This window comes from Lytechinus variegatus, chromosome 17, assembly GCF_018143015.1.
Source record: "Lytechinus variegatus isolate NC3 chromosome 17, Lvar_3.0, whole genome shotgun sequence".
Taxonomy (NCBI): Eukaryota; Metazoa; Echinodermata; class Echinoidea; order Temnopleuroida; family Toxopneustidae; genus Lytechinus; species Lytechinus variegatus.
This window is the reverse complement of record NC_054756.1, coordinates 30,632,640-30,704,728: the sequence shown is the minus strand read 5'-3', so window position 1 is coordinate 30,704,728 and position 72,089 is coordinate 30,632,640. Positions and strand designations below refer to the sequence as shown.

The 72,089-nt window shown below is 36.7% G+C and overlaps 1 protein-coding gene and 1 long non-coding RNA gene across 2 annotated transcripts; both read left to right on the top strand.

Annotated features, from left to right (window-relative positions):
- The first annotated feature begins 11,532 nt into the window (after nucleotides 1–11,532).
- LOC121430971 (non-structural maintenance of chromosomes element 1 homolog) lies at nucleotides 11,533–42,027 on the top strand. The gene is made up of 7 exons (XM_041628411.1): nucleotides 11,533–11,637; nucleotides 22,509–22,632; nucleotides 24,105–24,223; nucleotides 27,355–27,432; nucleotides 29,096–29,230; nucleotides 29,975–30,085; nucleotides 41,920–42,027. Exons 2-7 carry the CDS (start codon nucleotides 22,527–22,529, stop codon nucleotides 42,025–42,027), a joined length of 657 nt encoding a protein of 218 aa, XP_041484345.1. The 5' UTR covers nucleotides 11,533–11,637; nucleotides 22,509–22,526.
- Nucleotides 42,028–52,105: 10,078 nt separating this feature from the next.
- On the top strand, nucleotides 52,106–54,729 carry LOC121430916. The gene is made up of 4 exons (XR_005972079.1): nucleotides 52,106–52,184; nucleotides 53,375–53,454; nucleotides 53,887–54,070; nucleotides 54,605–54,729. It is a non-coding gene; the product is annotated as an uncharacterized LOC121430916 (long non-coding RNA).
- The last annotated feature ends 17,360 nt before the right edge of the window (nucleotides 54,730–72,089 follow it).

Genomic DNA, 72,089 nt, shown 5'->3' with positions numbered 1-72,089 from the left:
ATACTATACTGCCAACGAATTTAATTCAGTTTTTAATACTACCCAAATTAACAAACCAATTCACCTTAGCTTTATGCATATAAACATTAGAAGCTTGCAAAAGAACTTTGATACCTTCAGTGAGTTTTTTTCTATATTGAATACTTTTCCCTTTTCTGTAATCGCAATGTCAGAAACTTGGTTACATTCAACCACCCCATCCATTTTCAACATTGACAATTATACATTTAAACATAGTGATCGTAATCGTGGAACTGGAGGAGGTGTCGCTTTTTATATTCACAATGATCTAAATTTTGAAATAAGACATGATATTCAACTCCAAGGTATAGAATCATTATTCATAGAAATTATTGATGAAAAAAATAAAAACAAGATAGTCGGCGTAATCTACAGACCACCAAATAATATCGCCAACATATTTATGGATGAATTGGAATCTTGTCTCGATTGTATATCACACGAAAACAAGGAAACTTATCTCATGGGCGATTTCAATATAGATATATCTATGCCTCATACCCCACAGGGCCAACAGTTTATTAACTTGTTTTCATCATTTTCATTTAAATCTCTCATTAACAGACCAACACGGATAACAAGTACAACACACACAATCATTGATAATATATTTTCCAATGTAGGTCTATTAAATAATGATAATAACAATGGAATAATTTACTACGACATTTCAGACCATTTACCCATATTCACAATTTGTAAAGATAATAGACATTTACAAAAACAACAAAATATAGAAAATATTACCCGACGAAAAGAGACTAAACGTAACATAGAAACTTTAAAAACTGATTTGAGCGCAGAGAGTTGGGAAGATGTCTATAGAGAAGACAATGTTAATAAATCATATGATATATTTTTAAATAAACTTATTCATTACTATGAAAAAAATATACCTCTGATAAAAATTAAACTAAGTAAAAAGAAGAATAAAAAACCATGGATCACTCAAGGCATAGTTAAATCAATACTGACTCGTAATAGATTATATAAAATATCACTAAAATCACCTACTCAAGAACATAAAAACAAATACAAAAAATATCGTAATAAATTAACGTCAATAATTCGTTTAGCACGCAAATCGTACTTTTCGAACAAAATAGAAAACAATAAAGATAATAATCAAACATTATGGCACACAGTAAACGAAATGTTAGGTAAGAAAACGCATGATCTTAATGTTGATTTCCTTCTAAACGGACACACAACGAAAAACCCTTCCGAAATTGCTGAAGCATTTAATTCTTTTTTCGCCAGTGTTGGTCCTAACCTTGCATCTAGCATTGTGACTAATACCAACAACTTTTCTACATATTTAAATAACAATGCCGAACATTCTTTATTTTTTAATCCTACTAATCTTCATGAAATTTTAGAAATCGTCCGATCCTTGAAATCTACTAAATCGTGTGGCCATGATGGTATCAGTGTATATTTACTAAAACAAATAATTCATTTTGTGGCTTCTCCCCTTGTACACATTTTCAATTTATCTCTCTTAAAGGGAATTTTCCCGGATCAACTTAAACTTGCAAAAATAATCCCCATATACAAAAAAGAAGACCCTTGCCAAATTGCTAACTACCGCCCTATTTCATTACTACCAAGCATATCCAAAATACTTCAAAAAATTGTTTATAAACGACTATATTCTTTTCTGGACACAAATCATTTATTAATTCCCAACCAATACGGCTTTAGGAAAAATCACTCAACTGACTATGCAATCTTACAATTATATGATAAAATAACAGATTCACTTTCCAAAAAAGAGCACACCATTGGGGTTTTCATGGATCTATCGAAAGCATTCGATACCATGAATCATCATATTTTGTTGTGTAAATTAAAGAAATATGGAATTAGAGGTAGTGTACATTCTTGGTTTAAAGATTATTTAAATAATAGACGTCAATTTGTTAATTTTAAATTCAAATCATCCCATACATGCCCCGTTAAATGTGGAGTACCTCAGGGTTCAATTCTAGGCCCCCTATTATTTTTAATCTATATGAATGATATTGTTAATGCATCACCTTTACTTACATACGTTTTATTTGCAGACGACACTAACATATTTTATTCTCATCAGAACTTAAACATTCTAGTCGCAACTCTAAATCAAGAATTAAAAAAATTATCATTATGGTTTAAATCAAATAGACTCTCCCTTAACATAAATAAAACAAACTACATGTACTTTAAACATATTAATTCGAAACAAGTATTTCGCGATATCATTTATATCAATGATATGCCCATTAACGAAAAACAGGAAACAAAATTTTTAGGTGTATTGATCGATTCTAACGTAACATGGAGTAGTCATATTCGTAATATAAGCATGATGATTGCAAGGGCCATAGGCATCTTGTACAAATTGAAATATTATATATCTCAAAGATCATTACTAATGCTTTACAACTCCTTTATTTTGTCACACATTTCTTACTGTAACATAGCATGGGGAAATAGCAACAAAATAAAAATAGACTCAATATTACGTCTTCAAAAGAAAGCTCTTCGTATTTGTTATCACTCTCATTATCTCGCCCATACTGATCCAATATTTCATTATTTTAAGACATTGAAAATTTACGATATTCACACTTTTCAAACTGCCATTTTTATGTATAAATTTTCCAACAACACTATTCCAGCATCCTTCCGTAATATTTTTGTTTACAACAGAGACATACATTCATACCCTACACGACATTCATCTGACTTCCACCTAACAAATCCAAAAATAATAATTGCTCACAAAACAATACGTCATCACGGTCCTGAAGTTTGGAACACTTTGCCGAATAACATTAAACAAGCTACCTCTCTTTTTTCCTTTAAAGCTTTATTAAAGAAGTTTCTTGTATCAAAGTACGTGTAAAAATCTCACCTGCACGTGCACCCACATCTGCACCACCTCACATGACCCCTTTACCCTCTCCCCCCTTTTTTTTCTTAACATTTCAAATAATTATGTGACATCATTATAATTATAGACCCGTGATTTTTTTTCTACAATGGTTTTCATGTAGCTGCCTTCCTTCGGCTGCTATTCTCTCAAGCATTTTGCTTATGATAGCTGGCCACTGCATTTTATTTTATATAATTATTATTACTTACATGTACATGTATATCTATGTAAATTATTCTATTATGTAATCGTCACAATTTGTAATTATTTCATTTATTTTTGTATTTCTTTATATTCATTATGATTACTGTCTTTGATATATTGAATTTTCAATAAATGCAGAAACACCTGCAAAAAAAAAAAAAAAAGCTGACTCAGTATGTTTCAACAGCGCATCGACCCCTTCCCTCTTCAGGGGCTCTAAATTGACAGATTTTCTCATAAATTGGCAAAATACGGAAAAAGTGTGACTTCAGTATATAGTTTAATAGTAGGATGTGGCGGGTCTAATAGCTACATCTCTTTTTCTCTTGAACTCTGAGATCGAGCAAGCAAAAAATGTCATTCTTTTGGTGTACAACGTCACGTGACTAGCATTTGATAGTTTCCGTGCCTAGACCCTTTCATGTTAAACAATTAATACAATCCAAACAGAATCAAATTGGTGAATTTAATGTTAATGGTAACAATGTTCTTGTAGTATAAATATTTGCTTACTGATATTTATGATATAGCTATAGTTTGAGGAGGCCAATGTTTATAGTATATCGAGGCCGGAATTGATATGATATGTAAAAGGATCTAAGTACGTATATATACACCAACGTCGTCTGCTACTTAAACTCAATGAGCGAATATGACCAAAACTAACCATTATATTTATGCAAATTAGAACACTTTCCCATATTCGGATTTTCTGGGACTTTTAGTATGGTCTTCTATGGAATTCAAATAAATGTTCTGCATTGGAATAAATTTTGTTGCAATTTGTTCCAAGTGAAAAGTGAAGACTTGGTATTGATTTGATTTGACTTTATTTTACATATTTCACAAGTACAAACAAAAATATGAAAACAATATCAGAAAACTCATGAGAATACAAATCAGACAAGGTATAACAATTAATTCAAATTAAAGAAAATAGCGGTTTGGAATTAAAGACAATTTAAAAGAGTGAAATATGAGGGAACCTGCATGTAAAAAAAGGAAACCAAAACCAAAGAAGAGAAGTAATCTTATTGGAAAGAGTAAAATGAGAGACACAATTAAAAAAAGTTTTATCAAAATCGGTTATGAAATAAGCAAGTTATGAGAGTTTGAAAACTCTTTTTGTACTGTCTATGGGCATCCTCAAATTGGCAAACGTGCTTCAAAATGGCTGATTTTGTGGACAACTCTCCATTTGTTTTGTACACAAATTTTCAGATTTTCCTCATTATCTTTCAAATTGCATCTTGCCTCCTTCTGAGCTCAACATTATGTCATGGGAAAAATAATCCACACCATATATGTCAAGGTCAGGAGGAGATAATATGAATTATGTAAAATAAAGGGGAAAATCTGAAATGTGTACAAAACAAATGGAGAGTTGTCCACAAAATCAGCCATTTTGAAGCACGTTTGCCAATTTGAGGATCCGCATAGTAAGTACAACAAGACTTTTTAATCGTCCATAACTTGCTTATTTCAAAACCGATTTTAATGAAACTTTTTTTTCAAATTGTTCCTCTCAATTAACTCTTTCCAATAAGATTATTTCTCTTCTTGGGTTTTGGCTTCCTTTAAGTCTGCAGGATCGAGAACAAATATCAGTCTTAACTGTGTCTGCGTGCTGCGATGGTAGTCATAACTTGCTTATTTCAAAACCGATTTTGATAAAACTTTTTTTTTTCAAATTGTTCCTCTCAATTAACTCTTTCCAATAAGATTACTTCTCTTCTTGGGTTTTGGCTTCCTTTAAGTCTGCAGGATCGAGAACAAATATCAGTCTTAACTGTGTCTGCGTGCTGCGATGGTAGTCCGCTGGGCAAACCCTTCACTCGAAATAAGGGTCTGAATGTGCAGCCTACTTTTTACACAGGATTTTCTTAACCCCGGACTATCGCTAACCCCGTACTATCCTTAACCCCGTACTATTTTTTTTCCTTTTCACACATGCCAAATTGTTATTGCTAACCCCGGATAAGGAATGCTTGCTTTTTACACACGAAACTCGCTAACCCCGGACTAGTGGTTTTTGTCGATCATTCGTAGTACAAGTGCTTCACTCGTACACTTTTTACACACGCTACAATTTCCTTAACCCCGTACTATAGGTGGGGCCAAATTGCCATTTAGCCCCACCTATAGTACGGGGTTAAGCTTAGCCCACTTTCGTTTTACACATGCGATCTTAACCCCGTACTATTGCTCTTAGCACCGCAATTGGTGGGATAACCCTGCTTTTTTGCAGGGCCAAATAATCCCGTACTATAGGTGGGGTTAGCCCACTTTGCAAAAACGCTGTGTAAAACGAAAGTGGGCTAAGCTTAACCCCGTACTATAGGTGGGGCTAAATTGCCATTTAGCCCCACCAATAGTACGGGGTTAAGGAAATTTTAGCCTGTCTAAAAAGGGTATTTGTGTACTGAGGGCTCTCTCTCGCTCAAGTTTTGTATGTGCTGGCGTGGAGGCACACTTGTTGCCGACTTGTTGATCAAAATTCCAATGAGGGTCTGTGCCTGCAGACTATACTGTGATGGGTCGTCACACCTGATTGGTCTTGGCCGGTGTCTGTGGCGGCACTTTGATACTATTTCTGATCTTTGCTGATGTGGTTTACGGTACACCATGTGGAGTGTTATAGAAACAGAGGATAGAAGATGAGAAGAGATGAATAGGCGAGAAAGTGGAGATTTGAGAGTAGAGTATTCTTTCTTGAAAATAGTCCTGAAAAGGACTGTAACATTCCTTCTGGTTTACAGTCCTTTTCAGGACTATTTTCAAGAAAAAATACTTTACTCTCAAATCTCCACTTTCTCGCCTATCTACTTCTTCTCTTCTTCTATCCTCTGTTTCTATAACACTCCACATGGTGTACCGTAAACCACATCAGCAATTGTACATGTCACCATACAAACCTTCAAACAACATCTATTTCTGATCTTTTGTTGAGTCACTTATTGCAATTGGTGATAGAAGTACATCATTATCACCATATCAAAAAGTGCCTCAATAACGGGGAAAATAGGAATCTTTGTAAGTTGTGGTGTTGCTCTAGAACGGGAATTTAGGCTGAAAATGGGGGTCTTAACCGCGGCACATACGTATCTAAGCCCCCCCCCCCCCCGGGCAAGAGATACAAGCACGTACTCATAATTTACATTTTGATCAATAACAGGTCTAAATTAAAGACTAGACGCCAAATCTGTTTTGTAGTGTACGTAGAGCCGGCCACAGTAATGAACTTTAATTATCTTACTATTTCAGACTCTGCATTGTGCACTATATAAGAATTGCTTTGATCGAGCTTTGACCGCCTTTTGGCCCCGTGGAGACAAAAATAAAGACTTAAACATATTACATGCACATGTATAAAGGTTTAACAAAAACCTATTTACCCATATTTACAATTATACAGGATGTACAATGGTGCTCGTGGGCAGTGATTTACAAATGTATTAGCTGCTACTGGCTGCTAACAAGAGGAAGTTTGGAGAAATTCCATTACTGACTTTGAAAGCGTTTTTCCTAAACGGGTATACAGAATAATTGATACAAAAATAGAAAAGAATGTTCGTGTTTGAAATGCTTGAAAGAAGCTGTTTAATGCAATTATATGTTAATCGTGTTCTTAAAAGACATACCCTTAAGGAGCGGGGCGGGGGGGGGGGGGGGGGTTATACTGGTGGCTTAATTCCACCATACTAGCGAGCCTGATTAAGAATGAGTTTACGGTAAACAGCTTTTCTACACCTTCTATTTTCTGGGGGGGGGGCACTTACATTGACGAGTGGATACCATGCGCGACAAAAAAAAACGCGTAAAAAGAATAGGGCACGTTACGTATGTAACGTAACAAGGGTGTCAAAACACTAAAGTAATGAAAAAGGGTATCTATTTCGCTAGGAGAGCTACGTGTTTATGGTCAAATGTGCGCGGTTATAGTAAAGCAGGGCGTCAAATTATTTTTTCTTCCTCAGGAGCAAGTTTTGAAGCTCAAAGTTTCCTCAATCAGCTGGTAAAAAACAACCACTTGTGGTTGATTTTTCATAATCAACATTATTCTGAAATGTCTACATTTTTGCGCATTGTGAAGAAAGATACAACATGAGTTACATATTCACATGGTTGTACTGTTACAAAGTCACCCCAATAATACTTGATAACTTATGTATAGACTTTCAGTACTCACTTTGGCTTTGTACTGTTACAGGTAGTGCATATAATTGAGCATCTAAATGGATGAAAGATCCATTCCCAATCAGAAACTATTAGTTTAATGATGGAGTTGGGTCGTTTAGACCTAGAGGTAGGCAATACACCTTTCCAGCCTGGACGTTAGGACTTCTTACTGATACAAACTTACAGTATTTATTCTGTACTGCTTTATGCTTAAATAGACCTTGCAATTTTGTACAGTTGTAATCGTATATATTGTGTACTGCTTGCTAATGCTTATCTCTAACATCATACAACTTCTGTGTTGTTACAACTTACAGACTAAGAATACTTATTTTGCACTGGTAGAGTTTACATGGTCCTTAGGAACTTACAGTGCGTGTTATATCATGTAGGCGGTAACTAGCACATCAAAATGAACTATATCACGACAAACGTTTATCGTAGTAAAACTATTCTTATTCTCCTTGTGTACACTCTCAATACAACAATCTTAAGTAAGGGATATAATATCGGATATATATATCAGAATCTCAAGTATCAATTAATAACATTTTTTTGCGCCTATACTCAATTTCCTCACTCAGACCTGTCCTCACCTCACTGGCACTGTGCAAGGTAAAATATGTATAAAAAATCCAGAATAAGTGTGCTCAGTATTACTGAATTACTCTGCTACGTTTTGCAAGCTAGTCTAGACGTAACTAAATGAATGAAAATATGGCACTTTTTTCTTAGTCTCACTGGCACAGTGCAAGGTAAAATATGTATAAAAAATCCAGATTAAATGTGCTCAGTATTACTGAATTACTCTGCTACGTTTTGAAAGCTAGTCTAGATGTAACTAAATTAATGAAAATATGGCACTTTTTTCTAAGTTTTCTCTTTTCTTCTTTTTTCCTCCTCCTCCTCTTCCCCTTTCTTGCCTTCCTCTTTTCTTTCTTTTCCTCTTCCTCTCCTTTTTCCTCTTCTTTTTTTCTTCTCCTTTTTCCCATTTTTTATTTTTTCTCATGAATGCACAATTTCCTCAATTTCTTCTGTTGCTTCCTGGGAGCGGTGCTCCCCGCTCCCGCACAATTTGACATCCTGATATTAGTAAAGTAAGACTAAATGTCCTTAAAGGTTTTATAAAGGATGTAATTTTTCCCCAAATGTCAACACTATACGTGCAAGAGTACGATTTGCGCGAGATGTGGGAGATGGGACCGTTCTAATCCCCAATGATGTTGTATATAGGTAGAGGTAAAACCGACGACCGTGACGTAACAATGAAAATATCGCTATACTAAATGTTTAGGGGTTCAATTCAGGGAATACTTGCCAAGTACCTGTATCGTGTTGTTCACTCACACACCAATACTTGTAAAGTGGTGCATTTTCAGATTATGGAAAATACGTGTTTATGGTGTTTTCCGATATCCTTTGGTCGGGCATAGTATCTTCGTCAATGGAAGCCCCCCCCCGCCCCGGGTTCCATTTTAAAAGTATTTGTTGGTTTGTTATATACCCATCAGTTGTTGTGTGTCCGGGCTATCAATTTTAGAAAGTCATTTGGAAAAATTTACAAGCGAATTTTCATAAATTTTTAATCCAAAATGTTAGGAAATATTATAAAGAATAAAATAGAAGATGATTACAAGTATTAAATTCATATTTTTTAGTGTAATCCAAAGACAAAAAAAACCGAAGGCTTCAAAAAGATAGTGTCCGGACACCCGACCCCCCATCCTACAATAATATCTTGACCCCGGGGGGGGGGGGGCACTTACATTGACGAGTGGATACCATGCGCGACCCAAACACACGTAAAAATGATGTCTTTTACGATAGGGCACGTTACGTACGTAACGTGATAAGGGTGTCAAAAACACAAAAATGATGAAAAAAGGGTATCTATTTCGTTAGGAAAATTATGTGGTTAGGGTCGAATTTGCGGGGATGATAAAACAAAATTAAAATGTCTTATAACGGATGTCCTTTTTGCCCCAACACTTCGTGTTTAGAGTCCGATTTGCGCGAGGTGTACTAGAAGGTGGGGTGGGGTCGTACTAAACCAAATAAAGTAAAGCCGACGACCGAAGGACCCGTAACAATAAAAAATTCCTGTATTGTTTAGGGGTTCATTTCAGGGAATATTTGCCAAGAGCATCGTTTTGTTTCCAATACTTGTTAAGGGGTGCATTTTCAGAATATGGAAATTACGTGTTTAGGGTGCTTTTCGAGACCCCATGGTCGCGCATATTATGGTATCAACTCGTGAATGGAAGTGGTCCCCAGGCGCGCCGGAACACTTTCAGTTGGGGGGGGGGGCAAAATCCCGAAGGGGGCACAATATTTTTGACAGAGTGAGATACCGAAGCGATCGAGCGGGAGCGGGTGTGGGACCCCCACGGTAAGAACTGTGTGTAAAAATTGAGTATAAAAGTTCCGTTCCTAAGAGCATTCAAAAAGAAATTTGAGAATTAAACAGTCTTGGAGTTCTTTTTGCTCCTTCTGTTTCCTCCCTTCTGACCCAGACTGGTGTTTCTTCATGATCAGGGTCGCACTTCCAGAAAATTACGAGCCTTATTGCAAACGAAATTGTTTCAAACCAATGTAATATAGGCCTTTTAAAGACTTTAAGATGACAAACATGACCGTACGCAACCGGGGGCCGCCGATCGAGAGGGCAAAATTCACCAAAAATGTGCACGAAATCCTTCAATTTTATTCTAGAAAATGCAAAAGCTCCCCCATCACCACGGGCGGAAATCCCAGGGGGGACGCGTCCCCCTACCACTTTGGAAGGGGGGGGGGGCATAATATCAAATGTCCCCCTACTATTTGTGATCTTTTATTATGGAAAAAATACATAATTCAAAATCGAAATTATACACATGTATCCTCGAATTTCGAAATATATCAAACAGATAGTTTTGTTAAGAACTTGGTTAGGAAAAGAAAAGGCATACCGGCCCAACTATTCTCGAACTCGCATCTAGCCCTATATGCCAGCCAAGGAGTGATGACATTGATGACATCGATGGCCATTGTCAATTTCATCACTAATAAAAACAACGAAAAAAGAAAATCGCCTCTGGATACTTTTAATTTTTAGTGCATAGACGGTTATACGAGAATGTTCCATACCCAGTAAAATCATACCTTTGTTAAGCCAATTCACTTTCCCTTTATTCCAAATTTACTTGGAATATAATAATATTTTCATTGTTTGCGTACTCAGAATAGTTTTCATGAGTTGTGATTAATCCTTCACAGTGAACTTTAACTATGTCTAATCCCCCCCCCCAATTTTTTTAAACACTCTATTAACGAGACTTTCATATTCCATTGTAAACAAAATTCCTGCCGTGGGAGGGGTCATCATAGGTAGATCAAGGGGGCGAAGCGGCGGAAGGTGATGAGGAGAAAAATAAGAAGAAAGATAGGACCGGGAAGAAAGTTGAATGATGGAAGGGAGGGGAATAATTGGACAAAAGAAAAGGTCATAGTATAAAAATAAAAAAATCACTCGCGCTTTGCATAAATACACAGCCATCTCTTTATTTAAAAATGTGCTTGATTTTTTTTTCACTTTTTTTAGATCGAAATATATAAAATCAAATCATTTATCTAAGAAGATATCCATCCTTTTCATAATTTGTTGGTTTAGATATTTAAGAAAAATTAGCTTGCCATTCGGTTTTAGTCTGAAATGTATTCGTTAAAAGGTTAAGCGTTATCACACTGTAATAAGATAGGAAAGGGGGTTATCAAAGGTATGTTTCACAGAGGAGCTGTTCGTCAAAAGACGCGAGGCTTACTATGATCCAGGACTATGATAATGTAATGGCGATTTTTTTTTTTTGACAATGGAAATGACAATTTTTAGGCAGAAAAGTCCCTTCATCATTTACTTTTGTCCTTAAATAATTTATCATTTTTCTACTTTCAGGGGGGCACATGGGGGGGGCAAAATCTCGTTTTGCCCCCCCCCCCTGCCCCCCGCTTCCGGCGCCCTTGGTGGCCCCCCCCCCCGGGATCTTGACAAAAGGTTGGACCTAGTGATGGTCTTTAAGAAGCTGCATATTCAAAGACAGCATGAAGTTCATCACCAATACTGTCACTTTTACACAGAGTGCAATATTTTACATCATACATGTGTCGTTTAAAAAAAACAAGGGTCGGCGCTGATGGATGCGTTATACATTTGGGGGAAATCCCCTTTTCAGATGACGACGGAGATGGCAGCATAAATGTTGTAGGCGAGGTTGAGTGGGAATTCTAAACCTTCATTTCAAGTCAACTTATTATTCAGAGATTTTGAAGATCGATAAGTAAGTAAACAAACTTCGCTGGACTGTAATGTAGAGTTTTATTGTAGAGTTTATTTTAGGTAAGCGATTTATTGTATAGAGTTATTTGGATTTACTATCCTAGTTTATTCAACTTAACTTAAGTCACGTTAACCATGGCGTGCCTCGGTAACTCACTCACTGACCATGAAATAATGATGACAGTCTAGTCTTGAACAGGCCCCCGAAGCTACCGCCATTACACTACAGCCACACGCGTGTGTCTTTACCATCCAGCCACACGCGTGTGGTTATATCCAGAACACCTATCTGTGGATACTGCCACACGCCGCCAGTAATAACAGTAAAACGCGTATGTAGCCTGTAGGTCTGACCGTCTATATCACGATCAAAATAACCTCATTTCTTCATTAAATTCTTACATTCTAAACCACTCTGATTTCTTTAAATCGTTTCAATTTCATTCTCACCGTCTTCTTTCCTTGCTTTTCTTGTCTTGTTACAAAAGGCCGCCTAGCGCGCCTGTTAAATAGCAAATTTCCACACTTTTTCTACTTGTGTCGATTCTCTACTGACTCTAGGCTATGTGTGCGTACGTACGAAACACAAACTGTGTATGTCTACTACTGCGCTGCGCTAACGCTGTATGGGTCTGCCACCGCGAAGGAAGCCAGAATCGACACAAGTAGAAAAAGAGAATTTGCTGTTAAACAGACGACCGTTTGTAACAAGACAAGAAAAGCAAGGAGAGAAGACGGTGAGAATGAAATTGAAACGATCTAAGGATATCAAAGGGGTTTAGAATGTAAGAATTTAATGAAGAAATGAGGTTATTTTGATCGTGATATAGACGGTCAGACCTACATACGTGTTTTACTGTTATTACTGGCGGCGTGTGGCGGTATCCACAGATAGGTGTTCTGGATATAACCACACGCGTGTGGCTGGATGGTAAAGACACACGCGTGTGGCTGTATACACTGCCTTTGTTTAATCCATTAGAAGCTAAAATAAGCCCCCATTAATATTAATTTCGTACGATGCTCCCTCGTCAACTGTGGTTTTGTACGTGTATTAGACAATACGCACATCAGCGCAATGACAAAGGTCAACTTGGAAAATTCATTAATGTATTCATTTTGTTACGCGCTCGTGACGCGAAGGATTCAGCGAATCAAGCAAGCGCAAATCTGAGACGATACGTTGCGCTTTATAAAGTATCGATATCACAAGCGATATCACTTAAAAACAAAACAATGTTTGTATTGTATTGCGTCTTAAAGGCCTATGCCAATTCTAAAAGGGAAGATGAAAAGAGTAGATCAAGTCGCGATTAGGTAAAAAGGTGGGATTGGGGGTGGGGGCAAATCATGGTTATTACAATGATGGTATTCATTTTCACTGGTTGAGTATGAATACTGATAAAATAACTTTCACCACTAAAAGAGTAATTTCTTGTTAAAAATATTGGAGAAGTAAAAAAAATAAAAATCTTCATGGATCCCCGTGCCTGCTTTCTTCTGGCGTCCGTTTCATAATGAATTACACTGAGCTATTTAAACATCGCTATTATTGTGATAACCGTGGGAACCTTGATTATGATTGGTATTCGTAGTTACCATACTAGTACTTGTAACTCATGATGAAACGGGCCCCAGTTTATCATGCTCAATATGTTTCCTGTCCCCTTTATTCTCCAGCATTTCTTACTCTGTTTTTTTTTCCATTTAATCATTTTCCCACTCATGTTCTTTTGTGCCACCTTTCTCCTACATATGAAGAGCTCACTTTTAAAAGGGGTTTGGTCCATTTTTAATCAAATTTGATTTTTATGTCTTAATTGATTTTTAGTAGCTCTATAAGATGATACCATAAAAAAGTTGAAATTCCCATAAAAAAAGTGAACTAAAAAAAGAAAATTCACTTTTTTCAAAAGGGGTTAGGTCCATACATAATTTTTCTAGAAAATAATATTTTAAAAAAATATGAATATAAGTAGATTTCTTTTATACCCAATTTTTGAATTTCTAATGGTAGGGTATCATGAAAATCCATTTTCGCATAAGAATATTGCAATATGGGAGAATTAAAAAAAAATGATTTTCTTGGAGTGGCCCTAGCCCCTTTTGCTACTTAACTTTTCATATATTTCCTTCTAATTTTCCCACTTGTTATCTGTCTCCTGGTTTCCAAAAATCTCGTCTTATTTCTCTTCCACCCCTTTTGTTCCTACTTCCAACATCAGCTCTCTCACCACCCCCCCCCCCCACCCCCTCTAAATTATCTCTTCATAATTATGTGCCCCTCCATTTCTTTCTCATCTCTTTTCAACCCACTTCTCATCACTCTTTCCCTCTCTCGATCTCCGTCTCATTTTGAATTTTGCCAATTCCAAATCCCTTTCATTCAGTTAGCTCTGTACAAATACTATATGAACACAAATGAAAGACATGAAGGAATTCTCTGGTTAGTGGTGAATTTTATTATCCAGAAATTATCAGAGGATTAAGCTTTACCTTTTTCTTAAGCGTATGTTAATAGTTTGAACCAAAAGAAATTTGTGTTTGTATGCTGGGGGGGCACAATTCCCCCTAATTTTTGAAGCACTGAAAAGTGCCTTTTTATGCAAGAAAATGCCCCATCACGAACATGTACTGTGTCCCTTTCACCTGATGAGAACCTGTTTTAGGTAATACCAATTAGTGCTCTTCCTTATATGCATTTTTTTACCCAAAAATGCCCCCCCCCCACGTGTTCTGTGCCCTTCCATCTGAGAGCCAAAAGTGTGACCTCGCCTTCTTGAAAGTGCCCTTACTTGAATAACTGCCCCCTTTTACCCAAGAAAAGTGCTCCTAAAGAATTTATTCTGTGCCCCTTTCACTTGAGAAGGATCTGTTTTATGGTCACCATGACGAGTGCCCTTTGAAACAAGAAAACAATATTTTCATTTCTATGATATACTTCTGAAGGAAATACTGTGTGCATTAAGTTTAATAATTCATGTGAGTGGGGTATATAAGCAGTTTCGTACAGATGGAGGGGGGGGGGGGGGCTTGAAGGACTCTTGCCCATAGGCGGTGGAAGCGGTGGGATAGGGGGACCTGTCCCCCCTAAATTTGAGGTGGGGGACAGTCCCCCCTAAATTTTTTGTTGAGAATCTTTTTTTTTTTGCTCGTCAATTTTTTTTCCTGCGTCCCCCCTAAATTCAGGTAGACCCCCCTTAAAATTGTTGTGGCCCCCCTAAAATTGTGGTTGACAACCTTTTTTTGCTGGAAATTGTTGTGGTCCCTTCTAAGATTTAGGTGGATAAATTCAGGTGGACCCCCTAAATTTTTTGCCTTCCGCCGCCAATGCTCTTGCCCCCCCCCAAAAAAAAAAAATCACGACCAAGAAAAAAAGAAAAAGGAAAGCAAAGGGTGAAATATATCATTTTGAATATTTTGTCGAAATCTATCACAAAATTGGATATTTGTTTTTAAAATGTCAAAATTTTGCTCGCTCGCAACTTTTTAAAAATTTCACATAAAACAGCATTTTCCCTGTGCCCCCCAACTTTCAAGCAACTTCAATCCGCTGCTCCTATTTGTATGTTTATAGCTTCTCTCTTTGCAACCAATTTTAATGAAAATCAATAAGAAATTTCATACGTCATGAATTTGGGTTGTGATAATAATTTTTTTTTTAAATTGGACTTGGAAAAAAAACCTTTTCCATCTTCATCACGTGGTTCCTAAGTCTTCAATGTTGAATAGTTGGATTACTTGAATGAAAACATCTGTTACACCAGTCCTGCAGATTGAAAAAAAATAGAGAAAGAAAATCAATTAAATTGTCATGATTTATAAAACAAATGTTTTAAGAAAAGTGAGACTACTCATATATATGTTTCTTCAACACATATCATAGGAAATCTTCTACTAATTATAAACTTGTACTTCCATAAAGCATATATATCACTTAAACATGTTCTCTGCAGTTTACATACCACTCTCCATTCTAACTACATGTACTCTTTGAAAAAATAACAGAGATTTCTTGTAAATATGAATATATAAATTAACATATGTAAATTATATGAATAGACAGAATTAAAGTTGATATGTTTTGTTGCACAGAATATTTTGATCCTGTAATTAAAAACGACAATAACTATAATCTAAAAACAAAATTGAAATGGCTTTTTCAAAGGCAGGTCTATTTGTTGCCAAAAAATGTGAACAACCTCCATTATCAAAAATAATCACTAACTAGCTCACTCACTCATATAACCACTGTAGTTTGTGTTTCTCTTTGTGGTCCAGGCACTGTTCTATTAGGCCTACTTCACCAATCATTTATCATCATCAATCACCTCCATGGAAATTGTCAAACTGCATGCATCATCCTATTAGACAAAATGTAAAACCAAAAAAAATCGTAAATCTACAAATATGAAATATGAATATCACACTAAAGAATGAATAAAATGAATTTTATAAAATATAACTCATGAAAAATAAATATTGCTTTGTTTATAAACAAATAAAAAGGCAATTTAATTACTAGTAGATCAAGGACATGACCTAATTTTATAAATTTGCCCAAAGTACATATCTTTTGACATTGGTTCTACTTTAGACTCGAGAGCCTATATATTTAAGAAGTGTATGTTCAGTACAGATCCTACCTCTTTGTGGCTCAGGTTATTTTTATTTAATGTAAACATAATTAACATTCAATGCATGTTATGTATCTGTAATTTTGAATGGGTTAGTTTAACTTTAATACCTGGATGAGAATCTGCAAAATGATGCATGCACTTATGATCATCATCTTGAACCACATAGGTAGACCTCTATACTGTTTTTCTTGTCCTTCAAACTCAACCTGTTTTTCTTGTTCTTCAAACTCAACCTGTTTGTGAAAGAAAATAGTACAATAATAAGAAGTGATATTTTTCATGGCCGTTTGTATAGGGGAGGGATTTGGGTAAGAGCTGAAATGTGAAAACCTTCATAAAAAAAAGAATTGCATGACATCCTTTAATTTTATTTTAGAAAATGCACAAAACGGCCATAGGAAATATTGGTAACTTCTGGCCCTCGCTTTCTGAATTTTAGGTTTCTCTAAATTTTTTTCAAATGTCTGCGCCCCCCCCAAAAAAAAAATCTGCATCTTTTTATTTCAGTTGACTTTATGACTTTAACATAATTTCATCTCATGCACTGGGTCTAGATCTATTTGTAAGAAAGTATAGATCTAGTCCAAGACTCAGAGCTGTGCAACAGCATTCGCGTATCTAAATTACTCGTAGGTCTAGATCTAGATAGTAACGATGGACTCTCGATCTATCTAGACCTAGAAAGTAAAGCTTTGGTTCTAAACTGAGATCTAGGCCTATATGGATTTGATGTCTGACTTTTATTCCTGGCTAAAAGTTTAAACTTCATTGCCATTATTGACCAAGATTAGATCTAGGGCCTAGTCCTTGGTCCACTGACACTGACAGACATACTCGTACATGTAAATGGAGTCGTTTAGGCCCAGACCTAGATCTAGGCCTAAATTACAGACCTAGATCATAAGCCCTGGGCCTGGGGTAAGTGTCGCGGGTTGGGAAAGTATAATTTAGATGACTAGATTTGAATTAGGTTGGCCTAGAATTAGAAAGCATCGATGAATAAAAGTAAAGTACCGTAGATCTAAGTCTAAAATAATAAGAAGCAACACTAGTTGCTGGTTTCTAACCAAGTTAGAAATTAGATCTAACGTTAGGCCTATCTAGATCTAGGTCCTAGATCTAGATCTAGCCTATTGATAATAAGACAAACGTGCAGAGCAGCATATTATTTCTTATAGACCTCTACAGGAATAACCGTCGTTTCTGGGGATTTATTCAACAATTTCTGACATTAACTATTCGTGAGTGAGCCAACACAGTTCAGCGGAACAACCAAAATAGAGAGACTGAAGCTTTTGGTCTAGTTATTTCTAAGACAGAGTCTAACTATAGACCCTGTTTTTAAATAAGAATAAGTTAACATGGGTGGGGGCTAACATTGGCGGTGGAAGGAAAAAAATTTTTGGGGTGTCTACCTGAAATTTTGGGATGGACACATGTAAAGAATTGGACAAGTGCTCCAAAAAATTTTGACAAGCAAAAAAAAAAAAAAAAAAAAGGGTAATCAACCTAAATTTTAGGGGGGGACAACACACGTTTCAATGGGGGTCCACGTGAATTTAGGGGGGACGCAGGGAAAAAAATTGACAAGCAAAAAAAAAAAAAAGGTAGCAAAAAAATTTAGGGGGGACCGTCCCCCCCACCTAAAATTTAGGGGGGGGGACACGCCCCCCCCCCGCCGCCTATGGGGGCTAAATGCAGAAGCCTGAAGTTATGCAAAATAAATTTGATATCTGAAACTGAAACTTGAAAGTGAGGATTGACACAATGACAGGCAATATATCTTCATCCACACTCCACTTCACAGTTTATTCCTGACTGGGTTTCGATCTAGGCCTACTGAAGATAGATGCAGATCTCCCTCCATCTCCCTCTAGATCTAACGTTACAGTGTACAAAAAGAAGCTTCATTCTTCTTGATTTAATCAATCATGGGTTGGTCCTTGTTAATTGGAAATGAACCAAACCGGCCCGAAATTCTCTCGATGACCAATCGGCTAGGAGCCCATACAAAATACATGTGGTTAACACAGCGGCATAACCGCAACACTGCAAGCAACATACAGGCTGCACTGGGCGACGATGACAATCTAACTTCAATTTCAAAGACCAAATTCTGCTTTCCTTTAACAGAAGAATGATAGCAAACTCTCTAATTTGGTAGAGAAATAACCTGAGATCACAAAATACTGTGTGAAATTTGTAAATAGTCCACTGAATTCATGTGGTTATATCAATTTATACGTACTCACCGGAGTGTTCGTAGGTCCATTTTTGTGTGGAAAGAAAAGTTTCAGATTCGGGTTCAGAATGAATAAATTAGATGACGTAATGAGGTCAAATGAATAATTACTTCTGTAACACGATACCACTAGTATCGATGACAAAGAATCGGGGAAATCGCGTATTAATGACGCTCTTAGCCAATGAAAAGGGCGGAATATGAATATATTTACGCTCATGAATGTCAATGGGGGCTTATTTTTGTCTTCAAATGATCGCGGTAGGCGGAGCCTAATCTCATTTGTTTTGTGCTGAACGCGCGCGCAGCTTTCGGTCTAGTAATATATTATAAGGTCTTTGGTCTTGACACTGCACTGCAGCATGCACCCGCTTCGCGGGCTGGAGCTCTCTGGGTTAGTGTAGCTGTTACCCCGGGGAGTAAGTGTAGCTGTGTCAGTAGCTAGTAGGCCTCTACTGCTACGTAGCTTGTCGCGGCACATCCGGTGCCTGGCCTGGCAGGGCAGATTAAGTCTTGTTCATTGAATGAGTGAGTAGTCTGAGATAATCCCTGTAGATCTAAGGGTGCGTTTATTCGACACTTTTTTACCCTAGAATCATGATTAGAATCATGATTCAAATCACGATTCTGCAGAATCACGATTGCGTTTATTTTAGTCGAAAGTGGAAATAAACGTCTTTCAAATCACAAACATGAAACACAGAAAAAGGGGCGTTTGGAAAGACGTTTCTGTAGAATCACGAACGAAAAAGGTCGTATAAACGATATCGTGATTTGAATCATGATTCTATGACGTCATTGTGTCGTGCTTCTTCCGGGTTCGACTCAAAGGCGCGCGCTGTGTTTCGTGCAGGTTAATTTTCGTGTAGTATTGCCAGTGTACTAGTACCGGTATATGCCAATTGTCACGTGCATTTAGGAATTATCATTCTGTGTATTGTACCCCCGGGGTTGTACTGTAGCGTCATTTGTATATTTCATTGTTTTCATCAATCATATCTTCAAGTTCCAAAGGCACAAATTGGACTGACGACGAACTCAGGGCTCTGCTTGTGCTTTGGCCTGAAGCAAAAGCATCCCTTACCGGGATTCACAGAAATAAGACGATATGAATCCCTTTCAGCGGCGCTTGCGAGGGAGGGATTTCTAGATGATGTGGCACCGCCTGTCGAGACAAAATTAACAGAATTCGTGCCCAGTACTACGGCTACCGAACACCATTTTCGATGAACCGACAAGATTTAATACAAGTAAACAAAAACAATACGAGGTACAATACACAGAATTCTGGAAGTAAAAGATTTATTTTTCGGAAGCCGAGTAAACGTTGCACAAACGATCGCGCGTTAGCTCGGGCGGCAGCAAAAATCTAGCAGCCGACTTGAAGTTAGAAACACGCGCGAAAATGTTGACCTATACTTCCTGGGTCAAACTGCGCACTGTGATGCGCACTGGATCGGCCCGAATTCAGGGAGAAACAGCGTTAGAAAGATGGTCGTATAAACGCTGATTCTGTCGGATCGTGATTCATGTTGCTGTTTTGAATCATGATTCAAATCGTTATTCAAATCATGATTCTGGGTTGAGGTCGCATAAACGCAGCCTAAGTTTAATAATCTGTATTCTGAGGCCTGAGCTGAGGGGTCTAAGTCTAACCTTGTTCTCATTTAAAGGACAAGTAGGCCTACTTTAATCTTTATCTTTTTATATTATAATTTAATAATATAAATTAGCCTATATTATTATTATTTATTTGACTAATATAAAAAGTACATAAAGTACTTGTCCTTTAATGGAGAACAAGGTTAGACCCCTCAAGCCTCAGAATATTTTAAATGTTTTACTTTTGCTTTTGGCCATAAGGCATAAAGGTTTAAACAAACTTTGAAAGTTTAGTGTCTATGTATTGGCTTTTATTGCCATTCGTGCGCAATCATCAAACATCACCTGACAGCACTCACACAACATGCGAGGTTAGTAATACTAACCTCGCACAACGCATGTGATTTCATAGTGGACTTTGACGTTTTCATTCATCACACGAATGTGAGGGAATGAAACCTTATTACCTTATTACCGGATCTACTGGAAAAATGCATGTAATTATGCAGTCGTGTTTCCAGGTCTGTCACTGTTGCTATCTCCATCTAACTATTAAAATAATGTGTGCCTGTGTGCTGTGCCAGAGTTACTATTCCCAAGGGTGAGTATATTGCACTGCAGACCAAAACTTGTCTAACTGTGACTTTAATCTGTTCAACGTTGATGCAGTAACTATCTCTGCCGGCAAGGAGTTCCAGTCATTTACAACTCTGGCACTGAAAGTATTTTTTCTAACATCCAGTCTGCTTCTCTTCATATACAATTTGCATAGATGTCCACGTGTCGTCTGAGTTGATGCAGATGTAAAGAACATGTCCTTGTTCAAATCATCAATGCCATTGATGATCTTGTACGTCTGTATCATATCCCCTCTTCGCATTCTGTACTGAATGGAAGGTAACTTCAAGGAACGAAGCCTTCTACTGTATTCTTGATCTTTCAATGATGGCACCAACTTGGTCGCACGTCGCTGAACCTTTTCAATAGCTTTAACGCCAAACCTTTCAGTATTTCTCCACTATGGTATTTTTTTTTGAATGATTTAAGTTTGTTTTAAAAAGGAATTGGAAATTATTTATAAAAGTGTTTTTATCGCTTACCTCCAAGTCTCAACCGTTCGATCCGTCCTTAGTTATCCTTGATACTGCGGTGGAAAGTACGCAAACAACAATCGAAAAGCAATTTTTCCTATCGAACATTCTCTATTCAAGTCGTCAGCGCATAATTGGAAATTGTACCAAAAATCAACAGGTTGCATCTCAGGTATATACTTATTGGTAAAGTACGCCATCTTTTGACAAGATGATGATGAAAGTGGATTGAACGAGCGAGAAAATAATGCCGATCGCCTAGATAGAATGCAGCTAGCAGTACAAGTTGCAAAACCGTAAACAAACGGTAGGCACTTAAGAACCAAGTTTGAAAGGACACTCGTAAAATTACGTCACTCTCGCCGATGAATATTCATTAGATCGTGGTCGTGCGTGTACAATACAAACTCTCTGCATGCATGCACTCAGTGTGTATTGAACACGCACGACCACGATCTAATGAATATTCATCGGCGAGAGTGACGTAAGTTTACGAGTATCCTTTCAAACTTGGTTCTTAAGTGCCTACCAGCTTGTGTGAATAATATCGCACGCCCTCTTTAGGCAAAAATTGATATCCACACTGAGCAGAAGGTATCTATGTGAAGACCACGAAAAATGCTCTTATTTTATTAAAAAAAACAGCAAACGATCCATATGGTTCGGTTAGTGTCATAGCACAATTAGAATTCTTAGCTATGATGTAAAGTCATAGTTATTTTAGTAAAAAGGTGTGAAAGATTCGCGTGTACCAGGTGCATATGAATCCTTCACACACGAGATGATTTGAAACCATTGGTGACCTGACAGTGACAGGCACAGCACACATGAGCCTAATTTGTAAAAACATCATTGTCATTTTAGCCAACAACTAAGAAAACATGCAAAACTGGGAATGGGTTTAAATAATTATCAAGAGATTTTTAAACTGCATCAGGGAAAATTCAAGGAATTTTTTTTTCTTGAAAAGCTGGGAACCCTGGCAGATTAAAGTGCCAAAATATCGGAGGCTTAAGAATAATTGGACCAAAACAAAAAAATACAATCATTGAATCAAACAGAAATCATGTATTTCCGTATCGGTAGGAAATAATTTTCCTTGTGTCGCAATTTGCACCACATTTAATTTTTTTTTTCAATTTTTCTTGGTAGTAACTTGCGGTAGGATGTGAAGCGAGATGTTCTCCATCAGAAAGTAATTCTCTCCATCCTAGTGCAAGGATAGCCGGGTAGAGCACTCATCAGTAGGGAGCGGATCATAATTATTGTTTTTTTTTGTTTCTTAACACAATTGTAGGTTTAACAAGGAAGCAAGATGAAGGACGAACATAAACTGATGATACAAATATTGATGTCAAGAGGACTGGTAGGAGAGAGAGAGCTCAAAGATATCTATAAAACTATTCAACAAAGATGTGAGGGTAAGAATTCACTCTAAACCTGAAACTCAGTTGTCACCTCACCACCCAGCTCAAAACACAGGATAGGTCAGCACGACTTGAAAATTTTTTGTAAAGTTTCAAAAAGAAATCTTTTTAAAATTCTCAAAATTCTTCAACTGTAACCTACATATCACCACAGTGTACATGTAGGCCTACTTGCTTTTAAGAGATTGTAGCTTATTTTGAGTTCAAGTTTAATCCTTCAGAGTTTGTTGGCAGAGATGTGCAGATCCTTGGAAAAAAAACCCATCTTTCAGGGATCCATGCAGAAAGAGGATTAATCTAAATCCAGAAAATCGATTGAAGCTTGATTTTCAACAAATAAATATGAGTATATAAAGGGACTTGTGCTTGATATCTTGAGTTTAGTTTTAAAACAACTCTTTCTGTAATTGGCCCCTGTTAATGTTATTGAATTTGGATTCCAGAGTGATTGTAAATTATTGGATTGAAGCTAATAATGATACAAGTAGATAAAGTGAGCTGAAAAATACCTTCCAGCAATTTGAATTCTGATCCTCTGGATGGGTTTCAACGTTATCTATGAATTTATGTCACAAATATTTCAAATTAGTTGCAACATTCAAACAATGATTTGCATGTGACAATGGTCTTGATTAGTCATTCTGAATGATCGCAAATGTTTATGTTAAGTTGATTTTTGTGCAAATATTTCCAATTTATTTAAATATACTGGTAATAATAATAATGATAATAAAACTACTACCAATAATGATATTAATGATAATAATGATAATGATATTAATAATTATACAACAAAAAGGTTCATGCTTTCATTTCTTGCATCATCTAAATCCACCAGATGCACTCACATTGCTCCTATCAATACAATGCTAGCTCCCTGTAAATAAACATCCTACAGTACATGTACATGTATATTAATAAAGAATGTGTTGTTAACTTTCGACTATACATGGCTCTTATCTGCAGTATCTCATTTCATTACAAAGCTACACCCTAAGATCCTTCTGTTCCTCTAATTCCAGTTCTCTCCTTATTCTCAAGGTTTCCAAAACTTAGGGGAAGATCATTAGTCAACTCATCATCTGAGTATATATGAAACAGCCTTCCTGAAGATATGAAAAACACTGTTCATCTTCTGAAACTTTAAAAAACACCTTTAAACATTTTTTAAAATACACGCATGTAATTTCCTTCAAAATTTCTTGAAAAGCGCCTTGGGCACTACAGAGTGGAATTGGTGTGGTATAAGTTCAGTTCATTTTTAATATTATGATCTATCGATATTTTTGTTATTATTATTAGTAGTAGTGGTATTGATATTATTATTACTAGTATTATTATATATTTCATACATTGTCATCAAAAGGCTTTACATTTTTTTAAACGTGCCAGTAGTAAAGAATGAGAAAAGCAATGACAATAATCTCAATTTCTTGATTGTCTGATTTCATTTTCCATGCTATTAGTGAGAGACAGTCCTACTTTGAATGAGTTCAAGAATCTCATTAACAAGAAACTCAGGGAGGTTTCTATGGAGATACGACAAAAACCTGATGAAGACACCGGAGAACAGAAGTATGCTTTGGTATGTCTTGAATTGAATTAACTTTGTTTTTAATATGAGAATAGTGGAAATTATTAACTTTAGTAGATACACTCAATATCACATCAAATACATAATTTTGTATATTTCCAAAAAAAAAACATTGCAATTAATGAACCTTAATGATGGCATTTTATGGAATTTGTTTTATGCAATAGACAGGGAGCTGTTGCATGTGAGATCCCAAAATTGGAATATAATATGTAACATGTATATAACTTCCCGTTATACTTTCAGTCATTCACCTTCACTTGTTTACAAACTCCCCTAATGTTAACTCCCAAGACCCGCATTACCATTAAACTCCTAAACACTAACCATAAAAGACCAACTCTCAGTAGGAGTGGGCTATAAATGGGTGATTTTTGGTTTTACTATGGGAACAGTTTTTTGTGTTCCTTTTACCTTATCTCAACATGAAATGACAATATTTTTTGTCTCGGGTTCTGAAAAAAAAGTGTGCCGGGCCAAAATCCAAAATGGCCGCCAAAACCCCCCAAAATCACAGTTTTGGCCACAACTTCTTTATTTGGTGGTCTTTTTCTCCGGTTTTGGTGTCTATTCATATGTTTTGGAGAGCAGGCAATTTGTTTTTCCTATAATTAACACTTTTGAACCATTATTTGTAGAGTTAAAAGGTAATAAATAAATTTTCAAATTTTTACAGCCTTTTTTCAGCCAAATGTAGGTTTTATCGTCCTGGAGTACTTGGATATTAGATAGTACGAGGTCAACAGTAGCAAGCAGCTTCATAGAGCTATATTGCTTTTATTCCCCTCCTATGGGTTTTACAGATATTTGTGAAATATATCTTATTAAATAACAAAATGTTAATTGTCGATAGGGCTATACAGTATACAATGTACTGTTACTGTACATACTACACTGGATATATCCATGCATTGACCACCATGGCATATGATAAGGCCTGTATACATGTATAATCTACAGTGTCATAATAATAATAATAATGATAATGGTGGCTACTTATATAGCGCACAGGCCCACCTTTCGGTGCTCATGGCGCTTTAAAAAGGCACTGATATTATTATTACCCCGGCTAAGCTAGGCAACCGATTAAGGCGCACACAGCTTTTAGAGGAATTACTTCCTGCCGGTACCCATTTACATCACCTGGGTCGAGTGCAGCACACAGTGGATGAATTTCTTGCTGAAGGAAATTACGCCATGGCTGGGATTTGAACCCACGACCCTCTGTTTCAAAGTCCGGAGACTAATCCACTGGACCACAATGCTCCACGTCATAGGAATAAGCTCCTAAAACTAAACACATATGAATTGACACCAAACACATATGAATTGACACATTCATATGAATTGACACCAAAACCAAAGAAAAAGATCACCAAATAAAGAAGTTGTGGCCAACACTGTGATTTTGGGGGATTTTGGCCCAGCACACTTTTTTCTCGGACCCGAGACAAAAAATATTGTCATTTCATGTTGAGATACATTACAAGAAATTAAAAAAAACTGTTCCCATATTGAAATTATAAAAAAAGTATTTTTGACCCATGTATAGCCCACTCCTACTCTCAGTGACATCAGGTACATGTAATTTCAAGGAACAAAAGTTAAAAGATCTATGACTCATAATACCAGCCCCAGTCACTGAACAGAGCATCACTACACCCCTTATACCAGAGAAAGTTTGATAGACAGTTACCTGTATACCAATCAAAGCAAGTTTAGATCACTCCCACTTTACATTGCTACACCCCAAAACTAATGATTATAGATACGACTTCTTGATTATTAGATAGACAGTGTATATATACTAGACCCACACTCATCCAGATAGACTGACTTCAAGACAAATAAGGATAGACATTCATCGTATATTGATTTAACTTTAGAATTTTAATCTTATACATCGAAAATACTATAGCCTTTGTTTCCTGTTTTATCTGAGTCTTCATCGATATCTTCATGTACTTCGAGTAGTTACTGTAGCTGATTATTGATTAACTCTTTGTCCGCCGTGCACGGAATCCCCTATTGCCGGATTAATTCTGGGGACACCAGAAATGGGTGCTCTGGATTTGCATGCGTAGTTTACATGGCTGTAATTTTTTATGCTTTTTCCTACAGAAAAATGTTCAACAGCAAAGTTGTAGAGTATGAAATTAGCTTTTATAAATATTTACTCATGTTTAAAAGATATATCTCTGATCAATTGAAACCTTCAAGTTTCAGTTGGCAAACTATAAGTGTACAGGCTATTCATTCCCAAATTTATACAAAATATTAGAACAAGCTACTTATAACCCCTTTGTCAAAGAATAATAGTAAAGGCCCAATGCTCTAAGCCCAGGCTATTTTTTCAATGGCAAGGCAGAAAGTGCAGCTTAGGGAGCTTAGCTTTTGTGATTTATAGCATTGTTTAAATCAATGCAATCGGATTGTTGCGAGATTTGTGCCGATCGGCGTACTTGGCGAAGCAGCAAGTGTGCTAATCGGCGAACTCGGCGGACAAAGAGTTAATAAATAGCCTATGATTTTGAACTGCATATAACTTTCTCCAGAGTTTCTTCTTTACGTTCCTTCTAAAATGATATTGGTCCCGAATATATGTACGATAATATGGAAAATTCATATTTTAAGTTTGATTTTATTTTTCATAGATTTTTTTTGTAGTGCCTGCTCTATTGAAACTGGATTTTACATGTTAAAAAAAAGTTTCATTCTTAATTCTTATACATGTACCTGTAAAAGCAACTTTGATATACATCCTTACTACAAGTATATTTGTATAAGTTCAATTAAAGCTTCTTTTTCTTCCTGAGACTTTATTTGATATCTTGACCATATAAATTTGTATCATAACAAATTATAAAGAGAAATGAGGCTTTTCATGTATTTCCTTTGGCTAACAGCCAATCTACAAGATAGTTTACGGTAATACATTTCCTATATAGTCTATTTTGACCAATAATGTGCATTTCATTTTTACATGTGCCCAAGTGGACGTTGTAGAGGAATTGAATATGCTCAAAGGTTTGTCTGTTTTTTTATTGCTCTGAAGCGATGTTGGGCAGACTATAATAAATGATGTATGTGATAATAACACATTTGTATGATTTTCTTTGTAGGTACAGACAATGGAATCAGATCTTGGAAAGCTTACCACAGACTATCTTCCTCAGCAGCTCGAGCTATTCAAGAAAACAGTAAATTTTTCCACCTTGATATTTTTTTAACTCAAATAACATATGAATTATTCACATTTAGTTCTTTATTAAAGGAGAATGAAACCATTGGAACAAGATAGCTTGTGTGAAAACAGAAAAATCAAAGAAACAGATCAATGAAAGTTTGAGAGAAATCGGACAAATAATGAGAAAGTTATGAGCATTTGAATATTGAGATCACTAATGCTATGGAGATAGCAAATTGGCAATGCGGCAAAGATGTGTGATGTCACTTGTGAACAACTCTCCCCATTACTTTATTATATATTTCACTAGAATTGCCTCTTTTATCACATCTATCCAAAAATCATGTGTTCTGTCTACATGATGGCATGTAGTGCATATTTTTTAAGAATACATCATGGATAAAGAGTTTGTATCATCATAAGAAAAAGCAAAAAGAGACATTTTGAGGGTATTTATAGTCTACCAAAGGGAAAGTTGTTCATCAGTGACATCACACATCCTTGTCGCATTGCCAATATGAGGATCTCCATAGCATTAGTGATTGCAATATTCAAATGCTCATAACTTTCTCATTATTTGTCCGATTTTTCTCAAACTTTCTTTATTCTTATTCTTTGATTTTTCTGTTTCTACACAAGCCTATTTGTTCCAAAGGTTTCATTCCCCTTTAAAGTTTGATTAACTTGAAATATCAGAAGAACGTGCAAATTATGATGTAGATATTTATAGATACAGTCAGACTGCACTGCTCCAGTTAGCTATTAATCACGGTCTTGTTGCATTTCTGTTTGAGATTAGTTTACTAACTTTTGGTAGAAGATACCTAGGTTTACTTAATGGCATAATGATTTTTTAGCTTAGTCTGAATCATAATTACAGTTTAAATGAAGGATGAAGGAAATTATACATGTATTCTATACTTTTTACTTGTGATGTTCACAAAATCATGCAATTAATGCAAACTGAATTCAAAACACAAAGAGTATCATTGATTATAAAAAGCATGCTAATAGATAAAGCTCATCTCAAGATACTGATAGCTGAAAGTTTAATCAGAATGGCCTGTAGGAACACTCATTACATGATATCTCTGGAGGTAATAATTTGTCAAAATCAAACTTTTGAGCTATTCAGGAAGCACATCCAATACTCTGTATGTCACTGATCTAAGTACATGTAAGTGCAAATGTGGGCTTTTCCATGTTTGTATATCTGTTGCTATTATCAGTCATTTGGAACATGGGCTATATATGAACTGGTCTATTGATCATCTGACATTTTTACCATTGGGATCTTGTGCAAATTAAATGATGGAATGATCGCCAAGGGTCATGCAGCCAGTTATGAAATGAGCTTACCACTGAAACAAGGAAATAAGATATTTATAGTAATAATAATAGCTGGATTTATAAAGTGTTTCATGCCAGAGGATACAAAGCGCTGCTATTATTACCCCGGCTTTAGATCGAGCTACCATCACCAGCGCTCAGTGCATGCAAGGAATTAATCCTGCCGGGTACCCATTCACCTCACCTGGGTCGAGTGCAGCACAGTGTGGATAAATTTCTTGCTGAAGGAAAACACGAAATGGCTAGGATTTGAACCCATGACCCTCTGTTTGAAAGGCGAGAGTCAGAACCACTAGACCACAACACACCTTATCTTTTTTGTCCAGGTCGGTCTGATAATGGATTCTCCTGAAGGCATGGCATCATCTACAGATATCTTGAATCTTAAACTAGAGAGGTTGACAAAGCAAGATGCACAGGAAACACTTAATAAGTTTGTTAAGGAACAATGGTTAAATCAGGTTAGTGTCAAATCACATCTGTTACCTTCCTTAAATCATGTAAACTATTGTGTTTCTGTCCATGTTTTAAAATATCTGTGGCTGTCATTGGTCATTGGGACATTCGATAATCATCAGCTGGCCCATATTTTTTTAAGGAACAGTGGCTAAAACAGGTTTGAATCCAATCAGATATGTTGCCTTGAAAATAATATACCGGTAAACTATTGAATTTGTTGTGTTCATCTTCAAAACACTGTGCAGAATGTAAATCCATCTTATTTGACAAAAATAGTGAAGAGAAAAACAGATTAATTTGCATTACTCCAGTGATAAGTTATCTTTTAATCAAATTGCCATGGAAAAGACGCTCAACATTCTTTACACATGGTGGGTGTTTCATTCATAAAGCTGCTTATAAGTTAAGAACGACTGGTGAACGTTTCTCACGCTAAAAATAATCACCAATGAACATTTAACGGTCAATATCATTCCCCACAAGAAAGGATCACCAGTCGGTCTTAACTTAGGATCAGCTTTATGAAATGGCCCCCTGTTCTATATTTTCTGTAAAGAAAATGTTAGATTAACAAATAAGAATCCACATCACTATCTTATAAGACATATAATACACATTGTTTTCCACTGGCATTTGAATGACTACACACTTGTTTCTTTTTTAACAGTCTAAACTATTCCAATGGAACATTGTGAGTGTAATTGTCTTTGATAATATTACATGATTTTGATTACTTACATGAACAGGATGAGGGCTATGTGTGGATGACTGGTAGATCTATCATGGAACTTGAGATGTACCTTAGAAAGACATATCAACCAGACAAATGTTCGCACTGCAAGGATATGGTTATCAAGGTATGTAATGCTTTATAGAAACATCTAAGCATCATGAAGATGCAGATTATTATTATCATTATTACATGTAGCAGAGATGCCAACCCTCCCGATTTCATCGGGAGGCTCCCGAAAATTCATCCCAACTCCCGCCCTTACGATTACCATCCTTATCCTCCCGAAATTACGATTTTTTTTAATTGATCAAATTGGATTGGAAGGACATGTATCGTCTGCTAACTTTAGCATGTAGTAACTCCATTACGTTCGCTGCTACTAAATTCTGTGTGTTAAAGGTAGACAAATAAGGAGCAGCGAAAAGCTGGTGCATGTGATATGCCCAACGGGAATCCACTGTGCACCAGGCCAGTAGGCCCGGCTAGCTTCGCGAGGCGTGTGCGCTCGCGGCCACTGGATTTGTCGAGTCGTGCGGTGGAATATCGGTGTGTGATTTTGGCGTATTGATGGGTTGATATTGACACGAAATGGCGGAAAATCAACAAAAGAAGACCAAGAAATGGTCTCAGAAGTATAAGACTGAATACAGTCTCCAGTACCCGTGTATTCGGAAGTCGGAAAGAGGAATTTACCATGCATTTTGCGCAACTTGCAGCGTGGACATTTCAGTTGAGTACGGAGGTCGTGATGATATTCGGAAGCACCGTTCGGGAGCCGGAGCAAACGGCATAGGCCTACGGACATTACGAAGACAAGATCTTCGAGCTCCACTAGTACCCTGTTGACTTTATTTCACCAAGCAAGGGACCTTTACTGGATTTATAGTGGAACATAACCTACCTATAGCCGATAGTGATAATTCCTCCTTATTAATTATTATTGTTGAACAGGTACTTCTTTTGTCCTTTCATTTTTTTTACATGTAAGAATGCATATTTGATATTTTTTATGCTAAAAACGTGGGAACAATTTTTATTTGAAAACTTGTGAAATGCCCCAAAATAAGGGCCAGATTGCACCAGAGAGCATCTAGAAACCCAGAGCTTCCAGGGCCCTAAGGCGGGCCCTGGACCCCGGCCGCAAGGGTCGAGCGCTCCGCGCTCGAGATGTGCGCTACGCGCACATAATTTGGTGCCAGTTGCAAATCCTCCCTAATTCTGATTTCCAAAAGTTGGCATCTCTGATGTAGTAGTAGTAGTATGTATTATCATAAGTAGTACAAAGTAATTGAAGAAGTATTTAGCTGTACGAATAGTAGAAGTAGTATTTTTATTATAAGTAGTAGAAGTATTTGTTGAAGTATTAGTTTTACAGGAGTAGCTGTACGAGTACAAATAGTAGAGGTATTATTGGTGGTTGTATTAGTAGTGGCGTTCATAGTATCACCACAATCGTTGCCATTAAAGATTGTGGTCTTTAAATCTAGTCAGCATCCTAGTGCAGTGATGACCATTCATCAATGCTTCAGCATAAAAAAATCATTATATTATTAAAAAATGTACCTCTGTCAAACCTTTCAAAAATTTTGTAAAAAACTGTGTTATTTATCTCTTAGGTCTTTATGCGCCTTGAGCACTCTACAAAGTGGATATGGCGTTCTACAAGTCTCATTATTATTATTATTATTATTATCACATTCAAGATTAGGCCTATTATGAATAATATTAAATGCAAAGGAAGAGATATACTTCAAATCACTCATAATAGAAAACAATCATTTGATATAACCTGGCAGAAACAGCTTAGAATCTCAAATACCTCTTCAGAATTTGATTTTTTTCATTAGATTTCATCAGTCTTATTGGGTTTTTTTTTTCAAACAGTCATATTTTTCATTCCTTGTCCTATTTCTTTCACATTTCTTTATTCGGATTATCTATTTCTCCTATCATGCAAATAAAATGTAAAGTTGCTTTTATCTTTAAAGGCTATTTTTAGTTTTGGTTAATCCCCCCCCTCCAATCATTGTCACTATTCCAATTCATTACAAGATTTGTGCCGCAAAACATGAATATGGTGTGAAGGATATAGAATATATGCAAAACTTGAATATGATGTGAAGGATATAGAATATGTCTTGTGTTTTTACATGCCTGATAAAATTAATGTATATCTGTATATTTTTGTTCTTTTTTGTAGGTAGTTTTCTATTATTCAATGACTACATTTGTAATGTAAATGTTTAAATTCACATTTTAAAGAACAGTTTTTTAGAATAAAAACTACCAAGAGTGGGTGTTAGATATGAAACAATTCTAAATTTGAAAACATATTTTTTTAAAATTATAAATTGCCACTATTATTATTAGAATAGGTGCATACTTAGTATAATTCACATTATTGATCAAAAGAATTAGATGGGCTCTAAGCCTGTCTTGAGGCAGTTGTCATGGAAGAAAATAGTTGTGTAACCAAAAATAAGGGGATGATCTGCAAAAGGATGCAGTTCAAATTTGACTGGTCTCTTTTAAATCTATACACAACAAAAAAAGTAAGTCCCCCCTTGAACAAACATCAATGATTTCCGAACCAATGCGAGTTTTTGATATATTTTTACATGAGCTTGTAGGTAATTTTATAAGCTACACTCTGAGTAAATATTGTTTACATTTTGTACGTCATGCTTGAGTGAGCACCGTCAGAAGGCAAAAATGTCACTTTTCAAAAGTCACAAGCTAAATATCATGACTTTGATTCCATTTTATTGGAATTGATTCCACATTCCCATCATGAAAAATAGTCAGAAGGCTTGCAAAAGGTACTTTCTAAAAGACCATACTACTTTTTGGCTAAATTTCACGGTTGAATAAACACAAGTCCAGATTTGCTATAATTGGATTTTTTACACACTTTTATCAATAAAAATGATACAATATGGTGACAGTTATTATTTAGAAGAGTATTTTCAACAATACTCAACGTTTCACGGTTCAGTGAACATTTATTGAAAACAAAAAATACGATTTTCAAATATCATAAGCAGGTATTGTTTCTTTTTGGTAACTGAAACTGATCTTGGACCCCTACGAAAAACAGCATGTGCTGATAGGGTGTTCCATCCCACAAGTGGTAAATCTTTTATCAGCTTTTTCTTTATGTTTATGACCAATTAACATGCTTCAATGATTCAAAGGCGTTTAAGTAAACATTGGATGAACATGTGGAATGTGATTAGCTCTTTTTTACGTTATTGGAAAAAATGCAATTTGTAACAATTGATATCTGTCACAAAACTCCTTGCACAGTTCAGTTGATTTGATTTTCATGAAAATCCCGATGTTTTATGCATCAGTGAGCACACAATATTCGAAAATTATGCAAATGAGAAGAAAGTTCAAGGCCTTGGCCCCACTCTGTGCCGTATCGAATTGTTATTTTGGTGTGCGCGCCTTTTGGATAGTATTACTCTGAAGCCATGTGCGAAGTTTCATGAAATAATTGTTGGTAGAAGTAACAAAAACCGTCCATGAAAAAAATCCTCATTTCATATTTGTTAAAATTTTGACTTCCTTCCCATAGGCTTGTGTACATTATGGGTGCATATGTTTAAGAATAAGTAACCCCTTATTCAATATGGTGGAACTTTTTTTTCGAGGCTGTCTTTTGCAATGTCAATTTGGCAGTAATGTTTATCAACCTATGGGCAGAATTCTGTGCAAAAATGAAATCGATTTGTTTATTTATGGATGAGTGAGCACGCATCAAAGTGGGAAAATGGGTATTTTCAATGTCACAGACTCATTTTAAATGGTAATAAAGTGAATATTAGGGGCAAATTCGGTTTCAAATGTGACTTTAATTGCTTTTGTTTTTATCATCCATCATTTCTATCACCACACACTTTCCGAACTTTAAACATTTTCATGGTTGAGCGAGCACATTCGAAAACTTAGGAATGAATACTCTTTATACTGCATAAATGAATTTTTTCTAACAATTTCTCAGCATCAGTTGAATATATGGACGAATCAGCGGTGGAACCAGAATTTTAAAATGGGGGAGGGGCCTATAATCGGTGAGGCACCAACATTTTCAAATTTTAACATAATCTAACAAGTTGTAGAGGATACAACCATAAACCCCTATGATGATACGTCACAATACAGGGGCTGCGAAACAGTTTTCAAATGGGGGGGGACTGAGTCAAAAGTGGGGGGTGGGGGCTGACCATGCAAATAATCACAATCGTATGGTCATTTTTACATTTTTGTACATGCTTTTGGAAAAAAAAGTGGGGGCCCCCAGCCCCCCACCCCCGCTTCCGTGGCCCCTGCAATATTGTGCTCACTCAACCATGAACATACGATATCAAAATTGTGTGTGGAGAGGCTAAATGATGGATAGTAAAACAGCATTAACACCATAAAATTCACCTAAAAACAACTTTGTATTTGCACAATCTGAAAAACGACTCTTGTGACTTTCAAATATGGTCATTTTTAATTCAATCTTTGATTACTCATGCATGACTCAACCGATCAATCTCATTTTTCCCAAGCAGTTGCTTAATGAGTGTAGAAAACCACCCACCAAATGTCATATCTCAACATGATTCCGTTCAAAAGTTACAGCAATTTGATTTAAGGGGACTTACTTTTTTTGTTGTGTATAGATGACCTATCACCAAACTACAGAATCAAACTGACCACAACCACCCCCCCCCCCACCTTCAAAAGAGTACTCTACAGTAAAAGTAATTGAGCATAACACAATCTCATTAGAACAGCTAACAGTCTGACTGAAAATCATTTTGATCAATTGTTATATTGTCATTTAGTCTTCAACCACTATGACTACTCCCTGTTTAGTCTCTTCTCATATTGTCTAAACCCACTTATTCTACATCAGGGGCCCGTCTTATATAGAGTTGCTATCTACTTCAGATACGCCATACTTACCTATTCCCTTAAATGCCATTCGATCGCCACGCTCGAATACACCCGGCAAAAAATTTCTCCTATAAAAGGAGAAAAAGTCTGCAACGCAGACTAGAGCCCCGCACGACAAGGAGGGAAACCCCGCCCTATACTATAAGTACCTTGCGTGCGTGGCTCACTTCCTCTTTCTTTTGCCGGCGCCCGAACCTAGCGGTTGTGTGGCGCTTACGCTCAGAGTTTCTATACACCCAAACAGTAAAAGACTTATCCCAAAAGTAGACAGAGGTCTCAGAACCCACGTCTCAGGACAAAAAGTAGACAGAGGTCTCAGAACCCACGTCTCATCACAGAAGTAGGCAGAGGTCTCGGTACCCACGCCTCATCCGATCCCACAGCCATAACCAGACGGAGGTACGTTTCAGGCCCCACGTCTGTATTATCCACCATAATGAGCCAAACAACTGGATCGAAAGACTCTCCCCGTCAGGGCCCCAATCAAGCCAATAACACTTCCCAGAACAATACGAAAGAGGATGGAGCTATGAAAGATGATGGAGGAAAGAAAACCCCCAATATAGCCAGGTCTAAACGAGGTACAGGGTTCAAAATCCCCCTCAAAGGAAAAGTCAAGACCCCCTCCCAGGCCAAACCCAAGGGGAAGACAGCTAAAACCCCTACTCCGGACGAATTAAACCTCGGGACGTCCGTCACCTTACTGGGAAAGATACCGAAGGGGGCCAAGTTTTCTTTGGACGACTCGGATAAATTCGAGACGATTCCCGTCACCAAGAAAGCGAAGATGGGGGAATCGGGGAAGGACGTAAAGTCGGGTTTTCATCCCCCTGACGACATGGACATTGCCTCGGCGGCATGGTTCATGAAGATGTTCCAGGCGGCGCAAAAATGTGCGAACTTGTCGAATCAGCCGATTGCAGGCGACACCAGCGCCCCTACCATCTCAGCGGCGCAGACCAAAACCCGGCCCGACAGCCCAGACGCCCCGGACGGGCCGCTGAGGCGTGACGGAGTACCGGCGAAGCGGCTATGGCCAGGACAACGGGACATTGAAAGCTGTACTCGGGGGAGAAGCCCGAGCTCTCAGCGATTGGAGCGGACCTGTCATGCTCCCTCTATTCATATTGAGGATGATTCAGACAGAATATGGCTACCATCGGCCCATAGCATCCCGCAAGCGAAAATGGACAGACTCTTTGCTGTCTCAACTCTCCACTTCAGGATCAGAGAGACAGAGCATTGCTAGCGGTCGTTATGAGAAGGAGGGGGCTTCAGTGATTAGTGAGGGATTTTCTTCAGCTATTTTTGCTTCCACCCCCAGCTCTCGCCATGATAGCGTAGAAAGCAAGCCTGTTTCGGCTGCAGATTTGATTACGAAATACTGCCCCCAGCTTAAGGCAGAGACTACCGACTCAGAGGATTCTAAGCCTATTTTCTGTCTTGATTCGGAGCTTGGTAGACAATCTGTCAACTCAGCTGCAGTGAAGCTTGACAAACCCTTCTCGTCCTGCTTGAGTTACCTTAATGACAGGGGAAGGGACTTACGTCCTACCAACAGAGTGGTAAGTAAGCACTTTCGCTTTGGGGAACGAGACTTTAAGCACGTTTTCAAGACTCCCACAGTCCCAGATGCAGCCTTTTGTGTTGGTGATGCTAGGGCTAAGAGATCGCGCTACTCTAATCAGAATCCACTCGTGTCACGTAGATTTAAGCGTATGGAGGGTCAGTTGACCTCTATTGACCAGGCAGCCAGGGCATCTATGCGCCTAGCAACCTATCACACATATCTTTTGACAGCCTTTCGGGAATCTGAGAGACTAGGTATCTCCCCGGAGGATCGCAGAGACATATGGGAGTGTGTTATGAAGATTGCAGAATACCAGTTTGAACAGGCGTCGAGGACGGCCATACTTTGCACGAGAGCAAGGCGTTCACAGGTCATTGACCTACTTCAGATTGAAAAAAATGCTACTCGGCTACTCGAAAGACTGCCAGCCTGGGGGATGACCTTTTCAGTGGTCGTTTTCAGGAAGTTTCAGAATCTTCCATCTCTGCCTCGTCCACGGCTGATAAGACAGTGTACAGGTTGTCTTCGCATTCTTATGGCCAACGTTCCTCCTCACGTCAGCAGGCCTCTGGGCCGAGTGACCAGCAACAGCAGGGCCCCCCACAACATGAGGACAGGGATAGGAGGCCCCAGACCAATCAAAGGACCCCTACGCCCTTTCGGGGTTGACGCAGATCGTCCCGCGGTTCTCAGTACCCCCCTAATCACTTGTGACTCCTTGGCCGGACCGTTTTCCCCAGACTTACACGCCCCTGTAGGAGGAAGACTCATTTTCTTTGTAAAAAATTGGAGCCTCATAACAAGAGACAGATGAATTCTCAGGATTGTGCCGGAGGGATATCGGGTCGAGATCGACCCAGATTATCGGGACGCGTTCGCACAACTAAGAACCACCTCTGCCCTCCCCCGCTCTCTCAAAAAGAGAGAGGCTCTTTTAAGGGAAATCAACGAACTGGAGAGAAAGCGTGCAATTTCCAAGGTGCCCTCCAGCCAAAAGATTGTTTTGTCAAATGTCTTCCTAATTCGGAAACGATCCTGAAAATTCAGGATGATCCTGAATCTAAAGAAACTAAACAGGTTCATCGAAAACAAGCCATTCAGGATGGAATGCCTCTCCAAGATCCTGCCCCTGCTTCGCCCCCACGAGTGGGCAGCCTCTATAGACTTAGACTCTTCACGTTCCAATAGCAAGGTCCTCTCAGCATCTAGGTTTCGCAATAGGAGGGGACACTTACCAGTACCAGGCCCTCCCTTTCGGCCTTCGCTCTGCTCCTCGCATCTTTACAAGGCTCGTCAGGGTAATTGCTGCAGAGCTAAGAAGAAGAGGGGTAAAGATTTTTTGCTATCTGGAAGATTGGTTGATCCTCGCCCCCTCGGATCTAACCCTTCACAGACACCTGAAGGTCACAATCGCGTTAACGACAAATCTAGGCCTTCTCATAAACTGGGAAAAATCAAGATTGCCTCCAACTCAGACTCCGGATTTCCTTGGAGCATTTATAGACATCCCGCGTCAGGTGGCAGCCCCCCTTCCCCACCGGGTTCAGAGAACGAGAGCAGTCGCGGAGCAACTCCTGTCCAGTCGTCTCTCGACTGCAAAGACTTGGCAGATTTTTCTGGGACTCTTAGCAAGCTTAGTGGATACAGTCCCCCTTTGCAGACTGAGGATGAATTTTCACATAAACAGGTTGGAGATGATTGCGGTGCAGTTAGCCCTCCAACACTTTGCATCCGAGATAGTGGAAAAGTGTGTCCTGATAAAGTCAGACAACCAGACGGTGGTAACATATCTCAACAAAGAAGGGGGAACTCGGTCAAGGACCCAGCACTACTACCCCGAGCCCAACAAACTGAGGCTCACACTGTGGCCCATTACAGGGCAGCAGCAATCAAGGCTGGACTTTCTGAACGGGCTGCCAATTTCTCAGCAGAATGTTTACGGTCTTCCACACGATCAACCTACGACTCCAGACTCAGTCACTATGTTAGATGGTGTCGGCAGGCTAAGACTAATCCATGCAAGGCATCTGTAGGTGAGATTGCTGAATTTTTTATATCTTTGTATGACAAGAATTTGGCATGTAATACTATTCGGGGTTACAGGTCTGCCATAGCTGTCCTACACTAAGGCTTTGACAATGGTGAATCTGTTTCCTCGTCTATTTTTCTGTCACGGTTATTAAAGTCCTTCTTTCTTAACAGACCCAGTAGAAGGCTTCTTGCTCCTGCTTGGAGCCTTCCCCAGGTGTTAGTCTCCCTCAGTCAGCCCCCTTTTGAGCCAATGCATAATGCATCTTTGCGGGATTTAACCATAAAAACTGTTTTCCTTCTGGCAGCGGCTTCTGGTCAGAGGCGTAGCTCTATCCATGCTCTTACCACAGCTCCTGGGCATATTCGTTGGGAGAAAAACAAGATTAGACTTATTCCTCATGGCCGTTTTCTTGCTAAGAACCAACGGGAGTCCTCTCTCCCTCTTGAAATTGTTCTACCATCCATAAGTTCCTTTTCTTCAGTTAGGGAGGATAGGTTTTGGTGCCCGGTAAGAGCATTGAAATGGTATCTTGATAAGACTAAACATTTTGATCAACTTTTTGTTAGTTTTATTCCCCCTCACAGGGCTGTCTCGCCGGATACTATCTCTCGTTGGATTGTGGAGGCGGTGAAATCTGCTGGTGATCCAGTCATCATTCACCAGAAAGTTAGAGCCCATGACACAAGAGGATTGGCTGCTTCCTTGGCTTTATTCAAGGGCGTACCCATGGAGGATATAATGAAAGCGGCATATTGGTCCAACGCTAATACATTCACATCCTGCTACCTCTCGGATGTCCTCGGTGATGAATCCAAGTTTGCGAGGGCCACCCTGTCCGGTCCCCATCGCTAATCCAAGGTACAAGTTTAAATTTACAAGCTTGTCATTAGTATCTTGTATAATAGAATTGATCTGTAGGGCCTTTTGGCTTTGGCCTTTGGCCTGACCACCTCCCATAGTTGTTTCCGTGGGAATCTGGCATTTAAGGGAATGGGTAAGTATGGCGTATCTGAAGTAGATTATGTTGTTCAGTAGTGAACACCATATCTACGAAGTAGCCATACTTACATATGCTACCCTCCCACCTCCCCTCTTTCTGTATCTGAGGTTCGTTTGCCTAAGAAAGAGGAAGTGAGCCACGCACGCAAGGTACTTATAGTATAGGGCGGGGTTTCCCTCCTTGTCGTACGGGGGCTCTAGTCTGCGTGCAGACTTTTTCTCCTTTTATAGGAGAATTTTTTTTCCGGGTGTATTCGAGCGTGGCAATCGAATGGCATTTAAGGGAATAGGTAAGTATGGCTACTTCGTAGATATGGTGTTCACTACTGAACAACATAATTGATCAGATCAATCGCAACTATGGAAAGCCAGCAAAGTCATTATATAGAATGCAGGTTTGTTCAATCTTTTAGATATAAATATATATCCATAAATTCATTGATGTCTTGACAATTAGGCGAGGTCTCCTTTTTTTTACAAATGACATTTTGCAAATTTCCTGGAGAAAAAATAATGACCCTGAAGGATTTCCATAGGACATCACTTTCTGCAAGCTTGAATTGATGAAATCTACAGCTTTGGACTTGTTCTTGCCATATTTTATTTCCTGCTTTTTTGGCATACAGTATGTATGTACATGTAGCTTTCCAACTCTGCATTCCAATAATGTATAACAATTTTTCCTGACAACAATATAGCCCCAATAACGGCCAAACAAAGATATCACAAGAGTTGTAGGTTTATTTCATTTGAGTTCTGAATAATTCTCAGAGCCACTTTTCACTGCAATTAGAAGCTAAAATTAAATTCATAATCTGCTCAACAAAGATTCTCATTTGCATATGAATCTTTCCACAGTATTTCACTCGTCCGTCCGTGATGAAATTAATGTCTGTCCGTGATCCTTTTTGATTGATTTATTATATGCATAAAATGTATGGATTTTAGCTATGTTCAAATGAAATGATGTACAGTGTCCAGTGAAATACTTCTACACACTTTTATTTCTGTTTCAATTCTGATAAAGAATAAAAAGCTGAATTTAGACATTATCCTAATAAAAATGATCACGGACGGACATTAATTTCATCACGGACGGAAGGAAAGTTTACTTCCCATATTTTTTTCCTACTAATTTATGCTTGATGATAGATTAATGTTCAGAGTGCAAGACCACTAAAAAAATTGAAGTAACTTTGAAAACAATAAAACTAGAGTGAATTGAATTTTAGTGAATTAACTTTTTCTTTCTGAAATTAATGTCCGTCTGTGATCATTTTTGAGTTTATGATACGAATAAAATGTATGGATTTCAGCTATGTTGAAATAAAATGATGTACAGTGTTTAGAGAGATACCTCTACACCTTTTTATTTTTTTTATTTCTATTCTGATAAAGAATAAAAAAACTTTTCATCTTTTTTTCCATCACGGACGTAAATTTCAAAATGGGAATGTTAACATCTATCAAAAAAATTACTTCCAAATATTTTTTTCAACTATATTATGTCTGATAATAGAGTAATGTTCAGAGTGCAAGAACATCCAAACCAAATTATAGTAACTTTAAAAACAATAAAACTAGAGTGAATTCAATTTGAGTAGAAATGTCCGTCCTTGACGAGAGGTAGCAGCACCCCCATGAATAAAATGGACTATTCCGGTACTTTCGGAATCATCAATCTTCATGAAACTAAGTTTTTTTAAACCTAAGATATCAAAGATTATTTTAAAAGCAAATTTGATAGAAGTACCTTAAAAATATTTTTCACCTCATTGCTAACCCTTAACCGATCATGCTCAGATTATGACTGATTGGATCAATCATAACTCTTTGTAAGACAGGGCCCTGGTTTGTCTAATAGTCTTTTGGTCTGCTGACCACTTAAGTTTATTTTCCATTAATTCTCATGTAGGCTATATCCAAATATCTTACATATATTGGAGTAACACCTAAAGTCTGTATGATTAGATGAACTGTTTATTCAAAATTTTCATTTTACAAAGAAGCAAATAATGATAATCCATATTTTTATTGTCTGAAATATAACATGAAGTAGATATTAGACTAATTGGGTATAAGACTAAGTGTAGTGTAGACCAAATTGGTTTTATCCTATGTGGATTATCTGAGAAGAAGATAAAGTGAGTATCAACCAATTCATGTAGTCTTGAGTGAGCATGCATTGAAATAGAATACTGACAATCTTTGAAATGCTAATATTATTGATTGGTAAACTTTACCAATTAGATGATTTTTTTTTTGGGGGGGGGCAGGACTCATCATCCAAAAATATATTTCACTAATCTGTGAAAAGTAATATAAATAAAATTTTAATTGTTTTATTGAATGAATTTCATAAAAATGTAAATTTCAAGACAGAATTTTTTTTATATTTTATCTGCAGGGCCAAGTCTGCACCCAATGTGAAATCAAGTTACATGGATACTGCCTAGATAGGCTGTTTACAGATCGTAGGAGAGTTTGTCCAAACTGTAGTCAACACTGGTCTTGATCAAGGTGGTAAGTTGTTTATAGATTGTTTACAGATCGTAAGAGACTTTGTCCAAACTGTAGTCAACACTGGTCTTGATCAATGGTGGTAAGTAGTCTATAGACTGTTTACAGATCGTAGGAGAGTTTGTCCAAACTGTAGCCAACATTGGTCTTGATCAAGGTGGTAAGTAGTCTATAGACTGTTTACAGATCGTAAGAGAGTTTGTCCAAACTGTAGTCAACACTGGTCTTGATCAATGGTGGTAAGTAGTCTATAGACTGTTTACAGATCGTAGGAGAGTTTGTCCAAACTGTAGCCAACATTGGTCTTGATCAATGGTGGTAAGTAGTCTATAGACTGTTTACAGACCGTAGGAGAGTTTGTCCAAACTGTAGCGAATGTTGGTCTTGATCAATGGTGGTAAGTAGTCTATAGACCGTTTACAGATCGTAGGAGAGTTTGTCCAAACTGTAGTCAACACTGGTCTTGATCAATAGTGGTAAGTTGTTTATAGACTGTTTACACATATCGTAGGAGAGTTTGTCCAAACTGTAGTCAACACTGGTCTTGATCAATGTGGTAAGTTGTTTATAGACTGTTTACAGATCGTAGGAGAGTTTGTCCAAACTGTAGCCAACATTGGTCTTGATCAATGTGGTAAGTAGTCAGTAGATTGTTTACAGATCGTAGGAGAGTTTGTCCAAACTGTAGCCAACATTGGTCTTGATCAATGTGGTAAGTAGTCTGTAGATTGTTTAAAGATCGTAGGAGAGTTTGTCCAAACTGTAGCCAACATTGGTCTTGATCAATGTGGTAAGTAGTCTGTAGATTGTTTACAGACCGTAGGAGAGTTTGTCCAAACTGTAGCCAACAATGGTCTTGATCAATGGGGTAAGTAGTCTGTAGATTGTTTACAGATCGTAGGAGAGTTTGTCCAAATTGTGGCCAACATTGGTCTTGATTAATAGTGGTAAGTTGTTTATAGACCGTTTACAAATCGTAGGAGATTTTGTTCAAACTTTAGCCAACAGTGGTCTTGATCAATAGTGGTAAGTTGTTTATAGATTGTTTACAGATCGTAGGAGAGTTTGTCCAAACTGTAGCCAACAATGGTCTTGATGAATGGTGGTAAGTAGTCTATAGACTGTTTACAGACCGTAGGAGAGTTTGTCCAAAATATAGCCAACATTAGTCTTGATCAATGGTGGTAAGTAGTGTGTAGATTGTTTACAGATCGTAGGAGAGTTTGTCCAAACTGTAGCCAACAATGGTCGATAGACTGTTTACAGACCGTAGGAGAGTTTGTCCAAACTGTAGCCAACATTGGTCTTGATCAATGTGGGAAGTAGTGTGTAGATTGTTTACAGATCGTAGGAGAGTTTGTCCAAATTGTGGCCAAAATTGGTCTTGATCAATGTGGTAAGTAGTCTATAGACTGTTTACAGACCGTAGGAGAGTTTGTCCAAACTGTAGCGAATATTGGTCTTGATCAATGGTGGTAAGTAGTCTATAGACCGTTTACAGATCGTAGGAGAGTTTGTCCAAACTGTAGCCAACATTGGTCTTGATCAATGGTGGTAAGTAGTCTATAGACTGTTTACAGATCGTAGGAGAGTTTGTCCAAACTGTAGTCAACACTGGTCTTGATCAATGGTGGTAAGTAGTCTATAGACCGTTTACAGATCGTAGGAGAGTTTGTCCAAACTGTAGTCAACACTGGTCTTGATCAATGTGGTAAGTTGTTTATAGACTGTTTACAAATCGTAGGAGAGTTTGTCCAAACTGTAGCCAACATTGGTCTTGATCAATGGTGGTAAGTAGTCTGTAGACTGTTTACAGATCGTAGGAGAGTTTGTCCAAACTGTAGCCAACATTGGTCTTGATCAATGTGGTAAGTAGTCTGTAGACTGTTTACAGATCGTAGGAGAGTTTGTCCAAACTGTAGCCAACATTGGTCTTGATCAATGTGGTAAGTAGTCTGTAGATTGTTTACAGATCGTAGGAGAGTTTGTCCAAACTGTAGCCAACATTGGTCTTGATCAATGTGGTAAGTAGTCTGTAGATTGTTTACAGATCGTAGTAGAGTTTGTCCAAACTGTAGTCAACACTGGTCTTGATCAATGGTGGTAAGTTGTTTATAGACTGTTTACACAGATCGTAGGAGAGTTTGTCCAAACTGTAGTCAACACTGGTCTTGATCAATGTGGTAAGTTGTTTATAGACTGTTTACAGATCGTAGGAGAGTTTGTCCAAACTGTAGTCAACATTGGTCTTGATCAATGTGGTAAGTAGTCTGTAGATTGTTTACAGATCGTAGGAGAGTTTGTCCAAACTGTAGTCAACATTGGTCTTGATCAATGTGGTAAGTAGTCTGTAGATTGTTTACAGATCGTAGGAGAGTTTGTCCAAACTGTAGTCAACATTGGTCTTGATCAATGTGGTAAGTAGTCTGTAGATTGTTTACAGATCGTAGGAGAGTTTGTCCAAACTGTAGTCAACATTGGTCTTGATCAATGTGGTAAGTAGTCTGTAGATTGTTTACAGATCGTAGGAGAGTTTGTTCAAACTTTAGCAAACAGTGGTCTTGATCAATGTGGTAAGTAGTCTGTAGATTGTTTACAGATCGTAGGAGAGTTTGTCCAAATTGTGGCCAACATTGGTCTTGATTAATAGTGGAAAGTTGTTTATAGACCGTTTACAAATCGTAGGAGATTTTGTTCAAACTTTAGCCAACAGTGGTCTTGATCAATAGTGGTAAGTTGTTTATAGATTGTTTACAGATTGTAGGAGAGTTTGTCCAAACTGTAGCCAACAATGGTCTTGATCAATGGTGGTAAGTAGTCTATAGACTGTTTACAGACCGTAGGAGAGTTTGTCCAAACTGTAGCGAACGTTGGTCTTGATCAATAGTGGTAAGTAGTCTGGGTCATGATTGCCCCTTCTGATCTCGATTGCCGTTTGTGATCACATTACATTTACAATTTAGCTCGCATATTCACTTCAGCATGAACTACAAACCAGTATTATTTAACATTCATTTTTTTTAATGAAAAAAGTATTTTAATTTATTGATAAAAACCACTATTTGCATGTGTAACACCCAATGTCAAGTATATTTTTCCCCTGTTGTCTTCTTTGTATCTTATAGGTTTTCACAAAGAATTGTTATAATTTCTTTGGATTTGTGGATTTTTTTTTTAGAATTTCTTATATATTTGTTTATTTTTCACCTGATGTCTTTCATTGTTTTTTTTCAGTGGCAATTATTACTGACCATTTAACAACTACCTTTGTCCATTCGTCATGCCCCCCCCCTTGCTGCTTATATCAGTATTGCCATTGGGAATCAATTTTACTGGCAACCAAATCACTATTGAAGTGAATTTCGAGATGAGTAATTTTCTGTTATATTTTTTGTCTCGCCCACCAGAGGTGAAGGCGAGACTTAGGGATCCAAATGTCGTCCGTCCGTCCGTCGTCCGTCTGTCGTCCATCCATCACAAACCCAATGACACATAACTCCACAGCCGTAAGTTGCTTTTCAACCAAACTTGGATGGTGGATGGACTTGGGGGACCTGCATGTTATGCTGCAGTCTGAGGTCACATGGTGAGGTCAAAGGTCATTTTCAGGTCAACGTTAAAGTTTACATGCAAGACCCTCTTATGACACCTAACTCCGCAACCGTAAGTCATTTTTCAACCAAACTTGGATGGTAGATGGACTTGGGGGACCTGCATGTTATGCTGTAGTCTGAGGTCACATGGTAAGGTCAAAGGTCATTTTCAGGTCAACGTCAAAGTCTACATGCAAGACTCTCTCATGACACCCAACTCCACAACCGTAAGTCGGTCAAAGGTCATTTTCAGGTTAAAGTTTACGTGCAAGGCTCTTATGACAAGTGTTATTCTATCCCGGTTATTTCACAATGAAGTTTTGATATAATTCTCTTGCGTGCACTCGCAGATCATGATATTTCTGGTTATTTTCATAAGTGGGCGAGACACAAAATCGCTTTTGCCTTGTTTCTTCTTCATGATCAATGTTAAATTAATTGTAAATTTCTTCAACACTGCATGTTTTGTATTTCATATAAGCACCAGAAAAGGCCTAATGACCTTATTTTTTTGGCAGAAATAAAAAGAATGACTTGTCCTTTTTTCAAATTCAGAAAAGGTGATGAGAACTTCTGACCAGACATCCAGCAAGCACATCTGCAGGCGGGCGCCATTGACGTTCAGATATGACTAATTAACCAACCTTAGGATTAAGGTCAGGGATTTCATATCATCCTCAACAAAGAGATGACTCAGTTTAACTATTAATTGGACCACTATGTGTTATCAGTGTTTGTGAAACTTGAGGCTGTCAATCCCAGTCAGTTGAATGATGCACATTGTCTGTGTCAAAAGTCAACTCCAGTAGCATACTGAGTGATGCCAATAGATGACATTTATATAGTCAGCATTAATTCATCTGTCTGCTACTTCAGGGTCTATATCACAAAGCTTTATAATCAATCCCATCACTGGTTTTTAATATGATCATTCAGGGCGTTTTTGTCTCGCCTGAACAAAATTCTTATTTTTGTTAAACTTGCCCACATTTCTTTATTTATTCTTCAGTTATATTCAGACTCAGTACATATGATCATTGGGTGATACCACATGTGTGACCATGAAAATGATGGGTCAAATGTCATCTACAGGTCAAAAGTTCAAATGATATTCGGCCGTGTCCATCTTTTTTAGAAGTTTTTGTTCAAATTGCTCTTGTTTCTTTTTATCTGCATTAATTATGTTTACACTTGGTACATATGATCCTTGGTTGATACCACATGTATCTTTATGAGGATGATGGGTCAAAGGACATCAAAGGGTCAAAAAGATCATATTGATCGCAAAATCAGGTGAGACTCATTTTTAAAACAACATTTGGTGTATGAAGTGAATAGCAACTGCTATTAGATCTTGTGTATACAACTTGTTATGGGGTCTTTGATCTAAGATTTAGGAACATTTCCAAATTTAATAAAGCTTTTTTTAAACGTTTTTTCACTTTTGATGTCTTTTATCTGACAATTTTGTTGAAGTGACATGATGTGTGTGGTGCAAACAAATGTAGGATAAAACTATTGTTTTTTTTCTTCAAACCTATTCAAGCTTGTACAGTGATCCAATAGGATACATTAACAGCAGATGTCTCAATAATTCTGAAATTGGAGGAAAGAATATAATGGTTACCATCCTGACCTTGTTTTCATATGATTTTCCTTATTTTTGATAACTGCACAGTTCTAAGGTAGATGCTTTCTCTTATTTTTGAAACTGCAGAAGGAAGGAGTGGTATCATTTTTTCTATGTAATTTTAGCAGATTTTTTGTGTTTGTGACATACTATGTATTAGTGGGCACAGGTAGATACATGACATCACGCTCTTAACCTGTTGACAACTGAATTCTGTGGTTCCCATAGACTTTTTACAGGTATCACTCGGTTCCAGTTGGCAATGGGTTATAATGGAGAAATGAAATGATAGGTCATCACTCAAGGTTTGTTGCTCACCATGGGGGCATTTCACAAAGATTTAAGTATGACTTATGGTCAAATCGTGTCATGAGGACGTGCACTACCGTGTATCTATCAATAAGATCGCGCGTTGCATATCATGTACGCATCAGCATTTCAGTGCGACTTCAGTCATACGTAAATCTTTGTGAAACACCCCCATATCACACAAAAGCAATGCCTGTTACTTAAAGGAGACACCCGAAGAATCCAAAGTATTTTATAATGCCTTTTTGTGGTCATCATTGTAAAGGGGAAGTATTACTAATCAGATATATAACTTCACTTTTCAAAATAGTGATTAGAGTTTGCAGAAATCAGCTCTCAAAAATGATTTATTTTCATGCCATATTTCTGCCTTCCATCGGTCCTCTTGCGAGCTCCAGCTGAGTGACGTCACACAATGAGCGTGAGCAGCTGAGCTGACAACAGCCCATTGAAGACGATCTTTCCAATCAGCGTTTTTTGCTCTTAGAATTGTTTATTCCTCACAAGATTGGTCTTGTTATATAGATAAAAGTTTGAATTTACTGAACAGTGAAATAAAGTGCACATTTAACGTATTTTGGTAACCGATATTTAGCTTAGAAAAAATGATTTTTTTTCAAGAAATATATTTGAATAAACAAAGCATATTTTCACTTAGAAATCACACTTGCGACAAATTAATATTATAATCAATATAAAGCATAGACATTCTTCGTCACGACTGAAAAAAAAATTATGAAATTTCATTACGTAATAAAGTCAGGAACCACAAAATAACACGGCAATATCCATCGCGAAATGATTGAAATTGCAGTTGAATTGCCGAAACATGATTAGCCCACAGCGGCGAGCGGACTTTGTTTCATATATCTTAAAAGCCAACTATATAGAAGGGAATGGTCTGTGGCCAAACGTGTTGGCCATCGTTTTGTCGTGTGCGAGGACCCTGGTTCAAAACTCGGATTGAATTTTTTTTTTTTTTATTCCTTCTCGTCCCTACCCAGCTTTTTTTTCTCTTTTTTTTCTTGTGAAATCCTATTCAGACCTGTATTTATCAAATCTTACTTAATTGCTGCTTTTGATTTTCAAGTTCTTGATTCGATTCTACTCTTATTTGGGATGGGAGGGGTATACAGGATGAGTTAAAAGTCAAGTCCACATCAACTAAAAATTATTTGAATAGAGTAATTTCCCTTGCTGTTTTTACTCAAAACAGTCACAAAACAATGATATGCAAATTAGTGTTGTCACTCACATCACATTCGTTTCTAATTTTTTTGTGGCATTTTGTTTTTTAATTCTTTGCAGATTTGAGTATAGGAATTTCTTCATCCGAACACAATAGGTTACATTTACGGAACTGTAACTCTAAATGTTATTTGGAGGAATTAAAATCCCTCTGAAAATTTTTCAGAAAATAATTAGAAAATTAAATATCTAATCTACATGTCATGTAAATATATCAAACAACAAAATACAAAAGAACTTAGTGCATGTGACATAATCGGTTAGTGTAATTTGCACATCGACACAGATGAGCATATCATTGTTTTATAAATTAGGCAAAATTTCTCAATGTTAGAATAGTAATTATATAAATTTGAATCAAAGATTTTATGAAATTTCCTGCAATATCTTATTTTTCTTTAAATTCAAATGAATTTTGGATTGTGTGGACTTCTCCTTTACTCTTAATGTAGGGAATGCATAGCAATATTTATCCAGAAACAAAATTGTCTTAAATATGCAAATCTGTAATTGGGCACATGTTCACTTTTCTTTCATCCAGGCCACTTCCTCACACCCACCAGGCTTACAGTCTTAGAACAAAAAAATGATGAACCATCACACAACAGCACACAACATTCAGTGCTTCACAATAAATATTTCACTTCTGTTCATACATGTACATGCAATAAATATTGTGGAAAACAAATAAAAGGCATACCCATATTCAAATACCGTTTAAAAGGACAAATATATTATACCTTTCGAGAAAAATCAGCACGTTAGATATCTGATAACAAAACACAATTATGGGGCACTGCAAGAAACTTATGTTCCATTGCAAATCAAGCGTAAGTCTTAAATTCAGATTCAAGCGTAATAAGGTCGAGTTGCGACCCGGGGGGGGGGGGGGGCACTCGACCAAAAAAGCGTTGGGGGTGTGCCGCGGGCGAGACAAAAAACGGGGCCCTTGGAGCGGGCTTATTGTAAAAAGGAGGGCCATCGGAACGGGCTTCGGAACGACAAATGTTTGTGAAAACGGGGGTCCTTGGAACGGATCGCCAGCGTGAGAGCGCGTATGCATCCCTACGGAACAGTCATGCGTGCATGATGCAGCTAGCGCGGCCTCCGCCGGGGAGCTCTGCGGCCGCTTTTCACCAAAATTGCAGCTCATTCAACGCGATCGGAGCCGCGTAACGAAAAATATGCGAAGCTTTGGAGCGGATTTCTCTCTTCTTTTTTCTCGATAAGAAGAAAATGCTATGCCTTGGAGCGGCATTCTTCTTTTTCTCAACAATTCAAAAATGCTATGCCTTGGAACGGAAATTTGAGTGTAAAAATGGGGGTCCCCTCCGCGGCACATACCCACTATGCATTATATACTGAGTGCCCCCCCCCCCCCCCCCCCCCCCGGGAGTTGCAATAGCAGTTCAACTACACATGTTTGTCTTTAATCAAAGGACTTACCCTTGATTTGGGACGTGTGATTGATTAGAAAATTTCTTGCAAAATGCCCTAATAACATTAAAATTGTTTTTTTCGTTTTAAGTTGTGTGTTCTTATTTTCGACAAGCTGTATTCCTGTCCAAGTCAATTTTTTTAGTTCTCTCCAAAACTGTGCTCAAAATTGTTTCCAAGATCGATAAAGATCAATTTTCTGTTGCATCATTATCAGTCCAAAACATGCACCGTAGCTCCTGGAAAGAGTGAAGAAAAAATGGCTATATCCAAATCAGTAAGCGGACATGATGGAATCTCCCAGATTGAAGTAGCGAGCAGAGACCAGAAGTCACCAAAGTCAGCAAGTGTGCAGATCTGTGTGTAGAAGAGAGAAAAAAATAAAGAAATAATTTAAATAATCAAATCAAAGTATGAATTTCATTATCTTGATGATTGATGACGTGTGGTGGCATGTAATTCCCGGTCAACAACAAATAATAGTAGGTTTAGACACCTGAAAAATTCCACTCAGAACACTGGTGCTCTACCTCAACGCTTAAGTGATGTTTGTGTAGACCCCACTTACCGCTCAGCGGTAGTGAATCACTTGAGGTACGGTACTCTGTGTCATTACAAAGAGTGCATTTATCTTCATTGTTTTATGTTGAAGGCACTACGCATTCATTATGTAGAAGCACTCTAATCAGAAAGAAACAAACAACAACAACAAAGAAACACCAGACTCTAGTTTTGGCCAGGAATCAGCATGATCAGGGTAACCACTGCTGAAAATTTGTCTTGCTTCATGACATCGGCATTATGGTGATATAATTCTGTGTATCTGGATGTATACGATACAGGGCCCTCCTGAGCATAAACGCATTGGGTACTAGACCTGTGTATAATAAAAACTTAAACATTTGGCCTTATCGTGAAAACATTCGGCCTTATCGTGAAATTTGGTGTTTGTGCGTTCGTTGTGTACAAAGTCAATGGGAGTGGATCATCGCCGTTGACAAAATAAACGGCAGTGAATGGACTGGTGACAAAAACTACGATAATGCCAAACATTCCTCTGAAACAGCATATTTTCAGCCATGGTTCATGCCAGTGCTCCTAAATAATTTAATCGCCTGAGTCCTGACCAGTTTATTTAGAAATCTGACTGAAGTCTTTGTGAAGAAAAATCTGCTGGAATTGTGCAAAAACATTATTTCTAAAATAAGGACTTTTTAATTTTAATAGTAGTCATGCCAAAATGCATGATTCTAAAATTATATCAGATCTGTATCTGTCATCTGACCTGAATGCATCGTCAGAACAAGTACAGACTACAGTTTCCAAACATGCTTACCTTGACTTTTGACTGGATCAAACAGCGTACCCGGTAACCTGCATCGGCAGCAAGTGAATGGGACCGTACAGCTTGGAGTTTTTGTCTCACCTGCGAAGCAAAGTGAGACTATAGGCGCCGCTTTTCCGACGGCGGCGGCGGCGTCAACATCAAATCTTAACCTGAGGTTAAGTTTTTGAAATGACGTCATAACTTAGAAAGTATATGGACCTAGTTAATAAAACTTGGCCATAAGGTTAATCAAGTATTACTGAATATTCTATTTGGCCCGAATTCACAAAGGTGGTTTCTGCAGAAACCATGGTTTCAACCGTGGGTTTTGCTGATTTTGCGATTCACAAAGGTGGTTTCAAATGAAACCATGGTTTCAACAGTGGGTTTTCGGCATGATTTTGAGTCAACTGTTTTAGGTGGTTTCAAACCGTGGGTTTTAGGAAAACCATGGTTTTTAGGCAGATTGACCAATCACAGAACAGTATTTCGGTACATGCTGAGCTAGCTAGCTGAGCAATTGTGCATAGACGACGAGAAATAGCTTTGCACGAAATGAAGAGGAGCAAAGCGTTTAATATCGGTATTTGCCGAGCTGTGAGAACATCGTAAGTAATTTACCATTTTATAGCGACGATGAATGTTTTTTCTACGTCTGCATGTATTTGTTTGTGAAGAAATATTATAATTAATGCTGTAAATGCATGCAGAGTTAAGAGCGGAACGGTGGACTTGGGATGGGAAAAGCATTATCGCACGCAAGTTATTTTCCAGTCCCACGCGTGTAGTTTTGTGTCCTGTCAAAAGATAACGAAGAGCTGACCCACCGGCACTGACTCGCTCAGCTCGGGAGAATTATGATATCTTGCTGCATAGCGATAAAATGACAAAGCCGCCCAAGTAGTCAGACTTTCAACCACAATTGTGCAAAATTAAAAAAAAAATTATTCTTAATTTTTACATAAGCTTAACTTGATATTAATTTTTAGTATCTAGGCTAGTCTGATTAAAGTAACTGCATGCACAAAATTGCAGACATCCCCGTTTAAAACAGCATAAAAAATATTGGGTCAATTTTTAGTGAATGGGAAAACACTTCCTGTGTCTACCTTAGATCCTGTCACTAAGTAGTCTAGTGATCACAAAAAATATTTTTCGAAATTCACATATTCAGATCCAACTTGAGAGATGTAGAAGATCTAGCCTTGCGCCTCTCTGCTCGAGGACTCTGAATCTGATATTTTTTATAATTTTTTTTTCATCGTGAAGCCGTAGCCCAAGTTAGACACGCTAGTCTAGGCCCTGGCCTTGGGTAGGCCCTAGGCCAGGGCTGTGTCAGTGTGTGTCGAAGTTGGTAAACAATGTTAATGATGGAATCCCCTTCCATATCCACATCACTGCCAATTTGTTAAATACACTGAATTTAATTTTTATACCTTTTTTACACCTTATTATTTTATATAATAAAAGGAATAGATATTCTATAGGGCCTAAATAATCAGATTGATCTGGTGGCCATTGCAAAATCTTCCCATCCCTTGCTGCGCACTGCGTAATAAAATAGGCTTGACTGGCTTTGTTTACATGATGTAGCTACAATACGATGAGCTACATTATGAAGCACCGTAGAACAATTAATTGAATGGATTATTTTAACAAATCACCCCAAATGATAATAAGAATTTACATTTTGGTTAGAAATCTGGCAGGTTTGAAGAGATGTTGAATTATGTTTCATGTCCATTAGATTTAAAAGTAATTTAATGTAGATCTACCTGTACTTTGTTTATTTCCGCAGTAAATTTTTGAATGGATGAAAACATCTTACAACATGCACAGGCTGTCCTGAGAGACTATTAAATGAGGATTGTTAGAGAGGTATGTTCATATTTTTTGTTGTTTCTATGTGGACTATTGTCTATTTTCTAAATTTTCTCTTTGTCACCGTCTAAAAAAATTTTTATCTTAAAATTTGTTGTCGTAATAAAGAACCATTTATTTTGATCAATTTCAATCTTGGTTGATGTACACATCTGACAGTGACTGAATTGATTTAAATTCCGTGTCACATGGTCATAGAGTATAATACCTAAATGTCAAATATGTGTAGATCCAGTTGATCAATTTAAATTTAACTTTATGAGAATGGCGATCTGATTAGGTTTTGGGCAAAAAAAGTCAACTGACCAAATATGCAGATTTAAAAGGTAGGCCTATTAATTTCAACAGTACACAGTAAAGGTAGTTAAGAATACAGTTTTTTTTTCAATGTTTAAATATTTTCTTTTGCTTCTCACTCTAACTCAATAGGAATATGCCAACAAGAACTGCAATGAGGAGTCGTTGACAGGAGGAAACTTTTTAAAAGAGACCACACACTACCTCATCAACATGCTTGAAGATGATCTGAGCCTGAACCCTGAAGAGGGACAAAGGGCCTCGTGATAGACTACCTTTCTCTCTGCAAGTATTGACAATTCTGCTTTTGCATGCTGTATTTTTTTTATAAAAAAGTTATATGACAATAACATCTCAAGACAAGCCTAGTGTATGCAAATATTAGTGATATTCTTGTAAGAAGGAAGACTCAATGTAAAAAGTGATAATAAATATTGGCAACTGCCTGTTTTTAATTTACAATGAACTGAGCATATGATAATATAATCAGAAATGTAAATTAGAACTAATGTTTTGTCATCCATTGTGGACAGATTCTTCCAAATCCCTAATTAACATTAAAGAAAAAGAAAGGTTGCATCATTATCTTGGTTATTTGAAAAAAGTATTGCATCAGCTATGCTCAATGTATGTTTGTCACACAAATGTTTATGGGATACGGATAGGTTTAGCCTTTAGACCAGTAAAGTGATTTTTAAAGGATTCCATATGGGAACCAGTCTTTTTTTTCAAATTTTACAATGTAAAGACAATAGAATAGTTACATTTTGTTTTCTCTTTGTCATCTAAAAAAATAAAAATAAAAACGCAGAGTAAGATGCAACTTCTGGCAATATATCTTCATTTACAGGATAATTTCAGGGAATACGTGGTGATGAGGCATCAGTGTTGCAATCATCTGTTTGTGAGACTTGATCAAAGATGTTTCGCAAGCCATAGCAAGAAAAAAGAGGTTTTGTGAGAACTTCAACAACCAGAGATTGTGTGAGTGATCGATGGGACCCATGTCTATACAAGAATTCCTGGAGGGAAACAAGCCTTGTACTTTCCTGAAGGGCAAGTCCACCCCAACAAAAAGTTTCTTTGATATAATAGAGAAAAGTCCAATGAGCATAACACTGAACATTTCATCAAAATTTGACGTAAAATGAGAAAGTGTTGACATTTTGAAGTTTTGCTTATTTTCACAAAACAGATATATGCACATCCTGGTCAGTATGCAAATGAGTGACAAAGTAACATTCTCCACTCAGTGTTTCTTTTTGTAATATACTAGTATCATGATTTTTTCCCCCCTCATAATGTGTATAAAGTACAGGTGTAACATGGTTTGATTTCTCCCTGAAACTGTTGTAAAAAGCCATTGTGGCAACCTATACTCAATTCGATGAAGAGTTTTCTCATAATTGTGAATTCTGTAAAAAATCAAGCATTATGATATATTTCTACAGAAGAAACAGTGATTGTGTGACATAGACTTGTTTGCATATCACCTGTTTTATCACTTGATTAATTAATTTCTTATTTTACATCCTATTTTGACGTTTTCAGTGTCATGCATGTTTTATTTATCTCTATTCCATTCACATTAACTTTTTTTTTGTACAGTGGACTTGCTCTAGAACAGGTATTTTTTGTAATGTACAAGTAAGAATTTCATTATTTATTTGTGTCTTTTTTTAACACTTTTTTAACAGGGGTGGGGGGGGGGGGTTAAATCAACCTCCCTTGAGATCTCTGCCAATGATCACATGAACGCCTTGAAAATTGGTATGATAATAGTGGGGGATGTCATGTGCAATGCAGTTTGGTTAATTTTTCCGAAATCGTCAGATCTTTTATATTAATTAATTATGCTAATTTCTGCATAGATCATACTTTTATACCACTGATAACAATCAAAATGAAAAAAAATCCTAGATTGAAAATGAATTTCTTATGTATATCTTTGTTTTTCAAACTTGTTATTTGCCAAAATTATAGCAGAACATTTTTTTGAAGCATAATTATGCTGAAATCAAGTAATTTCACCTGTGAAAGTAAAAACAATCATGTCCAAATGAAGAAGATGAGAAAATTCAACATTGACTTTGTACACAAAATCACGTTTTGGAGCAATTTGGGTCTGACATGCACTTATGTAATGTTGAGTAAATTCCAACAGCATGCCCATGCATCGTAAATTTGATCTTAAAAGATTTTCAAGACTTCAAAGTAAAAAGTCGGCGAGTAGAACGGTCGTAAAATTTCGCACAGCGGAATGGTTGTGGAATATGTTGAGGGAGGGGGTTTCACCCCACCACCATAGTTCTATGCCCCCTCCCCGGGTTTTAGGGTTAAAAGCCTAAAAGAGCACATTATTACTAAGAATTTCACATGAATACAAGTATTTGAAATGAACTTTCATCAGATTTAGTTTCTTTCACAGACTACATGTATCTTCAATTATTTTTTAATAAAAAAAAACACTATTTAATCAGGACGCATCAAATGCAAATTCCTCATTTACTTTTTCTTGTAAAATATTCTCACATGATTTAAATTGTCTATTTCAAATGCTTAACCCTAAATAGACTGGGCTATTTCGACGCCTAAGAAGACTGGGGGGGCTGATTCAGCCCCCCCCCCTTATGATCTCGGCTGTCGATCGCGATGAAAATTGGCACACGCGTTACCCATGGCATTATCTACAAAACTATAACATCAAATTCTGCAAAAATCTCATGTCTCATTAATTATGCTAATTTATGCGTAAAATCATAAGTTTGCTCTAATTAATAAAATAATGCCCCTGAAATGCTAATTTTTGTTTCACATACTCTAGATAGGCATCTGATCAAATTGATTTTTAGAAAAAATTCAAAATCACATTTATTTTCTGATGTATTCTATTGTTTTCTAAATTTCTTATGTATTTCTTTTTGTTTTTCAACTTTTTGTTTTTTATTGTTTTTTCAATGGAAATTGTCAGGGACTTTATTTTGACCATAAAAAATATAAAAATAATTGATTTTAAGCAGTAAAAGGAAAAATAATGATACATTTATGAATTTTGGCTAAGAACACTATTTGCATTGGATTTGTACACAAATTCACGTTTTTGAGTAATTTTGGGTCTGCATGCACTAACGAAATGTTGCGTAATTTTGGAACCGCGTACCAGGGGGTCACAATTTTGGTCTCAAAAGTTGCGCGAGACTTGAAAGTAAAAAGTCAGCGAGCCACGCGGTAAAAAAATTTCTCGCGGCGGATTTATCGCGAAAAATGTTGAGGGGGGGGGGCTGAATCAGCCCCCCCCCAGTCTTTTTAGGGTTAAGATTAGAACTTTGATTGCACACAGAAAGTTATTGCATGCCCCAAAATATGCAAATGTGTCCATGAGGGTCATCAATTCTAATTGCTCTTTCTTTTTTTTGCATCAGTTGTGTTTACACTTTGCACAGATGGGGATTAAATACCATATGCATGTCCAAGAGGATAATAAGGTCAAAAAATCATATAGCATACACTTTAGTTTGATTGTGATATCAGGCGAGACTGGTAGTTCACCTTGTTTTGTTTTTTATGTATTATTTTCAAGTGTCCCCAGGGCAACAGCCTAGCTAGGGCAACCAGGGAGCTAGGGCAACCAGGTAGTCTTATGAGTAGAGCTCAACTCTGGCAAACAGGAAAACACTAGCTTGGCCTGGCACATGCACATTTAGGGAGCATGAATGAAACAAATTAAAAGGGCAATTAATGCATTTTCTTGGAAAAAATACAATTTCAATTGACCCCCAATTGAACCAGGTAGCCTAACAAGTAGAGCTCGACTCAGGCAACCAGAAAAATACCAGCTAATTATTAACAATAATAATTATTCATTTGGGCCATTATTTTATCGTAATACAAGAATGATGTGGCGGTATATCAAAACTTAGACTATTATTTCACAAATGTTTGTAATTTTGCAATATGTTTTTGAAATGCCAATGGAGTATTAGATTTTCAGTGTGTTATGCAAATTAAAGATATACAGAAAAGATAAAAGAAGAGTAGTCTTTTGCCTTTTTTCTGATTTGGACGAAATAATCATGAAGATGATCAAGATGACTTTGGTGGTGATGAGGATGGTGTTGCTGATGGTGACAAGTGTGGTGGTGGTGATGATGAGGTTGATGATAATAAAGATGATGGCGATGGTGATGTTAGTGTTGATGATGATGGTAATATTGATGACGATAGTAATGATCATCCCCCTCTCATCTACATCTCTCCTCTTATCATCTCCCTTCCTTACCATCTCCATCACTCTATCCTTTCATCTCTCATCTCCATCCTCAGTTCCCCTCCATCACCCTCATCACCTCCATTCCTCTCATTTCCATCCCTCCCAACATCTCCATCTCAGGAAAATGCATATACACAAGATAGAATTCAACAGTCAAAATACTTGTTTTGAAATATAATATCCCTCTGTAAAGTGGGTTTTATATTATTTGCCATATAAAGTTGAATAATTTACATAGTAAACACTGTATACTTAACCAAATTTGCATTTTTGAAAGTGAAACTGAAAGATTCATGCACACTCAGTGGATGTGAAAGTTTTCAGTAAAATTGAATTTTTAAAAATTCCAGGGGGGGGGGGGTGGGGGCAACTGCTGCGTAGAGCCATGCTTTTGAACACTTTGGGGACCTGGATTATATCGTCCCAAGCCGGCCCCCATGTATGTTTTCCCCTAATACTCAAAGTAACAGCCACGTAATAAGCATTGAACTCATTCTTAGCTGTACACCAGAGAAAATTAATATAAAAAGAAACATTATTCATAGTAAAGCTGCAAGAAAACTTCAAGAAAAAAAATCAGGGGAAAAACAAAGAATTGAAAGGGGCAAAATGAGATCAATTCATCCATGTTATTTTAATTTCTGTAAAATAAATAATGCTAAGCCCTTATTTTTATTGATCCCTTCCTTCAGCCTGACATGCCCACACAGCTACACCACAAACATATTTGGGACCGGGGCAAAAAACGCACGACCCCCCCCCCTGCAGTGCCTGTGCATGTATATGTGTACATGCAATTTTAGATTGAATGATGAATCGAACATCTACAAGTCAAATTGAAGCCTATTACCACTTAAAACCAAGCTACACACCATGGAAAAAAATATACCATTACAAAATTATTTATTTTAAAAAAGTAGAAGGGCAGATGATCCTATGATGTAAAGTTTCATCTAATTTTGTCTGAAGGAGAGCACCAATAGACATTCTCCTTTGATCAATGTCTGAATTAACAGGCTCAGTCCTACATGTACAACATCGTTGGAGTAAAGTACTCGGCCAATCTCTGCTCTTTGACTGCACATGCACACTTCCATTAATTGTGGATATCTTCGGGTCTGGAGCGCCCCGGCAGCTACGGGGGCCGAGCTACTGATATTGCGATGAAAAGCACCGAATCTTTAATCCGTTTTTTCGCTACTCACGATCAGAGAGAAAGTTGACAAACCTCAACAAATCGGGCATCTACACTGAGTTTTACTCTTTCTATGAAGAAATTGAGTTAAGGGAATACAAGAGAGTCTATCTTCTGCGACAAAAGTGAAGAAAATAAATTATGATCACAAAATTAAGTCAGTTGTTGAGCGGGGACCGAGTCGATCACCAATACAGTATACAGCAGCTAATACAGTACATCGTACGCGCACTAGCGCTAGCTAGCTGTACCTGGGAATCGCAAGATACTAGTAGCTAGAAGCGCATAAAATTACACCTTTTTCAATTTTTTATATTTCAACGAAAAAAGTTGTAGCAATTGAAGAATCAGACCGTATTGCCACTTCTGCCAGTGCTAGCTGTAGAATGTAAGTTTTCAGTGAAACTGAGCATGCTCAGTACGTGCTAAAAAAGGGGAAATCCCTGGTTTTGAGGTAAAACCCATGGTTTAAACCATGGTTTCATTTGAGTCCACTGTTGAAACCATGGTTTCATTTGAGACCACTGTTGAAACCGTGGGTTTTAGAAACCATCGTTTGTGAATCGCAAATGTTAGAAACCATGGTTTTTGAAAAACCATGGTTTCTAAAACCCACGGTTTCTGAAAACCATGGTTTCAAACGAAACCACCTTTGTGAATTCGGGCCTTAGAGTTTCATGTCACATGACCAAGGTCAAAGGTCATTTAGGGTCAATGAACTTAGACCATGTTGGAGGAATCAACATCGAAATCTTAACCTGAGGTTAAGTTTTTGAAATTTCATCATAACTTAGAAAATATATGGACCTAGTTCATGAAACTTGGACATAAGGTTAATCAAGTATCACTGAACATCCTGCATGAGTTTCACGTCACATGACCAAGGTCAAAGGTCATTTCGGGTCAATGAACTTTGGCCGAATTGGGGATATCTGTTGAATTCCCATCATAACTTTGAAAGTTTATGGATCTGATTCATGAAACTTGGACATAATAGTAATCAAGCATCGCTGAACATTTTGTGCAAGTTTCAGGTCTCATGATTAAGGTCAAAGGTCATTTAGGGTCAATGAACTTTGGCCGAATCGGGGGTATCTGTTGAATTACCATCATAACTTTGAAAGTTTATTGGTCTAGTTCATTAAACTTGGACATTAGAGTAATCAAGTATCACTGAACATCCTGTGCGCGTTTCAGGTCACATGACCAAGGTCAAAGGTCAATGAACTTTGGCCGAATTGGGTGTATCTGTTGAATTACCATCATAACTTTGAAAGTTTATGGATCTGATTCATGAAACTTGTACATAAGAGTAATCAAGTATCACTGAACATCCTGTGCGAGTTTCAGGTCACATGATCAAGGTCGAAGGTCATGTAAGGTCAGTGAACTTTGGCCATGTTTGGTTTTTTGTTGAATAACCATCATATCTCTGTAAGTTTATTGGTCTAGTTCATAAAAAGTGGACATTAGAGTAACCATGTATCACTGAACATCTTGTGCGAGTTAGAGTAGTATTCAAAGTCAGCACTGCTGCTATATTGAACCGCGTGATGCAGGTGAGACGGCCAGAGGCATTCCACTTGTTCAATATTCAGAGCAACACAACGAAGACTGTCGAGTGGACAAAATCGGTCTTTCCAGTTCACAATTCAATAAAAAATGGACAAAGTAACACAGTTCTGGGCTCTGGTTCTCTTATAGTCTGAAGATGTCGAAATCGGATATCACAACACATGAAGAAAACGGTAAATTCGAAGAAAAATAGAGACCAGGAAGGTGCATCAGTGTATTATGCACAGAGAGATAGTGTGAAGTCGATCATGTGACGTCATTATTCTTGACTGTTTTCGATCGCGTGAATGTCTGCCTGGGGGCGGCTGGGGGGCTGAGAAGGGTCTCTATTAATTTCATTTCTTGCATTTCCACGACATCTGTAAGACTTTTTAGTGACATATTTGTGTATAAAAAGACAAGACCTTTCCATTCATATATAATTTGTCTATAATCATCACTTTCGTGAAATTTTCTTTGTGTGTATACTTTAATGAAATAATTTGTGATATCTAATCTTGTACATTTGCTTCTCTACTCGTTTTCTGACATACTTTTGGTGTAGTAGTTGTCTTCTGAACTTAAAATGAGATGACCTTTGAACGCTTGCCTGTTGTTACAGAAAAGGTGAGGGATTTAGTTCACCATATGATTAACTGTTAGATATGAAAAGAGAAAAATAAGAGTGAGAAGTACAGTATCTTTCAGGATACAAGGCCCGGGGGGGGGGGGAGGCAGTCAAATGTATTGCTGTACACATGCGTGACCAAATTATTTCCAAACACCCCCTAAACAAGTGTTTTCTCTGTGTGCAAAATAACCCCCTAAACAATTTTTTTGCGGGTTTTATTTACACAATTTAGCCTCTAAACAAGTTGCTGCCAGAGTATGACCTCGGGGGAGGGGGGAGGGGAGACTTAAATAGAAAAAATACCCTAAACAAGTTTAGCTAGTCTAAAAAAAAAAACATACCCTAAATACGTTTTACCATTGACCAGTCTTTCAAAACCACCCATTTTCTTAAAAATCAGTGTTTTTGATACCCTTAACAAGTGCATATGCAGCCCGCGTCCAAAACTGAAAAAAAAACACCCGTTTAAATGCGTTTTTTTGTACAGCAATATATTTGACCCCCCCCCCCCCGATACAATATGTCTACTAGTGTTGAATAGGACTTTAAACCAGATGAGATTGATGACCTGGAGCAGAAGAGTAGATGGGTTGAGAAGATCTGTTAGGGTTGAGCGATGACGGGCAGTCTAGTTGCCTCAATGCATTTTACTCTACTTTATTATATCTATTACTCAATCATCCAATTGTCATTTTCTAGACTAACCAAACAGATAACCGTTAACTATACACCAATCAGTTCGTAGTTACTTCATGGGCAATTTTGGTCAAATGACCTTTCATTTCTTTCATCATGATAGGCAGATTTCAAAGCACGATATTACGTAAGCTTGCCTAACATAGCAGGATGAAAAAATTGAATAGACCAGGTGACTAGAATAGCACACCAATGAACACTTAATGAAGGTAACTGTTGCATTCCTGCTTTGAATGCATATCTTAGCATGTTGCACAATGTACTTGACAAACTGTGAAATACCAGTCGTTTGTGGAAGCATTGTTGTTTTTTGTGGATGTAAATGAAAACGACAATTCAAAAGAATATATGAATAATCAAGACATCAAAGTTGGTGCTTATCTCATTAGATTTTAAACCACCATGTCACTTTAATACAAATGACCTTTATCATGCGTGGAATCTTTTGATCATGGGCAGAAAGGAACTACGAACTGGCTTATTACCTGAGTGAACATCAGTGTTTTGTCAAAGCATAAAGTGTATTTGAAGAAAAAGAAGCTGCATTGGTGAAACTGATAGCCTTTATTGGTATAACGTTTATGTGTATAAACTGTATAATATTTTAGAAGGTTTTATTAAATAAAATTTTAAAAAATTATATGCATCTTTTATGTCCATTGTTTGTATGATAATATTGATATGTTACACTCGTCGGCAAGGAAACCAAGACCTCGTTCCATTATTGTGAAACTAACTTCCTACAAGAAAAAGAAGGAAATTCTTCAGAACAGGAGAAAGTTGAAAGGATCTGGAATCTCCATAACAGAAGATCTTACTGTCAGGAATCAGATTCTTCTTGCTCAAGCATGAAAATGTGAAGTTGTACAGTCAGCATGGTCTTCTGATGGCCACATCTTTGTTCTATTGCCTGCATCTGGAGGAAAATCTGTTACAAAGATAATCGCAAATGAAGAAGATCTGAAGAAACTAAAATAATGAAATGAAGAACATTGACTATGAAAAAATAATGAAAGAATGAACAGAATGTACTATGATGTAAAAGAATTTGTTTTAATATGTACTGAACATTGTATTTTTTTCTTTTCTTTTGTTGGTCTCTATTTGGAAGTAAATGAAGTCCTCAATTAAAGATGGAGTAAAGCCTTATCAGGGCATTAATTTATTTATTTTCCTGATTGTATATGATATATTAAAGAATTCTAATTGACAGATTGATGAGAAAGTAAAATAATAATTTTTTTTCTGATTTGGGTTTTATTCCGTTTTTTTAATGAGAAAATTAATAAATTTTATTTTCACAGATTGTAAGTAAGGAACAAGTCATGGAGACTGAATTTTTAACACATTTTTAAAACATGCAAATTAGTGTTTTGAGTCTGGAGTAATTTTTAATTTCCTATCTTATAACTTTCATGAGCTATAATTATTTTGTCTGCCCTCATTTTCTTTGCTACTCATAAACAAATATTGTCCAAGCTACTCCATATACCTTAGTTTGAATTCTACTTTTGATCTTGATTTTTTTTTAAACACCTTTTTTGTATTGTAAAGGCCTCTAGTGTGAATGAGTGTGTGTATGAATTGCAATACTACTTCTTCTACTCAGTCATGGATTTGTATTGATTGTATCTCAGATATTCTGCCATTTAATCACATTTGCGATGACAGTGAATTTCATTTCACACTTTATCATTACTTTCACATTTCTCAAAATATTAACGTTGACAAAATACAAAGCTTAAAAATTAATCCATTTTTTATTGATTCTACAATTGATCAATCATTTAATATAGAAGGCAACTCGGATGATAGTGATAATAGTTTCCTTGAAACTGGTTTTACTGAAAAGTGTATATGTCTTGCGAAGACTTCTATTCTAAACATGCAAAAGATCACATAAACTTTTCACTTATTCATGTCAATGCTAGAAGTCTTCAGAGAAATTTCGATCACTTTAACGCACTATTATCATCGCTCGATTTTAATTTTAGTGTTATGGCAGTATCTGAGACTTGGTTTAATCTCAATACAAATATGATTTTTTATAATATCACAAACTATAATCTTGTTCACTTGTGTAGACAGAACAAAGTTGGCGGTGGAGTCGCATTGTATATAAAAAATGACTTTAATTATTCACTACGTAGCGATCTTTCATGTATAACAAATAATTACGAAATGATTTTTATTGAAATTACTTATGGTAACAAATCCATCGTTGTAGCATGTATATATCGACCACCGAATAGTGACATGTCTGATTTTATTGTATCAATGAATAATGTACTGGAAATATTGGGAAGTGAAAAGAAAGAAATATACATAATGGGTGACTTCAATATAAACTTAATCAATTATAGCTCACACAGTAAGACAAATGATTTTTTAGATATGATGCATACTTTCAACATGTATCCTCTGATAACAAAACCGACTCGTATATCAGCAAATAGGGCTTCTTTAATTGATAATATTTATACTAACTCACTTGACAAAAAGATCGACAGTGGAATCATATATGATGATATTTCCGATCACTTCCCAATATTTTCTATTTTGAAAAATGAAACAATAAAACATAACTACCACCAAAGAAAAAAATCATTTCAAAGGAGATTAATTAATGATGCAAATATACTGTCATTTAAAGAAAAATTGAAAAATATTGATTGGTCTTGTACTGAAAACTGTGCTAATGTTAATGAAATGTACAATATTTTTTTTGAAAAATTTTCTTATGCATATGATTCATGTTTTCCACTTCAGACAGTTTGTAATAAACAAAATTTGTCTAAATTTAAGAAACCTTGGATTACCAAGGGCATACTTAAATCCATAAGCCGTAAGAATAGTTTGTATAAAATAAGTCTAAAAAATACAAATTCTCATCATGTTATGAAATATAAGAACTACAAAAATAAGCTTATAAGTATTATTCGTTATTCCAAATATAAATATTACAAAGATGTCTTTTCATCAATCCAAGGTGATATGAAGAAAACTTGGAGACACATTAATAATATATTAGGTAATAAAAAACATGCATTACCAAAGCAAATGTATCTTGAAAATGTGAAATTTTCATCCAAGTTCGATATAGCAAACCAATTCAATTCCTATTTTGTTAATATTGGTAAAAAATTATCAAAGTCAATATCAAATCCTTCACACTCTTTTCAAGATTATTTTTCATTCCGAACTCCTGAATCATTCTTTATTAAACCTACAACTGTTCATGAATTAATTCAAATGTCTTCCTTCATTAAATCTTCAAAGGCTAATGGATCTGATGGTATTTCACCAAAAATTATTAAAGAATGCATACATTATATTGCTTTGCCTTTATGTGATATTTTTAATATGTCTCTGAGTACTGTTTCAGTGCCTGAAAAACTAAAAATAGCAAAGGTTGTGCCATTGTTTAAAAAGGAAAATCCAGATTATATTGAAAATTATAGACCTGTTGCTCTCCTTCCAATTTTTGCAAAATTACTTGAAAGAATAATGTTTAACAGACTAACTGATTATCTTACTAAAAAAGACATTTTAATACAGGAACAGTTTGGTTTTCGTAAGAATTATTCTACTTCTTTAAGTGTAATTTGTTGTTTTGATTATATTTTAAATGAAATAGAGAAAGGCAACTTTTGTTGTGGAGTTTTTATGGACCTGTCGAAAGCATTTGACCCCATCGATCATCACATTCTTTTAAAAAACTAAGTTTATATGGAATTAGAGGTTTACCTTTACAATGGTTTGAAAGTTACTTGTTAAATAGAAAACAATTTGTGGTGGTCGATGGTGTTGAATCTGTTAAATTAGATGTTGATTTAGGTATACCTCAAGGTTCCGTGCTCGGGCCCCTCCTTTTTTTAATATATGTTAAAGAGAAAAGCCAGTAGTTGCAGTAAACACTGATTTCATGAGAAAGTCTGTAAAACCAGGCTTAATTGTCAGAATATCATCGAGGATCTAGATCTGGTACAATTACATATACTGAACTTTGTGAAATCTTGAAATTTACGCTGAAAAAGGTTCACACTGACGATCACCAACACAGATAGGCACGCGTGGGACAGTGTATTATTGCTGAAATAAAGACCCGACGGAAGTGACCGAATCCGCGCTTATTTTGCTTATTTCTCAGCAATTACACAATTTCTTCCAGAATCCTTTGGCACATATTTTTTATTCATACAAACGGACACTTGGGTGGTCATTATATTGGATTCTGTAAAAAGTCATTTTGAGATCGTTACCAAAACTGGAATTTATCTTTAATGATATTATGAAATCTTCTAATTTATTGAAATGTTCACTCTTTGCTGATGATACTGTTGTCTTTGGTTCACATAAAAAAATATTTTTACTCTTACAGCTACAATGAACAAAGAATTGAACGTGTTGAATGAATGGTTTGTATGTAACAAACTTATCTTAAATTTCAAGTAAACAAAGTATATTATTTTCCATTCTAAACGTAAAAAAATTCCATTGAATATCGAGCCAATAAAAAATGACAATACTGTTATTTCTAGAAATGAATCATTTAAGTTTTTTAGGTGTATTGGTACATGAGTCACTCGACTGGAAGTATCATATTGTTAATATTTGTTCTAAGATTTCAAGAAGCAGTGGTGTTTATCAAAACTTAGGTACTGTATTTATTGCTGCAACTTATTTCATCATAAGAGAGACATATTATTCACACAAGTATGAAATAATGAAAAAATATGATTTTATGTAATAACATAAGAAAACAGAAAGTGGAGATGTGACATCATCAGCCCACCTAAAGAATATTCATGACGACTGTTTTCACAAAATATTGCTAAATTTTAAACGTCAATAACTGTTTTATTTGTTATCCGATTTTGATGAAATTTTCGGCATTTTGCTCAGTGAATTCTACTCTATGTATTAAGACATAAATATTTTCAGCCCGGACCATCCCTTTTTCATGATTATTTACAAATGAATATTTCCTACAATTTCATAATCATCATTTCCTAGTTATGGTCACATTTTCCCCAGAAAATATGTAAAGAAAAAAGAAGATTTTGAAGGGGTCATCTAAAAGTGCTTCCCAGCCATACAAAACATGCAAAAGGAAACACATAAATCGAGTAATGAATGTTTTAAACTTTAATGATTTTCAGAAAAGTTTTAAATTGTTAGAGAATTAAGCTTGACATATTTCTTTTTCCTTCAGTTACAAAATATGAAATGTATTGCCCATGCATGGATAATCAGGGACTATCTCCAATGCTGATGTCAGAAGTGATTTGCATAGAATGGGTATTTAAGTGCTTATCGACGTCTGCCACGTCAGAACAGTATGACATTTTGAACTTGAAAAGACATTCATTAGAATTTATTTTCTTTCTGTTGTTGCGCTTCTTCTGCTTAATACACTCCTTGTTCTGACAGGAATTACTTGAAACTTATGATTGTGCTCTCTCGCGTTGTCCGTGTATGTAAATGTACATATAAATATTACTGAAAAGATATTGCATGAAAAATGTAATTTCTGGTATTTTGAGTCAATATAGGAAATTTAATTGATCAGACACAAAAAACACATTCCGAAGCGATCGTTTTGCGCGTAGATTTCATAGGTTCTCATAGATTGTGAGTATAGTCTTTCGAAGTGAATTCTAGTCTTTTGTAGTGAATTCTATGTTTGAATAGTGAATTCTATGTTTGAATTTCAAGAAATTTATTTTTAAATGCTCTTAGAAACGCAACTTGTATACTCCATTTTTACACAAAGTCCTAACCGTGGGGGGGGGGATCCACTCCCACACCCTTTCCCGCTCGACCGCGTCGGCTGAGGATGGGTCTTTTCATCCTCAGCTTTAAATCATTAAATTGGTCAACAGTACCCTGCTCAAATGCTTGGTTGAAAGTAGAAGGATGAACTAGATGAACAAAGAAAGTATGAAAACTTATCATTCATATCTCAAGCAACCCTTACAACCTCATCCATCCGAATCATACTTAATTATTAAAGGCGTAAGTCAATCCCAGACAGACATTGATTTTGAATAAAAAGAGAAAAGTCAATCAAGCGCATTTTTCATCAAAATTAGGTGTAAAGAGAAGATAATTACAATAAAGTTCTTATTTTCATGAACGTTATATGTACATCCTGCTTAGTATGCAAATAAGGGAATCGATGACATTCATTCACTATATCATTTGGTTTTTTTTAATATGAAATATTGATTTTTTTTGTTCCCGTCATAATATGAAACAAGGCTTGATTCCTCTCTGAACATTTGACATTTCCATTGCTGCCAAGGGCGCCGGAAGCGGGGGGGGGGGGCAAAACGAGATTTTGCCCCCCCCCCCCATGTGCCCCCCTGAAAGTAGAAAAATTATTTAAGGACAAAAGCAAACGAAGGCACGTTTCTGCCTGAAAATTGTCATTTCCATTGTCAAAAATGAAAAAAATACAGATCATAGTAAGCCTCGCGTCTTTCGACGAACAGTTCCTCTGATCTGTGAAACATACCTTTGATAAGCCCCTTTTCCATCTTATAACAGTGTGATAACGTTTAACCTTTTAATGAATACATTTCAGACTAAAAGCGAATGGCAAATTGATAGTGGTCCACCAATGATTAGGTTTATAACTCTATGATGCTGGCTGTGTCGTCTAACAAACGCGCGGTCGCCCAGAAACGCTCAGACCGGACCCGATATCACTAACGCGCGTGAACACTAGTTACTCGAGCAACATATGGAATCTATGTCATAGCTGTCAAGCCCAGAAACCATAACATCTCGAGAAACTTGTTTCAATTATTTCATTTTCAATTAAATATAAATTGAGTTAATACAGTGCTAACAAGTCAGTGCCTAAAGAATATACCAAGGTCATTTCAACTCAATATAGACATGTTATCAGAAAATTACACGCAGAATAATCATGTGTAGAGGAATATAATTTGTGAAAATGGTGAATCCCACTCGAAAGCTTCTTGACCGGACTCATATTATCCGAGATATGAATAAAAATGTAAATAAAGAATATAAAAGAAAAAATAAGCGTTACAGTACTGCTCTACTATAAAAAAAAATCTTAAGATATTTTCACAGCCCCGTATTTTCCTCTATTCCTTTTCATTTGCATGATTGGAAGGCGTTTTGTTTGATAATATTTCAGCTCATAGTCAGGTCCAGATTTTTAAAAATGTGCTCAGAAAAAGTGCTTTAGGCATTTTGTGTTGATGCTGAATTATCAATTGTTTTAAGGTAATTCAGGGGTGCTGAATCCAAAAATGCTGTTTGCCAATCTTGATTCCGACGTTTTCATCCTCAAATCGGCAAAAACAAAATGGCGGCATTTTTAATGCAGTTTCCCATATTAAACGAGTTTTATGGGTGATTATATTTCAAATATCGGGATCTATGCGTTTTGTTTCTGATACCCAGGGTTGCAAACATAATGTGTCCAATTGATTCTTCAGCCATCTTAAATTCCAAGATGGCTGCCATGATTCAGAGCTGCTGATTTGATAAGATAGACAAATGTTTGATAATTTGGGGGCGATGCTGGCATGTTCACATTTTTATATCTTTAACGTTTTCACCATTTTTTCCTCGCCTGCATGCATGCATAGCAGAAGCAAGACATGGACGTCGCTTTTCCGACGGCGGCGGCGAAGTCAACATCAAATCTTAACCGAGGTTAAGTTTTTGAAATGTCATAACTTTTAGGGTATAGATGTATATTTCATGAAACTTAGGCATGTTAGGATTAAACAAAGTCTATTGATACAGGTTATAGTTACAAAACTTTGTCAAGGTTACCTGGAAATCCAACATACCGTCCACAACTGCAGTTGTACCATCAATTCCAAAAATAAAGTAAATCCTCAAAATCAAAATCATCAAAAAGCTTTCAAGGCAAATAATGAATCAGGACATGTTTGCAAGATATTCAGTGAGTGTGTCAGAGAATCCAAGATTACCTTCCAAAATGGCGTCTATAATGGACGTTGTAACTTGAAATGGTCCAAATTCATATAATATCCACCCGGTAGAAATAACTTTGGGGTCTATAAAAAATCATGATTCCAAAGAGAAAAATTCCATTGGTCAAAAATCAAGGTTTAACAGTGGTGCAGTTTTGCCAAAAAAATGATGACTTAAAAAATAGTTGCTTTTTCTTAAAAATCTGGCTGCAAAGTTCATATACAATTTACCTACAATGTAAGAACATTTTTGTGCCTTTCTCATAATTTCAAGGGTCATATTATATAGGTAATGACGAATTACAGGGATACACTGTTATCCATTATGTCAAAAAATTGAAGAACACTCCAAAAATTGCATTCAAATTGGCCACCATTGTTACAAAAATGACAATACTTCATATCCCATCTAGTGCCACTATTTTGGTGTTCTATGTTTCTAAGACTCATGAAAATATGTTTTACAAGAATAAGTGACATAATTAGGTGGTGGTGCAACAATAAGTAAACATCCTAAACAAACTTTAAAAAAAATAAGGTACACTTTCACCTTAAAATATCCATAATTCACTAATAAGTATTTCAAGACACGTCATTTTTGTACTTAGACTATATCCTATGGTTTCATGATTAGGGGACAGCAGTCATTTTAACGCAATTTTAGAAGTCGCTTTGGACTTTTTACGACCAAAAAGAAACTGACCATTTTTTTATTTTTTTCAGATGTATAATTTTTGCCTTCAAACCACAATAGTGTAGATTTTGTTCACCCTCATGTAATTATGACTATGTTTAGCTGATGGAAGACTTTTTAGACTCATTTTGAAAGCCAACTTTAAATAATAGGCAAAATGGACAGCTTCATACCATTGTAACTAATCCAAAAGTATTATTCAACCCTTGAAACCGTAGTGTAGATACCAAAATCATATCTCCCAGATGGATTCTAAATAGATTATGTCAATTTTTAAGTATCAGCAGCCATTTTAGACTCCTTAATTGGAAGCCATCTTGGATTTTTTGACATACAGGACCATTGATTGCCCCTTGTAACTTATCCTAATGTATTACTTGACCATTTAAACCAAGGGTTAGACAACATAATCATATACCCCAGGCGGATATTCAACAAACTATGACAGTTTTTAGGTAACAATAGCCATTTTAGACTCCAATTTTGGAAGCCTTTTTGGATTCTTGGACATGCTGGACCTCTGACTGTCCTTGTAACTTGTCCTTATTTATTACTTGACCCTTTAAACCATGGGTTAAACACCAAAATCATATACCCAGCCTGATATTAAACAAACTTTCGGTGAGAACGGCCTATACAGACTCCATTTTTGGAAGCCATTATTGATTTTTGGACATAATGGAACCACTAACTGTCCTTGTAACTTGTCGCAATCTAATACTTGATCCTTTAAACCATGTGTTATATTAAAAAATCATATTCTCCAGGCGGTTATTAAACAAACTGTGTCTGTTTGTAATTAACGACAGACGTTTTATACTCCATTTCTGCAAACCATCCTAGATTTTTGGATATGGAGGACCATAGAATGTCTTTTTTATTTGTCCCAATGTATTTCTTGACCCATTAAACCATTGGTTAGACACCAACATCATATGCCCAAGGCAGGTATTAAACAAACTATGTCGGGTTTTGGGGTTTTTAGATAACAACAGCTATTTTAGCCTCCACTTTTGAAAGCCATCTTGGATTTGTGGACATAGTGGAATGTTGACTTTCCTTGTAACTTGTCCCGGTTTACTTCTTGATCCTTGAAATCAGCAATGAATAACACCCAAATAAAAGACACTAAAATACGTAATAGATGAATTATGACTTTTTAGGCCATGGCAGCCATTTTTACGCAATCTTGGATTTTCAGGTACCCTGGAGTGCTTATGTTCACTCTTTCCTTTTTCGCCCTCCACCATTGAATACATGTATGCACCGAAAAAGTATTTATATAAAGTGCCTGTTATTTGATTTCAGTT

Bases quoted from the DNA above. Each gene is read 5' to 3' on its own strand.
- LOC121430971 (XM_041628411.1), top strand. From the start codon at position 22,527: ATGAAGGACGAACATAAACTGATGATACAAATATTGATGTCAAGAGGA. The intron at 27,433-29,095 runs GTAAATTTTTCC...TTTTTTGTCCAG, and splicing joins TCGAGCTATTCAAGAAAACA to GTCGGTCTGATAATGGATTC. The intron at 30,086-41,919 runs GTATGTAATGCT...TTTTATCTGCAG, and splicing joins GCAAGGATATGGTTATCAAG to GGCCAAGTCTGCACCCAATG.